At 44.1% G+C, this 72,089-nt stretch overlaps 2 protein-coding genes across 2 annotated transcripts; both read left to right on the plus strand.

Moving 5' to 3' along the window:
* Positions 1-16,051: 16,051 nt before the first annotated feature.
* On the plus strand, positions 16,052-23,621 carry LOC117509001 (olfactory receptor 1-like). The gene is made up of 2 exons (XM_034168824.1): positions 16,052-16,971; positions 23,204-23,621. The coding sequence occupies exons 1-2, from the start codon at positions 16,052-16,054 to the stop codon at positions 23,619-23,621; spliced, it is 1,338 nt and encodes a 445-aa protein (XP_034024715.1).
* A 16,626-nt stretch (positions 23,622-40,247) lies between these two features.
* On the plus strand, positions 40,248-41,180 carry LOC117509002 (olfactory receptor 1-like). Its single transcript, XM_034168826.1, has one exon. It carries the CDS (start codon positions 40,248-40,250, stop codon positions 41,178-41,180), a length of 933 nt encoding a protein of 310 aa, XP_034024717.1.
* Positions 41,181-72,089: the final 30,909 nt, after the last annotated feature.

Raw genomic sequence — 72,089 nt, forward strand, 5'->3', positions numbered from 1 at the left:
GAAATGGTGATATTGTGTATGTGGAAAAAGTTTTAGATCTTTGAGTTTGTCTCATACAAAATGGGAGCAAAACCAAAAGTGTTGCGTTTATATTTTTGTTGAGTATAAAAACATTTTCACAGTCATTATGGGGTATTGTGTGGGGAATTTTGATGAAAAAAACAGAATTTCTTCCATTTTGGAATAAGGCTGTAACATAAATATTGGGACAAAGTGCAGAGCTGTAAATACTTTCTGGGTTTGCTGGATTTACCCCTCATCCTCTTTGAGTGGCCTGATTTAACATGCAGTCTGTACAGTATATTCTAGGGCATAACTAAAAGGGGGAACAGCTTAGTGTTTACATTCGTGAAGACTCTCAAAGTTCTGTGTAATCTTGTCGAAGGTCCAAAAATTATATTCTAGTGTACAGATGTTTGACACATTAATTTGTGCAGAATATTTAAAATAAAATAAAAGCTGCTAAGTATCTAATGTTTATGAATAAATAAGTAAAATCTTTGTACACTTTTTATCTTTAAGAAGCCAGGTGTTATCTCCATATTGGCATACCCCCTCACTCACGTGTGCGTGTGTGTGAGGTCTAAGAGCATGGGCTGGTGGTGCTTGCCTCTTTCACCACACAACAACCCAGCTCTCAAGTAACAACCTATTTGCAACTGACACGCAAAAGTGGGCATCCCCTTGTGCTTCTTCCACCTGCTGGGTTCTCGAGTACTTCTCATTTTAGACTCACTACATAACTACTATTCATTTAACACAGTTATTCTAGCAGTACCCAAGGATCTTCCAAAGATCTTCCAAACTGTTGCCTTAGTTCACTGGTGAGCAACCAAATCTCAGAACCATAAAGTAAAACAGGAAACACCAGGAACCTAAAGACTCAGACCTTCATTCTCCTTCAAAGATAAATGCATTGCCAATCACCTCTGTCCTAGCTCTACCTAGGTGTCTCAAGACAACAAAGGTCAAGGACCCAGAGACAAGTGAATGTCTCTCAACGTTCAGCACTTTCACCACATACGGCAGAGTCCATGAAGTCAGTGGAGCTTACGTCTTATTTTCATGATGACCGGTTACCCATTCATTTCTCTGGAAGCCTTCTTCATGTTTAACATAGTACAAAACCCTCCTTCCATTTTTGTTTGCCCTGGAAATTGCCTTGAGTGTGTTGAAAACTTTTGCAGTGGATTTCAGATAGACCATATGTGTTGTGTGCCAGGAAGCTGATAGAAAGCTGATAAAGCTTTGGAAAACAAACAAGCAAGCTCCTTCATTTTAGTTGTTTGTCTGTGGATGTTAAACATGTAGTTGGAGAAATAAAAAAAAAAGTTTAGCAACTGTAACACATTGTGAATATTAGCTACTTTTGCAGGGGTATGAGGTGAATTTGGAGCCTCTTGCTGTCTCTACAGTGTTCTCTGCACATATTTCAAACAACTGGCTGATGAAAAAAAGACAAAAACAGCCTCTCATAGCTGCTGTGGTCTCCATAAAGTAATGCATTCCTTTGCATTGACCATCAGAGGACATATCGCATACTGTATATTATGGACACTGGCCATACGCTATGTGGAAACAAGGTGCTAGTCTTGATATAGAAGAATCAAAAACCCAAGGGATTCATTTAAGGCCCATGGCCACAGACTCCAAAGCTGATATAAGCTGAGGAATCCTAGCTGGCCCTCAGTACCTCCAACCACCTGATCACCCCACAGCTTCACACATATGGTGTTGGGTGTAATTATGTTGGGTATGCCAGTGGAGTACAGGTATCTAAAACAATGATAAGGGGCATTCATTTTCAAGGATGGAGTTTGGGTGTGAGTGCAATTGTCAAGCTGTAATGTACATGGGGTGTGCACTAAGAGTGTAGCACCTAACCTTATTTAATACATCAATTCACAATATTAAATTGTGGCTACTTGAGAACCAGTTCTGCTGCTTTGTTACTAGTCCACCTCTGCAACAATGCTGCCTAAAATGGTCTTAGCTACTTTCAGGTATGATTAGACTAAGCTATGATTTCGACACCAAATTCAGTTCATTTCAAAGTGTTAGATATATTTGTGTGTTCAATTATGGTTTTTTAAATTTACTTTCTGTACTTGTTTTGGCATTAAGGTAGTTATTTGACTTAGGATTAAACTTTCAGTTTCATTCTTATTGTCACTTTCCTTTGTTCTCTCTTGGTATGTGCATGATGAACCAGATTTAACCAGCTTGTACCACTCAGGACAAAAAGAGTTAGGTTACAATTATAAATCATATGTCTCCCGTTATTGTGCAGGCCTCGGGCAGGGGGACAGACCTCCCTTGAATGCCCACGGGGCGCCAAAAAGAGAAGGATTTTATGAAATAAGGTCTGCCTCTGTCACGCATATATAATCCTGTATAAAAACTGCTTGTATCCGTGGTTCTGTAAGAGTGGAGCTTGTCTGTAAGAGAAGTTCTTGCATGGCCCAGGCCTGGTTATTTTTGCTGTGACTTTGATTAAATTTAAATATGCGGAAGAGTTTGAGTTTGTACTTTGTAAGGGGCAGTATTACAGAAAGAACTGGGGGAAGAAATAACAAAAGGTCACAGCAGAGATCACTGCAGTGTTCATTAAATCCATCTTGATGAACATGAACAGACCCAATCATTTTCTCAATCTCAGTTTCACAGGGATTGTCCTGGAACTGATGTCCAACATGTTCTCATATCTCTCGATTTTTCAGTTCCAATCATGTTAGCAGCATCAATTACCCTGGCTCCCTCAGGTCCATTTGTGATGAGTGAGATGGTTAGTCTTTTCAAATGTCCTGATTTCTCAGCTCCCTGAAGTGACCACTATTGAAAACCATTTCAATTAAGACTACTGCCTTTTCTTGTCAGATACAGTCATAACACCTAAGTTATATAATGTTTACACATAAATGCAATATGGTGAAAATATAATGCCATCTGCACTTGAGCTATTTGACAGTTTCCCATTTTAAATATTAAAATAATGAAATAAAATGTTTAAATTGCCAATATTGTTCATAGTTTCATGTGGTGACCTCAATTTGAGCCCCCAATGGATCCTATTAAACACGATCCTTCATTAGCAAATAACAAAGAATGTCATCAGCACCCAAAGGTTAACTAATTGTTCAGGGATTAATTATAATGTGACACGTTAATTTCACACCAATTAATCATGCCTCAAAGGGACTTATTAATGCATGTGTTTTGACAGCAGTGATACAACTATCTTGTAGTGTATCCAATATAATACAATACTGTTGACATAGCTTTTTAGAAAACTAGAAAGGCAATCAGTTGAGTGCATACTACATGTCTGTATAGCTCATAATACAGAGGGAAAAAGAAAAAGAAAGTACTCCGGCAATAAATTTGCTCCTATATTCAGGTGCACGCTATATGTGCTCAGAATAGCACCAAAATAATGACCTCACATTACCAAAGCCTGGATTAAGAGACAAACTTAAGACAGTTGGGGGCAAGTCTGACTCAGTTTTTATGTGCAATAAATTACTGGTATTTGTTGTGAAAGTGTAGTGACACGGACCCACAACAGGGGGCGCAAATGAACGGTCAATAGATGAGCCAAAAGGTAACAATTTAATGTTGTGAAACGTGCACAACGAACATACAGACAATCTCAGAATATAATTACAGTCAAATTACAAAGGTGACGTGTGGGCAGGCTCGAGGATAGAAGACGTCTGTCCTGAGAAGAGCCGGAACCACACGATTTCCGCCCCCACAGAACCTGGTGAATACTGGAGCCGCCAAGTCCCGAATTCCCAGGTGATCACCGTCCCCGACTGTCGGATCTGGTACTGCTGGCGAAGAACAAAGACAGTCAAGTGTGGGTGTGTACACCCAGTAACAACAGCGGTGGGAATGCCACCTCCACCTCTCACTCAACACGTTGCAGCGGTCTCAGATGAAAAGGAGCGCCGTCTTGCACAGCCTCCGCAAAAACGACCGGTTCTCCTGCAAACACTCACAATAACAGATTTATAAATCTCACAAAAAGGCTGAGAGTATTACCTCCAATGAAGTATGATATCTCGGCGATGAGGTGGAGATGACGTCTGGTCTTTATGGAGTGCGATGATGAAGAATGTGTGACAGCTGTCAGGAATTAATGAGTGACAGCTGTCACTCCCGGCTTTGTCTGTGGCGGCAGCGCCCTCTCGTGCCTGAAGCCCGCACTTCAGGCAGGGCGCCCTTTGGTGGTGGGCCAGCAGTACGTCCTCTTCTGGCGGCCCACACAACAGGACCCCCCCCCTCAATGGGCGCCTCCTGGCGCCCGACCAGGCTTGTCCGGGTGTCTGCGGTAGAAATCGGCCAGGAGGGCCGGGTCCAGGATGAAGCTCCTCTTCACCCAGGAGCGTTCTTCGGGTCCATACCCTTTCCCAGTCCACCAAGTACTGGAACCCCCGGCCCATTCGACGGACGTCCAGGAGCCGGCGCACTGTCCAAGCTGGCTCCCCGTCAATGATCCGGGCAGGAGGAGGCGCCGGACCGGGAGCACAGAGGGGTGAGGTGTGGTGAGGCTTGAGTCTGGACACATGAAAAACCGGGTGGATCCGCAGTGAAGCTGGGAGTCGGAGCTTCACTGCGGCAGGACTGAGGATTTTGAGGATCTTGAAAGGTCCAATGTACCGGTCCTTCAACTTGGGGGAGTCCACTTGGAGGGGGATGTCCTTCGTGGACAGCCACACCTCCTGCCCGGGCTGGTAAGCAGGGGCCGGGGATCGCCGGCGGTCTGCATGGGTCTTCGCCCTCGTCCGGGCCTTCACCGAGGGCCTGGACCGAGGGCACACCGACCTCTCCCTCCACCACGGGGAACAACGGGGGCTGATACCCCAAACACACCTCAAATGGGGAGAGGCCGGTGGCGGAAGACACCTGGCTGTTATGCGCATACTGGATCCAGGCTAGATGGTTACTCCAGGCCGTCGGGTGCGCGGATGTGACGCAGTGGAGGGTCTGTTCCAGTTCCTGGTTGGCCCGCTCTGCCTGTCCGTTCGTCTGTGGATGGTACCCGGACGAGAGGCTCACGGTGGCCCCCAGTTCCCTGCAGAAGCTCCTCCAGACGTGTGAGGAGAACTGGGGACCACGATCTGAGACGATGTCGGTGGGTATCCCATACAGACGGACAACATGGTGGACCAGGAGGTCTGCTGTCTCCTGGGCTGTTGGGAGCTTCGGGAGGGCCACGAAGTAGGCCGCCTTGGAGAATCGGTCCACTATCGTGAAGATGGTGGTGTTGCCCTGGGACGGCGGGAGGCCCGTGACGAAATCCAGGCCGATGTGGGACCAGGGGCGATGAGGCACAGGAAGCGGTTGGAGTAGTCCTTGGGCCTTCCTGTGGTCAGCCTTGCCCCTGGCACAGGTGGTGCAGGCCTGGATATACTCCCGGATGTTGGCCTCCATAGACGCCCACCAGAAGCGCTGCCGGACAACTGCCACGGTCCTTCGCACCCCTGGATGACAGGAGAGCTTGGAACCGTGACAGAAGTCCAAGACTGCAGCTCTGGCCTCTGGTGGGACGTATAAACGGTTCTTCAGACCTGTACCTGGGTCCGGGCTCCGTGCCAGGGCCTCCCGGACGATCTTCTCCACGTCCCAGGTGAGGGTGGCCACGATAGTGGACTCCGGCAGGATGGGCTCCGGTGGATCCGACAGTGCAGTTTTGACCTCCTCTTCGTATACCCGGGACAAGGCATCCAACCTCTGGTTCTTGGTCCCGGGGCGATAGGTGATCCGGAAGTCAAAACGCCCGAAGAACAGTGACCAGCGGGCTTGCCTGGGGTTCAGCCGCTTGGCGGTCCTGATATACTCCAGGTTCCGATGGTCAGTGAAAACCGTGAATGGCACAGACGCTCCCTCCAACAGGTGTCTCCATTCCTCAAGAGCCTCTTTCACCGCAAGGAGTTCTCGATTGCCGACGTCATAGTTCCGTTCAGCCGGGGTCAACCTGCGTGAAAAGTAGGCACACGGGTGAAGAACCTTATCGGTCTCTCCGCTCTGGGACAGCACGGCTCCTATCCCTGAGTCAGAGGTGTCCACTTCAACCACGAACTGGCGGCTAGGGTCGGGCTGCACCAAAACTGGCGCAGTAGAGAACCGTCGTTTCAACTCCTTGAATGCGGCTTCGCACCGATCCGACCAGGTGAAGGGGACTTTTGGAGAGGTCAGGGCTGTCAGGGGGCTAACTACCTGACTGTAGCCCTTAATGAACCTCCTATAGAAATTAGTGAAGCCGAGGAACTGTTGCAGCTTCCTACGGCTTGTTGGTTGGGGCCAATCTCTCACCGCCGCAACCTTGGCCGGATCAGGGGCGACGGAGTTAGAGGAGATGATAAACCCCAGGAAGGACAAAGACGTGCGGTGAAACTCGCACTTCTCGCCCTTCACAAACAGTCGGTTCTCTAATAACCGCTGCAGGACCTGACGTACATGCTGGACATGGGTCTCAGGATCCGGAGAAAAGATGAGAATATCGTCCAGATATACGAAGATGAATCGGTGCAGGAAGTCTCGCAAGACGTCGTTAACCAAGGCTTGGAACGTCGCGGGGGCGTTGGTGAGGCCGAACGGCATGACCAGGTACTCAAAGTGACCTAACGGGGTGTTAAATGCCATCTTCCATTCGTCTCCCTTCCGGATCCGAACCAGGTGATACGCATTTCTAAGATCCAGCTTAGTAAAGATTTTGGCTCCATGCAGGGGGGTGAACACGGAATCCAACAATGGCAACGGGTATCGATTGCGAACCGTAATCTCATTCAGCCCCCTGTAATCAATGCATGGACAGAGTCCGCCATCTTTCTTGCCCACAAAAAAGAAACCTGCCCCCATCGGGGAGGTGGAGTTCCGGATCAGCCCGGCAGCTAATGAGTCCCGGATGTAGGTCTCCATTGATTCGCGCTCAGGTCGTGAGAGGTTGTACAGCCTGCTGGACGGGAACTCAGCGCCTGGAACCAAATCAATGGCACAATCGTACGGACGGTGCGGGGGAAGGGTGAGTGCCAGATCCTTGCTGAAGACGTCAGCAAGATCGTGGTACTCAACCGGCACTGCTGTCAGATTGGGAGGGACTTTGACCTCCTCCTTAGCCTGTAAACCGGGAGGAACCGAGGATCCTAAACACACCCGATGGCAGGTTTCGCTCCACTGAACCACCACCCCAGACGGCCAATCAATCCGGGGATTGTGCTTCAACATCCATGGGAAGCCAAAAATCACGCGGGAGGTAGAAGGAGTTACAAAAAACTCAATCTCCTCCCGATGGTTTCCAGACACCACCAGAGTTACTGGTTGTGTCTTGTGTGTGAGTAAAGGGAGGAGGGTGCCATCTAGTGCCCGAACCTGTAATGGCGAAGGAAGCGCCACCAGAGGGAGCCCTACCTCCCTTGCCCATCTGCTGACTAGCAGATTCCCTTCTGACCCCGTGTCCACCAGTGCTGGGGCTTGAAGGGTTAAATCCCCGCTCAGGATTGTGACTGGGAGTCGTGTGGCAATCTGTGTGTGTCTCAATTGAATGTTTTGACCCCCCCTTAGCCCAGTCTCTAAGGGCGAGTGTTGTCGTTTTGGCCGTTTGGGGCAGTTTTTCTGTATGTGCTCCTTTGAGCTGCAGAGAAAACACTCCCCGCGGATCAGCCTCCTCATTTTGGCCCTGTGCGTTTCCCTAACAACGTCAGCAGGGGGAGCTGTTACCCCACGGAGCGCTGTGGTTGTGGAGCGTGGGGAGGGCGGCGCCTTTTCGAACCCGGAAGGGAGAGGGGCGGCGCGTATCCGGTCACGTCCTTCGCCTCGCTCCCGACGGCGTTCCTCCAACCGATTGTCTAACCGTATAACGAGATCGATAAGCCCATCTAAATCCCGTGGTTCCTCCTTAGCTACCAGCTGCTCCTTCAGAACCAACGACAGTCCGTTTATGAAGGCGGCGCGGAGCGCAACGTTATTCCAGCCGGACCTCGCAGCCGCGATGCGGAAGTTGACTGCATAAGCGGCTGCGCTCTCGCGTCCCTGTCTCATTGACAGCAGCACGGTTGAAGCGGTCTCTCCTCTGTTAGGGTGATCAAACACTGTTCTGAACTCCCCCACAAACCCAGTGTATGCTAATAACAACCGTGAGTTCTGTTCCCAGAGCGCCGTAGCCCAGGCGCATGCTTTACCCCGAAGCAGAGCAATCACATAAGCTATTTTACTAGCATCTGACGCGTACATGACGGGACGTTGTGCGAAGACGAGCGAACATTGCATGAGAAAGTCCGCGCACGTCTCCACACAACCTCCGTACGGCTCAGGAGGGCTTATGTATGCTTCAGGGGATGGTGGGAGGGGTTGTTGAACCACCACTGGAACGTTCATATTCTGCACAGGGTCGGCAGGAGGACGAGCTGCAGCAGCGCCCTGAGCGCTCGCTGCCATCTGTGCGGAGAGAGCCTCCACCCTGCGGTTCAGGAGGATGTTTTGCTCGGTCATTTGGTCCAACCGAGCCGTAAAGGCGGTGAGAATGTGCTGTAGCTCACCAATCACGCCTCCTGCAGACGCCTGCGATCCCTGCTCTCCCATTGGTCGTTCAACAGCCGGGTGATGCCCCTCGGAGTCCATGACGCTGGCCGAGATATCCTGTTGTGAAAGCGTAGTGACACGGACCCACAACAGGGGGCGCAAATGAACGGTCAATAGATGAGCCAAAAGGTAACAATTTAATGTTGTGAAACGTGCACAACGAACATACAGACAATCTCAGAATATAATTACAGTCAAATTACAAAGGTGACGTGTGGGCAGGCTCGAGGATAGAAGACGTCTGTCCTGAGAAGAGCCGGAACCACATGATTTCCGCCCCCACAGAACCTGGTGAATACTGGAGCCGCCAAGTCCCAAATTCCCAGGTGATCACCGTCCCCGACTGTCGGATCTGGTACTGCTGGCGAAGAACAAAGCCAGTCAAGTGTGGGTGTGTGTACACCCAGTAACAACAGCGGTGGGAATGCCACCTCCACCTCTCACTCAATATGTTGCAGCGGTCTCAGATGAAAAGGAGCGCCGTCTTGCACAGCCTCCGCAAAAACGACCGGTTCTCCTGCAAACACTCACAATAACAGATTTATAAATCTCACAAAAAGGCTGAGAGTATTACCTCCAATGAAGTATGATATCTCGGCGATGAGGTGGAGATGACGTCTGGTCTTTATGGAGTGCGATGATGAAGAATGTGTGACAGCTGTCAGGAATTAATGAGTGACAGCTGTCACTCCCGGCTGTGTCCGTGGCGGCAGCGCCCTCTCGTGCCTGAAGCCCGCACTTCAGGCAGGGCGCCCTTTGGTGGTGGGCCAGCAGTACATCCTCTTCTGGCGGCCCACACAACAGTATTCCTGGGAAATAATTTCAATATTTGATTAGTTCATGAGTTGTATAGGTGAGATGGTATATTGCCAATAATGATTTGTATAGCGAATAAACTGGGTAACTCAGCCATATACAGTAGTGTTCAGAATAATAGTAGTGCTATGTGACTAAAAAGATTAATCCAGGTTTTGAATCCTCCTATTTGATGATGCATTGGGGCGAATGTTCACAGCGAAAGCAGAGTGACACACCGGGCGATGGTGGTGCGTCCATCGCCAGGTGAGGGACGCAAATTTGTGGCGACGCGTGTCGTTTGTTGTGAACGCGACATGAGTCAGAACGAGTCGAGTCAACAGACCCAGTGTTCACTACAACTCTATTTATGGAGGATGGCAATGACTGCAGCAGCTGTGAGAGTTTCTCCAAAACATCAGAGACTGTGGCTGTGGGAAACCATTGAACAATGGTAGTTGCATTGAAAAAACAAATGTTCTTGCTATAGAGTGACCCATTATTATTTGGGTTTAGGCTGCCGGCCAATGCCCGGCCCCATGCCCCCCCCCAAACTACTTTTTTTCTAAAGCTTAAGCATGTCCACTATCCAAATATGACTGGTAACAGTGTATAAACTAGGATGCACTATGCAATTTCAACACATTTTAGATGATACCATCAACCGCGTCAAAGTTTCCGATGTGGTTTGTGAAAATGTGGTTTGCGTCATATCTCTGACTGCTTCTAACTGGGATAAAATCATACTCTTGGTATCTTTACTAGGTTTTTCAGTTACAGGAATCCATTGGTGAACCTTCTGATGAGCTATCTCTAACCAGTGTTGAGAAATGTCAGCTGACACTCATCAAACATACATTTTTGCATGGTTCTAGTTACAACCCTAATTTCAATGAAGTTGGGACATTGTGTAAAATGTAAAGAAAAAAAAAAAGAATACAATGATTTGCAAATCCTCTTCAACATATATTCAATTGAATACACCACAAATACAAGATATTTAATGTTCAAACTGAAAAAACTTTGTTTTTGTGCAAATATTTGCACATTTTGAAATGGATGAATGCAACATGTTTCAAAAAAGCTGGGACAGTGGTATCTTTACCACTGTGTTACATCACCTTTCCTTCTAACAACACTGAATAAGCGTTTTGTGGTGTATTCAATTCAATACAGGTTGAATAGGATTTGCAAATCATTGTATTCTGTTTTTATTTACATTTTAGACGATGTCCCAACTTCATTGGAATTGGGGTTGTTGACCCATTCTCATTCACACCTTTCCTTCTGCCAAAATTTGTCAAAAGTATTTTTTTGACACATCATCATCTTTAGTATCATGTACTGAAATAATATCTCAGCTGCACGAGGTGTGCAAAAGCTCCAGATACACAACATTTTGATAAGCAGAAAGTTTTTCTGTCTTTCTTCCTTTCCACCGCAGACACCCATAAGCATGATAAGGTTAGTTAAGATACAATTGTTTTATTATTTTGTTCAAAATTTGTCAAAAGTATTCTTTTGACACATCATCATCTTTAGTATCATGTACTGAAATAATATTTCAGCTGTTCGAGGTGTGTACCAGCTCCAGATACACAACATTTTGATAAGCAGAAGTTTTTCTGTATTTCTTTTTCCACCACAGACACTCATGAAGTTAGTTAAGATAAAGATAAGTGTTTTTATTATTTTGTTCATTCCCAATACCTTAAATAATTACTAATTTGGAGAACTGAGTAGTCCAAATTTGACATCAATCATATTTCTTTCCAGGACATGTTTTACCCTGAGAGCCCAAAGGATGTCTGATGGTGACATACATCAATCCACTGGGGCCCACCCTCCAAGAAACCAAGACGGGATAGTACTCTACTGTAAACAAGACTGCCACCAGTATGTGTCGTCCATGTGCCTGGATGAAATCAGACAAATATGGAGCCATTAGACTCTTCTCTTCCACTGGAGATGGTGAGAGCACACTGACCAAACTACAGAACATAAAATGTAGAAGACTTGCTGAGCCTCTAAACTCCCCTTACAGAATGACAGACATCTGTGATCAAATTCATGATGCCTTGTCTCCAAACCATGGGTATCATTGGGATTATTATAAGACATTTACCATGAACTTGACTCGGCTTGCGTGTCCACAAGAGCAACAGTAGTCTACATCTGTACCTACACAGAAATCTGGAGATAATACACTCTTCACACCTGAATGTATATTCTGCAATTCAGAAAAAATGCAGAAGATTAAAGTAAAAGGATTTTGGACAACTGAAGGTCTCAGTGGATTTAAGTTTGGAGGCTGGCATGATATTAAACGAGAAGCTGAACTAAGAGGAGATGAAGGACTGCTCACTCAAATCCAAGGAAAGGCTCTTTTCGCTTGTGAAACCAAGTGTCATTTGTGCAGAAAGTCATTTCACATCCAGGATACCACAAGTTGGTGAAGTGCTAATGAGGAGCAGAGGCATACACAGAAGGCATTAGAAGAAGCACACAGCTTTGCATTCAGTAAAGTTTGTGAAGTCATAGAGAAAGAAGTGCTGATTAACAAGAAAATGATGAAACTGAGTGACCTCAGATGACTGTACATAGGGCATCTTGAAGGTACAGACTTCCCTAATCCAGAGTACAGGGGCAGCAAGCTAAAGGACAAGCTCCAGAATCATCCCAAGTACACAACAACATTGTCGTATTGTCAAGTGAATGAAAGTGGACCACTGTACCATGGCTACATAGTGCAATGGCGTGAGCATTGATGATGCTATACAAAAGGCGTATGCATTAGGATCATCGGACATCATAAAAGAATCAGGGAATTGCCTTCATGATGTCGTCCAACGCAGTTTCGAAGAAGCCAATGAGCTGAGATGGCCTCCGAGTGCCCCTAATTTGGAAGACAACTTGAAGATACCACCTAACTGTTAACATTCCTCAGCCATGTCGTCACTAAACAGTCTGTCCCTACAGCACCGAAAGTTAAGCGGCTGCTACTGCCAATAGGACAAGACATATGCCGTGCTGCAAGTGGTACAATACTCACCCCAGCTTCCACCTCTTTAATCTGTTGCCTTCTAGCAGGTGCTACAGGTCCATACTGGCCAGAACAAACACACTTAGGGACAGTTTCTTTCCCAAAGCTATCACCATGTTAAATTCAAATTTACACTGAATTGACATATTGCACCATTTTCATCTGTTTATCTGTCTGTCTGTCTTTGTGTCTTATTTACTATTTTTTTAGTCTTTTATTTACATATTGTGCTGAGTGCACTTTTCAAGGAGTAGCTTTTTAATTTCGTTGTACTGTGTATACTATGTATGCCGTGTATAATGACAATACAATAAAGGCTTTCTATTCTATTCTATTCATTTATGAAATGTTTTTCATACAATATGCAAATTACTGGACTTCATGTACATTTATGAATATTAAGGGTTTGTTACCAAGTGACAGTAGTGCAACTGTAAACCTGTATTAGATACATGACATTTCATGTTTGCACTATGTGTTTTGTGATTTGTAACTATGTGATTGTTATTAAAAAATAATTTAAGCTAAAAACATCTGCATTTATATAGAAATAAAGATATAGAGTGCGATTCATGTGATTCAAGTTAATACAAGCGAAGCAATGTGCAGCGGCGCAAAGCTTGCACATGGTACAGGGAGTCCCAAACAGGAAGTGCCAAATTTTGAATCCATAGTGAAACAGGATATGTCAAATGTTGAACACGTCCTAGATCGACGCTTCCTGGATTGACAGATGAGATTTAAATTTTCAATTTAATTTTCATTTATATAGCGCCAAATCACAACAGAGTTGCCTCAAAGTGCTTCACACAGGTAAGGTCTAACCTTACCAACCCCCAGAGCAACAGTGGTAAGGAAAAACTCCCTCTGAGGAAGAAACCTCAAGCAGACCAGACTCAAAGGGGTGACCCTCTGCTTGGGCCATGCTACAAACATAAATTACAGAACAATTCGCAGAACAATTCACAGATGAATATACAAGAAATGCTATTGGCGCACAGGACAGGAGGATCGCCAACACGAATACAACTCCCATCTCTGGATGGAGCTGCACCTTAAACAGAGAGAAAAAACAGAATTAGGCATCAGAAAGACAAAAAATACTGTATAATTTTCCAGCATTAAACAACAAGAAAAACAGAGAAATACTAAGGTGATCGCCAGCCACTAGCCCTAAACTTCACTAAAAGACCCAATTTAGGTAAAGTTGAGGCCACAGCCTGCTCCAATTACTAATAAATGAATTAAAAGAGTAAAAAGCGTAAAAAACTAATACTGTACCAGTATGCTAGCCATATGAAAGGGAAAATAAGTGCATCTTAAGTCTGGACTTGACAATCTCCACAGAATCTGACTGTTTTATTGATGCAGGGAGATCATTCCACAGAACAGGGGCACGATAAGAGAAAGCTCTGTGACCCGCAGACTTCTTATTCACCTTAGGGACACAAAATAGTCCTGCACCCTGAGAAAGCAAAGCCCGGGCCGGTACATGAGGTTTAATTAGGTCAGCTAGGTAGGGAGGTGCCAGTCCATGAATCATTTTATAGGTTAGTAGCAGAACCTTAAAATCTGATCTCACTGGGACAGGAAGCCAATGAAGGGATGCCAAAATGGGTGTAATGTGGTCGAACGTTCTGCTTCGTGTCAAAAGTCTGGCTGCAGCATTTTGAACCAATTGGAGACCCCTAATGCTAGACTGCGGTAAACCAGAAAATAGAACATTGCAGTAGTCCAATCTAGAAGAGATAAATGCATGGATCAGGGTCTCAGCATCAGCCATAGACAGGATGGGATGAATCTTCGCTACATTTTGCATGTGGAAGAAAGCAGTCTTAGTAATATTTCTAATGTGGAGGCCAAAGGACAACGAAGGATCAAAAATTACCCCAAGGTTCCTCACTTTGTCAGTGTGATGTATGACACACGAGCTGAGACTGAGCGTTAACTGGTCAAATTGATGCCGATGTCTCACTGGACCAAGAACCATCATTTCAGTCTTATCAGAGTTTAAAAGTAGGAAGTTTCTAGACATCCAACTTCTCACTGCTGCAAGGCAATCTTCTAAGGATTTTATGTGAATGAGATTACCAGCAGTTATCGGCATGTATAACTGAGTATCATCTGCATAGCAGTGAAAGGTAATCCCAAAACGCCACAATATGTGCCCAAGGGGTGCTATATAAAGGGAGAAAAGCAGGGGGCCTAAGACAGACCCCTGTGGAACCCCAAATTTCATGTCACTAAGGTTAGAGGTAGTGTTACTGTACAAAACACAGTGAGAACGACTGGTCAACTATGACGTCAGCCATGCAAGGGCACTCCCAGTAATCCCAAAATGATTTTCCAGCCTATCAAGTAGAATATGATGACCCACTGTATCAAATGCAGCACTGAGATCTAACAGTAACAGAACCGTAGTGGTGTCCGAATCCATTGTAAGCAGAAGATCATTCACCACTTTAGTGAGAGCCGTCTCTGTGATCTTGGGGTCTTGTGGGAACTCACAGCACATGCAAAAAAAAAAAAAAAAAGTAAAAACTAAAAGAGCTGCATTTTGAAATTGGTGACACATATTGATTGCTAGGTCTCTCCTGTGCAGTAGTTGGCGATGTGTAAAACAATAAGTTCTAATCCCCCTTATTAGAAGAGGAAAAATCTTTGACCCAGATTTGAACCTGAATACATTGTTTGAACCACAGACTCCTAATGACATCAAAATTATATTGGTGAGTAAACGCCCGTATTTTATGACAGAAATGAGGTCCAGGTTGCTAAAAGCGGCATTTCTCCTTTTCTTCTTATATATATATTTTTTTCTTCAGTGATTTTAAACAGGTAATTTACTCCTCCTCTTTTCTGTATAAAACTTGTGTAACCTCTTAATTTTGCTCTCTGAAGGACTTATTTTTATATATCTTCTTAATTTTGTTCTAATCAACCTTAGTAGAAGAAGAAAAATGTTTGACCAATTTGAAACTGAACACGTCATCAAAAAAGGCAAACAAAGAAAAATACTTAAAAAGGCGGTCTGGTGGAGCGGAGCCCCCCCATCCCACCCCAGAAGCTGAAAGGTTTTAGTCATGTTAATTTCCACTGACAAGGGGCAGAATTGCTTTCAAATTTCTGATGCTTTTTTGCACCTCCCTTTCTTCAGGTGTTCAATACTTTTTCTCTTGGTCATTTTACATTATTACACATAACCTAATTTATGGACATCTATGGTTTAATGTCTTTGTATGTGTGGATTACCTGGAATGTTACAAACATCTGGTGAAAATTTCATGTCAATAGCACCATTAATATATTTATTGAGAAAAATTGTGACATGTTCAATAATGATTTTACCTGCTGTATATTCACAGCACTTAAATTATTAATTTGTGTGTGGAAATTCTCAAAGTCTGTACTAGCTACTGTACTACTATTTTTTCAGAGTAAAGTCGTTCACAGTCCCAGAGGCAAAAGGTGACGTAAGCACACTTTGTAATTGTGTTATATAGAGCTGGGATGGGCAAATGCCAACATTTCATGAAGTCTGAAGTAGAGAAACGCTGTCCAACTCACGGCATCAGATAATGACTTAGTTTCTTGTAATACAGTTGAATGTCTTTCTTTAATTTGGGGAAAATGGAGAATGACACTGTTGGCTTTGAGTTAACTCTGGATGGGTTTATTATTCCTCCTGGTGGAAAATACCCAATATTTTTTATGGGTATTTTTATTTACCTTTTTGTTGTCTTTTGCAATGTCATCTTGCTAACTTTGATCATTTTGAAGAAGAACCTTCACAAACCCATGTATTTCATTTTGCTCAGCCTTCCTCTCAATGATCTGATAGGCATCAGTGCAATGCTGCCAAAAGTGCTTTCAGACATTGTGACAGAGACAAACAGGATTTACTATCCTCTCTGTGTATTACAAGCCTTCTTGATCCACATGTATGGTGGTGCAGTCCTGTTCATTCTTGCAGCAATGTCCATTGACCGTTATATTGCCATTTGCATGCCTTTACGTTACAGCTCTCTGATGACCCCCACAAATGTCGCTTGTGTTATTGTTCTCATTTGGGGGCTCGACTTTGTCTTGATTGTGTCTTTGCTCGCTCTGCAGGCAAGGCTCCCCAGGTGCAAATCTGTTATTATGAATGTGTTCTGTGATAACCCATCGCTCCTGAAGCTCACATGTGGAAACACAACAATAAACAACATTGTAGGATTGCTTAACACAGCCATTATGCAGTTGCTCAGCATTTCTATTCAAACGTTTTCCTACGTGAGGATTCTGATCACCTGCTTGGTGACAAGAAAGTCAGAAACAAAGACAAAGGCTATCAACACGTGCGTTGCACAGTTGGTTGTATTCATAATTTTTGAGATTGTGGGAACTTTCACGATTTTATCACACAGGTTTAAAAATATCTCACTTGACTTGCAAAAAATAATGGGCATGCTAATATTTCTCGTACCACCACTTTTGAACCCTGTTGTGTATGGGCTGTGTACAAAGGAAATAAGAAATGCTCTCTTGAAAGTCTGTAAAGCCACAATGTGTCAGAATTAGTGTCATCTAGTGTTAAGGTTCCAGAGTGCATTAAGCCATGTCTCATCATATTTTTGTTTCCCTTCATGTTTTTTCCTTCTTTAACGATGGGTTTTTCTTGTAATAAGCCACATGTATGATCCTCATTCTACAAAATAATGGTTCTCAAAACACTGAGTCCTCTTCTTTTTCTTCAGGAGGTGCTGTAAAATGTGAAACGTGGAGTATGTCCCTTCTGGACTACTGTATGGCTTCTCGGGGGGGGGGACAACTTTCATTTAAAAACTAGCTGGGGTACCTGGCGCTGCCCGGGTTAACCTGTTTTAGACATAAGCCAAATACCAATCATTTTAATCAAAACAATTGCCCAACATTTGTTTTTGTAATACTGATGTCTTATAAATATAATAGTTAATGGGGTAAAGTCTGTCCAGCAGAACGATAAGAGGTGGACTCCCCAAACTAAGTGGAAATACTTGGTTAAAAGACAAACACATTTGAAGTCCTTCATGCAGACTTTGTTTTGCAATCAAATGTATAAAAAAATTACACACAAAAGGTAGGTAACAGTAAATGTAAATATCAATAAATCAAAATTGAGGTAGTGGTGTATTTCACTGTTTTTACATTGCAATTTTACAAATACAAAATAAATGTATTCAGACAGGAAGGGAAACTGGGTTGTACAGGACAGTCAGGTGCTTAACACTTGAAAACATAAACTATCTTAAGGAAGGGATTAAATAAACAGAGATGGCCAATACATACGAGGTCTGTCAATAAAGTATAGGTCCTTTTTAGTTTTTTTCAAAAACTATATGGATTTCATTCATATGTTTTTACGTCAGACATGCTTGAACCCTCGTGCGCATGCGTGAGTTTTTCCACGCTTGTCGGTGACGTCATTCGCCTGTGAGCACGCCTTGTGGGAGGTGTGGTCCAGCCCCCGCGTTGGAATTCCTTTGTCTGAGAAGTTGCTGAGAGACTGGCGCTTTGTTTGATCAAAATTTTTTCAAAACCTGTGAGGCACATCAAAGTGGACACGGTTCGAAAAATTAAGCTGGTTTTCGGTGAAAATTTTAACGGCTGATGAGAGATTTTGAGGTGATACTATCGCTTTAAGGACTTCCCACAGAGCGGGACGTCGCGCAGCGCTCCCAGGCGCCGTTGTCAGCCTGTTTCAAGCTGAAAACCTCCACATTTCAGGCTCTATTGATCCAGGACGTCGTGAGAGAACAGAGAAGTTTCAGAAGAAGCCGGTTTCAGCATTTTATCCGGATATTCCACTGTTAAAGGAGATTTTTTTTAATGAGAGCCGCCGCGACGCTCCGCCACAGGAAAAACCCTCTGTTGGAAGCCTTAAGGACAAGTTGGAACATGCCCAGCTGTTAAACAATTTCTCAGATACTCACTCCACTGAAAGCCATCAAAAGCCGCCAGGATTTTACAAATGTTATCAACACGGAGGTGTTTTTCCTGTGGTGGAGCGTCGCAGCGGCTGCGAGGCACGAGTCCTTAAAGTGACAGTATCACCTCAAAATCTCTCATCAGCCATTAAAATTTTCACCGAAAACCAGCTGAATTTTTCGAACCGTGTCCACTTCGATGTGCCTCACAGGTTTTGAAAAAATTTTCATCAAAGAAAGCGCCAGTCTCTCAGCAACTTCTCAGACAAAGGAATTCCAATGAGGGGGCTGGACCACACCTCCCACAAGGCATGCTCACAGGCGAATGACGTCACTGACAGGCGTGGAAAAACTCACGCATGTGCACGAGGGTTCAAGCATGTCTGACGTAAAAACATATGAATGAAATCCATATAGTTTTTGAAAAAAATAAAAAGGACCTATACTTTATTGACAGACCTCGTATACAGGGCTGGAATTTTGAATCTACCTGGTCATACCCACAGCCTCAGCCTAAGCATGTTGTTGTTTTGCTGAGTGTGCTGTGGCTGTGCTGTGCTGAGTGTGCTGAGTGTGCTATAGAAAGGGATTAAATAAACAGAGATGGCCAACACATATACACGGCTGGAAATTTGAACCTGCCTGGTCACACCCACATATCGTGTTTGTTCCCCATGTCATGAGGATTCAGAATATATTTAGTTTTTAGGGCTACATATTATAGTTTGGGAGTTTATCCCGGACAGATAGACAGACAGACAGACAGAAGTGGCAGCATGAAAAGCACATGGTACAACACTGTATGGTCTTACATAAATGGCTATTTTGGGGGTAATTTTCAGTTCAACTTTAAAAAAAAAATGGTACCAGTTTGTTCCCCATGTCATGAGGATTCAGAATATGTATAGTTTTTAGGGCTACATATTTTTAAGTTTGGGAGTTTATCCCGGACAGACAGGCAGACAGACGTAGCCCTTTATGTATATAGATGAAGGGCTCATTATGAGCTTATTAACAGATATTGATTCATTGTTGCTTTATTTATATAAATGGACAGATGGCCATGAATGCTATATTCCATTTATGCTCATAAACACTGTCAAATCTGACATAGTGTAGCTTTAAGCATTTTTTTTATTACTGTATTCTATCATCATCAGATACTCTGCTTTCTTAAGAACTCATTAATAATGCTGAATAATATTGAAGTTAAAATGCCAAAAGTGCTTCAAAGAAAGGATAATCTTTGATGATTTGGTAGAACTGAACTTTAAATCTGTCTGTTCCAGGCTACATTACATCCTTTTATAGTTTTTTGAAAAATTAATTTACTAATTCAACAAACAAACCAATAGTATTAGAAGCACAACTCCTCAAAAGACTGTCATTTGATTGCTCTCAGATGAGCCCCCCCGAAGAAGAAAAAGTTGTAGTTCCTTGACTGACTGCTTGATGCTGGCTCCAAAAGCACCCAGTTTTAACAGCGACTTTTGAAAATTCATTGAAGCACGTTTGAAAAATGATCTCTCCCCTCACCCAGCTGAGTGCCACTAAATGCCATAGTCAGTACAAAAGTAAAAACTCTGGCTTCATCGAGAGAAAGCAAAACAGCGCTCACTTGGACCCATCATCATGTCAATGGGAGTTATGGTACCGGGTTGGACTGGAGGTCCGATGTGGAGGTTGAACTGCGGCTTTATGCTGGTTTTACAGTTCGCTGATTCTGTTGCATTCAAGGTCCAGTGTTAGTTAAATGATACATACAAATCAAAGGGATTCTGCTGTGAGACTGTTGGTGAAGTGCACAGGCTGTGATTAAACTGTGCTTGCTAATGCTGCTTTCATGCTGACGTTTGTGGGAAATGGATGAAACTCAATATGCCGCTGCTGAAATTAAGAGCTCCACCATGCAAGGTGTTACTGTCCAATCAGAGTTTGAAGAGGAACAATGTGATGTCATTAAGAAAAAAATAAGAAGACCATTTCTGAAAGGAATCTCAATGGTGATTGAAAGACTTCAAAAAGAAAGGCATTGTCATTTCAAACAAGCAAGCAAATTAAAATCCAAAATTAACACTCTGTTGACTTAAGAGGAAAATGTTGATGATGTGCAACGAGATTTAAAAAGGTTCAGACGTTTGTGTCAAAGTGCTGCTGAAGCTCACAACACATTGCTTACCGAATCTCCTCTTCCTGAGGAAGAGCAAAGAAAGCAAAAAGCCTGGTTTCGATTAAAAAGGGCTGGTAATGATGCTTTTATGGGAGAAGATTCTATCTGGTTAAAGAAACAAGGGATTTCATGTGATTACGAGGGTGATAGTGCAAATGTTGAACCTGTGATTGATGATGTTGGTCCTGGTGATAGCATATCTAATATATCAAGTAAAAGGTCAAGCAGGAAAAGTCATTCCAGTACATCTGTGTCTAGTATTTCTTCAGCATGTCTGAAAGTAAAAGCTGAGAAAGCAGCGCTGTTGGAGCGAGCTGCTGCTCTGAAACAGAAGCATGAATTGGAGGCTCAAGAAGAGGAACTCAGATTGGAAAGAGAGACTGAGGAAAATAAAGGGGCAAATGGAGCTTGATACACAAATTGCTGTTGCTGCTGGAGGGCAGTGATGTCGGCGACAAGGCTTGTTCAGATGGAATGAACTACATAACCAAAGGTTTAAAGGAACAAAGACACAAATTAAACCCGTAAGGTTAATGAATTTGTGCCAAAGGAAAAGCCTTCAACTCTTGAACAAGTTTCAAAAGTGCCATCTCTCTTAAACACACAGGACGTAAGACCAAAGATGAATACTGGGGCACTCTCAAAGGAGAAATATCAGTCACAGACACAAATATGGAGTCACAGACGTACTGGATGGTGATCTGAACCAACAAACAACTCAAAGGCCTCAGCGCCACGGTGCCAGGCCTGTAACAGTGAGGCTTCTTCACACCGCCAGTAGCCGGAGCGCTCTTCCGGGTGGCTTTGGTAGCCAGCTGCTTCCTCTGAGCTTTTCCTCCGGTGGATTTACAGGCAGTCTGCTTGGTTCTGGCCATATTAAAGCTTCCTTCAGGTCTGCTCTGCCAGGTCTCTGTGTCGCTTAGAAAGCTTGTAACACTCCACTTCTTGATGCACAATAACTGCTGGTAGCCTGTAAAATGACCGACCTGCCTCATTTTTATCACCTCTGAACAACCGATGACAGCACAAAAGTTGACCATTGTTGAAGCTTCTGCAACTGTTCACCAAATGCACGTAGCGTATCTTAGTGGCCACTGCGTTGTAATCCAAAATGGTCACGGGGCGCAAAATCACGTAACCGATACGTCCTATGAAAACTCTCTATTAAAGAATTTTAAAGATACTTATCAATGATTAATGTCTTTGATTCTGTTTTTATACATATATATGTGATTTCACTTAATATTACTTTCCTAGTTAATCACTGAACTGTTCATAACTGTAAAATTAACTTTTGCTTACATGAAAACTGTGAGAATGTAAGCTTTGTTTTTGCTGAGCACAGATGTACATTTTAATTAACAGATCAGCTTTGAACAGAGAACAACGCAGCCTGTACACTAGCCCAAGGTTGGCGCTGTTATGTTTAATTTCTGAGAACAATTACTATCTGTCTGAGCAGACCACAAGGTGCCTTCAGGTGCAAAGTGATACAATATGAATTGACTGAAGAAACACAGCTGTGCTTTGTATATTGTTTTTCTAATATGTATGTGTGCATCTTGTTTCAATAAATTCAGGAAGTAAGTGGGTGGGCCCTTCAAAGCTGTCTGACAGACAGTGACGAGGGTCACATCCACCAGCTCGCCCTAATTCAGGAAAGAAATTCAATGTTTCCGTGTGGTTATTCTCTGTGTTAATTGAGTTGTTCTCTCTCAACAGGCTCAACTCTGACACTATAAAAAGTGTCAGCTTTGCTACTACTGCTGGAGCCTCAAACCACATTTTTCCCAAGTCTACAGGGCTTAAAGCATCTGTGCAATCAGCAGCATCCAAAGAATCATCCTCAGAGGCTTGTCTTTATTATGAAGGACCATGTACCTTATTAAAATGTTTGAAGCTGAATGATGTTTCCCAAAGAGAGAAAGAAGTTCCTGAGACTGAAGTGAATCTGTTTCGGATGCCTGAAGGCTGGTCATATGAGCAAAGACTGCAAAAGGCGTTTAAGTTGTGATAAATGCAACCTGAAACATCCGACTCTTTTGCATATTCATATCAAAGACAAAGTAAATGATCAAACAAATCAACAGTGCTCTTGTCAACCTTCAGTCATGTGGTTGTACTGGGGCTGGAGACTGTGACTCTACACTTTCAACAGTACTGGTGCAACTAAAATCCAAGAAAAGCAGTAAGGTGTCCTTCTTGGACCCTGATAGCACAGGTACTTTTTGTACCAACCGTGTGATGAAATGTCTGAATCTTCAAGGTTCTAGGACCAACATTCTGTTATGCACCATGGGACAGGAAAAGGTTGTTGAAAGCCAAATCCTTAAAGAGCTTGAAGTGTTGGATGGCAATGAATTTTTTTAATCTTCCAGAGACTTTTACACAAAAAAGAATCCTCATTTCAAGAAATAACATTCCCTCTGAGCAAGAGAGTGAAAAATGGGATCATCTCAGAGGCATTAAGATCCCAGATTTGGATGCTGAAGTGGAGTTGTTGATCGGGACGAATGCTTCAAAGCACATGCAGCCATGGGAAATAATCAACAGCAGAAATGATGGACCATATGCCATGAGGACCCTATTGGGGTGGGCCATTAACGGTCCTTTGAGGGGCAATTCTGGTTGTCAGATAAGCTGTTCAACTGTTTATGCCAATAGGATATCCATCATTAAACTGGAGGAGCTGCTGGTTTCTCATTCTGAGAAGTTGCTGGAAGAGAGGCAGATGTCACAGAAGGATAAGAGATTCATGGACATTCTGGAAAAGTCTATTTGCATGCAGAAGGATCATTATTGCATGGACCTACCATTTAAAGTGGATGACATCTTTATGCCAAACAACCTGTGTATAGATGAACAATGCATTCATAGCCTGAAGAGAAAGTTTGCCAGGGATAAGACTTATGAAGAGGAATATACCAAGTCTATCACTGAGATGGTTGATAGTGGTTATGCAGAGGTGGTACCACAAAGGGAAATGGCATGCACAGTTGGCAAAGTGTGGTATCTTCCTCAGCATGGTGTATACCACCCAAAAAAGAAAATCCTGAGAGCAGGAGACTTCTCTGAATTCTAACCTGATTTAACAAATTCTCTTTTTGGTGTATTGATAAGATTCAGACAGGAAAATGTTGCATTGATGACAGATGTAAAAGCTATGTTTCCTCAAGTGAAGGTGTCAGAGAAGCATGTGGATTTTCCTAGGTTCCTGTGGTGGCCAATGGGTGACACATCAAAGGATCCAGTGGAGCGCAGAATGAGAGTGCATATTTTTGGAGCAGTTTCATTATCTAGCTGTGCTAATTATGCACTGAAAAGAACAGCAACTGATAACAAGATGGGTTTTAAAGCAGACGTCGTTGACACCATCCATAACAACTTTTACATGGACATGCAGTTAGTTATAACTTTAACAGACTTGTGCTCAAGGGGAGGATTTCAGCTGTCAAAGTGGACAAGCAATAGTTGTACTGCATTGTTGTCTATTCTAGAAGAAAACAGATCCAGAAAAGCCATCTGCAATAGGATACTTTATCTGTGGAAACGGCTCTTGGATTGCATTGTTATGCTGAAAGTTCATTTTCAAGCAAAAAGTGGGAAAACAACCAGAAGTGGATGAAAGAGAAGTGAAGAAGGTTAAACGTGAATTTGCTTGTCTACCTTTAACTGGACCTGTGGTGGTGGAGGCTACTGGTGAGAATTGTTTTTGTAATCAATAGTGGCCATACTGAGCCACGACAGTCGGCATGGCACCACCCAGGAAAACAGATAAACTCGAGGAAGATATAGAGGAGATAAAGACCTCATTAAACCATATATCAAAAGACATGTCTAATCTAGACAAACTGATGGTGGAAATTAAAGAACTCCAAAATCTGGTTAAAGAGAAGGACAAGATCATTAAGAAACTTGAGCAACGTGTAGATGAACTTGAACAATTTACTAGAAAAGATGACGTTATAATATCTGGACTAGAAACAAGGCATCGGACATATGCAAGGGTGGTGGATTCTGGTGGAACCAGTGGGGAGAATGCACCACCTGAAGAAAGACAATCATTGGAACAACAAGTTACAAACTTTTTATATCAAAAAGGTGTTGTCATCCATCAAGATACAATATCAGACTGTTATACTATTCCAACTAAAGATAGAAAAAATAAACTATCTAACATTGTTATACGATTTACAAGCAGAAAATATAAATATGAGTTATTAAGACAGGCAAAGAATTTGAAAGGAACGAGTGTCTATATAAATGAGCATCTAACAAAAAAAAATGCAGATATTGCTAGGGAAGCAAGACTACTAAGAAAACAGAAACATATTGTTGCTACATGGGTCTGGAATTGTAGGGTGTGGATTAGAGTGAAAGAAGGAACAAACGGTATACAAATCAAAAACATGGAGGACCTTACGAAATACAGACCTGAATAGACAATCAAATATAACATCTGTTGGTAATTGGACCAACAAAAAATCAGATCAAACATGGAAACAGAGGATAAAATATATGACATAGACACTAATATTGATGAAAGTATATTTGACTTAAAAACGATTGGTTGTGAGTATTATACAGTAGAACAGCTGAATAGTGAAAAAATTGCAGAAGATACCCTGTCACTCATACATATAAACAGTCGAAGCTTGTATTGTAAAATGTCACAAATAAAAGATTATTTAAATCAGTTTAAAAATAGATTTAGTATTGTTGCAATCACTGAATCTTGGCTTAAAGATGATCTCATGGATGAAGTTCAAATGGAGGGATATGAGCTGTATTTTGTAAACAGAAGATATAAAAAGGCGGTGGTATTGCTCTGTATACAAAAACAGATCTGATGTGTACAATTGTTGAAGAAATGACAATTATGAATGATGTCATAGAAATTGTAACAGTGGAACTTGTACATGAAACATCTAAGAATATTTTAGTTAGTTGTGTATACAGAGCACCAGATTCTTGTGTTGTGAAATTTACAGATAAAATAATTGAATTATTCCATCAAATTAAAAACAAAACGCTTTTTATGTGTGGGGACTTTAATATTAACATAGAAAGCTCCAGCTGCCAAAGATCAAGTGATTTTGTGAATACAATGTATAGTTTGGGGTTATTCCCCTTGATAACAAAACCAACCAGAATTACATCGCAAAGTGCAACGGTAATTGATAATATATTTACAAACAGAACAGATGAAATTATCAAGAATGGGATCTTAAAGACAGATATTAGCGACCATTTACCAATTTTTTCAATATTTAAATATAAAAATAGGTACAACAAAAAAACTGATATAAACTTTAAAAGAGATAAGTCAGTAAAAGCCTTAGAGGCATTAAAATATGACCTTAAAAAATCAAAACTGGGAAGAAGTTTATGTCAGTGATGTTAATGTAGCATATAACTCATTTATGAAAATATTGATGAAATCATACAATAAAAATTGTAAATTAATTGAAATTAGTAAGAAAAGAGTAAATAAACCATGGCTGACAAAGGGAATAAAAAATGCTTGTGCAAAGAAAAACTATTTATACAGGTGCTTTTTAAAATTGCAAACAAAGGAATCAGAACATAAATACAAAAAATATAAAAATAAACTATTAACAATAATTAGGAAACAAAAAAAAGATTATTACAGTGAAAAACTAAATAAGAGTAAAGATAATATGAGGGTAACATGGGGAATTATAAAAAGTGTGATTGATAGTGATGGAACGAAAGAAACTATTCCAAATTACTTTGTTAAGGAAAATAAAGAGATATATGATATAAAAGAAGTTGCAAATGGGTTTAATGATTATTTTTCAAATGTAGGGTCAAGTCTGGTGGGAAATAAACCAATAATAGAAGATAAATTATGTACATTGGTAAATACGGTCAATAGTATTTTCCTGGACAATGTGGAAAAAGATGAAATAAGAAATATTGTAAAAAACTGTGTAAGCAAAAGATCAACTGACCATGAAGATTTAGACATGATGACTGTAAAAAGTATAATAGAAATTGTTATTGAACCATTTACTTATATTTGTAATCTGTCTCTGTCAACTGGGGTTTTTCCAGATGAAATGAAAATTGCTAAGGTAGTCCCATTATATAAAAATGGAGACAAACATAATTTTTCTAATTACAGGCCAGTATCATTGCTTCCACAGTTTTCTAAAATTATGGAAAAAGTTTTTGTAACAAGATTGGATAAATTTATTGAGAAACATCATATTTTAAATAATGCTCAGTATGGATTCAGAACAAAACATTCGACAGCTATGGCAATTATGGAACTAATAGAGAAAATATCAACAACAATAGATAATAAGGATTATTTTGTAAGTATTTTTATTGACCTGAAAAAGGCTTTTGATGTTATAGACCACTCAAGATTGCTCCACAAGTTACAACAATATGGAATAAGAGGTGTTGCACATCAGTGGGTAAAAAGCTACTTAGAAAATAGAAAACAGTTTGTTCAGATAAATAATACCAAATCAGAATTGTGTAACATTATTTATGGAGTACCACAAGGATCGGTACTTGGACCCAAACTGTTTATTTTGTATATCAATGATTTTGTGAATGTATCCAATGTGCTTGGCAGCATTTTATTTGCTGATGATACAACGCTGTTTTACTCTGGATCAGATATACAGGAAGTAGCACAAGTGATAAATACAGAGTTGGAAAAAGTTAAACATTGGTTTGATATAAACAGATTGTCACTAAATATTAATAAGACAAATTTCATATTGTTTAATGATAGAGCGAAAGAAAATAATGTGTCATTACAAATAGATGGAATGGATATACAAAGGGTAAAAGAAATGAAATTTTTAGGAGTCATGATTGATGAAGATCTTACATGGAAGTCACACATAAATTACATAAAAGGAAAAATAGCGAAAGCCATTGCTGTTTTGCATAAAGTAAAATATTCATTAAATAGTTATGGTTTATTAACATTGTACAATTCATTGATTGTCCCATATTTAACTTACTGTGTAGAAATCTGGGGATCAACATATACAACCTATATACAACCTTTATTTATTTTGCAGAAAAGAGCTTTAAAAGTGATTAGTAACAGTGGTTTTAGAGATTCATCTAATCCATTGTTTATTAAGTATAGGGTACTTAAATTTCATGATTTAGTTGATTTGAAAATATTACAAACGATGTACCAAGTTAATAAAATACTTTACCAACAAACATTCAAAATATGTTTGAAAAAAGAGTAAGTAGTTATAAATTGAAAGGAATAGAAGTCTTTAAAAAACCAAGATTTAGAACCAAAGTAAAGGAAAGGAGTATTGCAGTAAATGGTGTCAAATTATGGAACAATCTTAATAAAGAAATTAAAGAATTAAGGTCGCTTAAATTATTTAAAAAACATATTAAATTAGATGTATTAAGTAAGTATGAAACTATGAAGTAAGTCAGTGGGCTGCAAGAAAGTCAAAAAAAAAAAAAAGTAAACTGTTAATAATGTTTGGAGTGTCTTAAGTTTAAATGTAACCTGTCAGTGATGTAATCTATTAATTAATGGTCATAATTATGAAATGGGTCAGTGGTATGTGACAAGTTAAAGAAATGCAATCTGTTAAATAATGTTGACTATGATGCTGTATATTGAAAGATTGTATTGTTAAAAGGGGCAGAAATCATAAGACTTGTTCTTCTTTCTGCTCCTTTTCATTCTGGTATTGTGGTGCTTTTGTTTTTTGCTTTTCTGTTTTTCTTTTAAATGAATGAAATAAATATTAAAGAAAAAAGAAAAAAAAAAAAACTGTAAATGACCTCTCTAGAGTAGAATCTGCCATTATTCATTTCAGCCAATGTGCTGTATGCAAGGAAGAAATATCCCTTTTGGAGAGTGGCGCATCAAGTGTGAGAAAAGGCAATGATACTTATAGACTAGATCCTGTGTGGAAGGATGGTTTGTTGCAAGTGGGTGGAAGACTCAGCAGGGCGGCCTTACCTAAAGAACAGAAACATCCTGTAATACTTTCCTAAGGTCAACATGTAGCCAATCTCATCTTGCAACATATACACCAACAAGTTGGCCATACTGGCAGAAACCACATGCTTTCAACATTGCAAAGAAAATATTGGATTACAAGCTCTTTCTTCTCTAAGAAGCTTTATAGGATCATGAAGTGATGCTGGATAACCTTCTGCCAAAGGGGACTGGATCTATATACACTGCACTCTCTGACACTTGGCCAGTGTGGACAGCCTGCCCATATCCCAAAATGGTTGAAAGTGAAGAAGAGAAACATAAGAGGAACACAATGAAGAGAAGCACAAAGAAGATTGGACTTTGTGGCTCCTATGATGTTTCATTGTTTGTAATTGTTTTCTTCCTTCACAAGTGTAGGAGTGTAGGAGCCATTTGTGGGTTTTTTGTCACTTCATTTTTGTTTTGTATTTTGCACAGTAGGTGGTGGTAAAGAGGCACCCCTTACCAAAAAATAGTACTTATAAGTATATAAAAAGCAAACTAGAAGTATACTTGAAACATACTTGCATATACTAAGTACAAAAAGAACTGGAGACAGGCTGGTAGGGAGAGAAGGATGGAGATAATGTTTAGGTCCATCCCTTGAAAAACTGCCAATTTATATTGTAAAAAAAAAAAAAAATCTATTGAGGGGCCGAATGTTCCAAATTAAGCACAAATGTGGAATGATCAATTATAACCTTCTGAATTTCCAGTTTTGCGATTTCTTGCTCATAAATTGGCAGTCTTTCAAGAGATGGAGCTAAACTGAGGAGAAAATGCTCCATGGCACTAAATTCCCGAGGGGGAGGAGGGGGAGGTGGTGGCGGCCGGTTTTGGAGAGCTGCCAAAATGGCAGCCTCCACCGCAGAAGGCTCCTCCTGTGGTCTGGTTCTCCTCCTCTTTCTTTGTCCTGTGAAAAATTTAAAAATTTAAATTAGATTTCCCACAATTTCTACAGTGTGTACAGCCCTAAACAAAGAAAAACTACATTGATTGGTGGATTGTATTATAACCAGCACACACCTGTGGGAGTGTACACCGGGGGAGTGGGCGCAGCAGCAGCACCAGAAGGACCAGGGTCATTTGAGCCTGACGGGACCTCAGGCAGTGAAGAGGTCCTGGGCTCTTCATCATCCTCTTTAATGACAGGACATAATGTTAGGACATCTTTAAAAAACATGTTAAAATACATGTTTTGGTTGCACTGTACCTTCTGACTCCTGGTCCAAGGTGGATGAGGGAGGGAGTGTTGTGTGGGCCGCTGAAGAGGAGGTACTGCTGGCCCACCACCACCAGATGCCGCCCTGCTTGGAGTGCGGGCTCCAAGCACAAGAGGGCGTTGGAGCCGCTGGAGGTGACAGCTGTCATCAATCAACACCAGCTGTCACCCATCACCACCACTATAAAGACCGGACTGCAACTCCACCTCCTCGCCGAGAAATCGTCTACCATACAGGTAATTTTCTCTGCTGACTAAAATTCGAGTATTAGTCTGATCTCTTTTTGCAGCCGTTTTCCTGGGACGGATACCCTGTCTGCGGAGTTGGCGTTTGGTGTGGACTGCGACGGCTTCGCCTCACACCCCACTCAGATAAGTGGTTATCTCAGGAGCTGCACGAGTGTGTGATTGGAGGTGGAGGTTCTCCCTCCTTAACTGAACACAGACTGTGGGATTACTGAGTGTGCGGACTCACACTCATCCAGAACTGTTTCTGTTTTCTGCCAGCAGTACCGGGTCTGACTGCTGAAGACAGTGGCTACCTGGGGCGCAGGGCTTGGCGGCTCCGGTGTTCTTCAGGTCCGTTGGTGGTGAGGCTTGTGTGGGTTCCGGCTTCTCTCTCACCGGACGTCTCCTATCTTCGAGCCTGCCACACGTCACCTTTTGTTGGATTGATATAACACATATTTGTATCTGTCTGTTTCACGTTGTGCATCTTCACAACGTTAAATTGTTACTTTTTGGCTATTCCATTGTCCCTTCATTAACGCCCCCTGTTGTGGGTCCGTGTCACGACACTTCCCCAACAGGGAGGCCCTGGTTCTGGGCCTCTTGTGGCTCCTGGACCTTGCCCATGTTGCTGGTAGTGGGCCGGGGAGCCACGAATGGGTCAGGAATGAGAGGACACCAGAAAACCTTCATCTCCTCCTCTGGTGTGCTGCTGCCCCACTCTTCCTGGCCTCCGTCTCCATCCTTCTCTCCCTGAGGTATGTGTACTGCAAGCCCTTCCACCGCTTGCGGCACACTTCCACTGAAAATAGATTAAGATAGATTTGTTTTTGTAAACACTATCAATTAACATAATATCATTTTGATTAGTGTAGAGGATTAGCCATTAAATAATTTGACTTTATGGAACAGCGGCTCTCATTTTGGAGGTCAATATATAAATATAGTGATTGATTTGGAGGGCAGCATATAATGTGACGTCACCATTATGCCCCCGATAAACCAGTCACCACTTGTTTATACATCCGTGTAGTTAATAAATTTATTTTCACGGACGAGTCGTTCGCGCGTGCACGTGTGAAAAAAAGACAGCTCCTCGCTTTCTCCCTCTGTCATAATTGTGTTAAATAAATGACACAAAAGAACATAAGTCCAGCAGACTGCCAGAGACTGAACATATCCACATCAAGAATAAACTCCAGACAACTCCAAATTACCGGCGGTTCGTTCGTTCACGCGCGCAGCACGAAACATTGTTCCCCCGCCGGTCCCCGTTGCTCGAAATGATGCAGAATCAGTCAATAATGTGGCTATTGTTAACTTTGTATCATTTATTGTGAAAAGTATTGCTATTATTACATGGATCTGCCAAGAACAAAGTCGCTAAAGCCATTAGCAAACTACAAAAAAAAAAAAAAAAAAAAAAAATCAAAGCTTACCTTCCAGTCCAGTCTCCTCGCTGACTCTTCTCCACGCAATGTCCTTTTTGTACTTGTCTTTGTAATCACAGTTTGAAGGGTCGTACAACTCAGGCCTGGCGTTCAGAGCAACGATGAGCTTCTCCTCCATCATGAACGAAGTTTGCCCGCGCAGCGCTCCCCTGCGTCACCACATATTCAGTCCCTGATTGGTCATCGCGGCGCGACGAGATGAAAAAGTTCAGATTTTTGAACTTGGGGAGGAGGGCAGCGCGACGTGAGGCGAAGCAATATCGCGCCACAAATGCGCAAAACGCTCAAAATCGCTTCACCTGCGTCACTTCACTCGCCTCCATCGCGTCACGCTGCGTGGTTTGGCGCCAAAACGCGTCCTTACATAGGGATTACATGGCAACCTGTGGCTGCAGTTGCTCGCGTCGCGCCCGGTGTGAACGTGGCATTAGAGAAAAAATGATTCATAACAATCCCAAAGACATATCTTTATGTTTGGCTGCTTTCAGTGATGCCGGTATTTGGTTAGACTCTTTCTCTCCGATTGTTCTGTCTGAGTTATTTTCATTAGTTACTTCCTCCAAACCATCAACATGTCTATTAGACCCCATTCCTACCAGGCTGCTCAAGGAAACCCTACCATTAATTAATGCTTCGATCTTAAATATGATCAATCTATCTTTATTAGTTGGCTATGTACCACAGCCTTTTAAGGTGGCAGTAATTAAACCATTACTTAAAAAGCCATCACTTGACCCAGCTATCTTAGCTAATTATAGGCCAATCTCCAACATTCCTTTTCTCTCAAAAATTCTTGAAAGGGTAGTTGTAAAACAGCTAACTGATCATCTGCAGAGGAATGGTCTATTTGAAGAGTTTGTCAGGTTTCAGAATTCATCATAGTACAGAAACAAAAGGTTACAAATGATCTTCTTATGGCCTCAGACAGTGGACTCATCTCTGTGCTCGTCCTGTTAGACCTCAGTGCATTTTTTGATACTGTTGACCATAAAATTTTATTACAGAGATTAGAGCATGCCATAGGTATTAAAGGCACTGCACTGCAGTGGTTTGAATCATATTTATTTAATAGATTACAATTTGTTCATGTAAATGGGGAGTCTTCTTCACGGACTAAGGTTAATTATGGAGTTCCACAAGGTTCTGTGCTAGGACCGATTTTGTTCACTTTATACATGCTTCCCTTGGGCAGTATTATTAGAAAGCATTGCTTAAATTTTCATTGTTACGCAGATGATACCCAGCTTTATCTGTCCATGAAGCCAGAGGACATACACCAATTAGTTAAACTGCAGGAATGTTTTTCAGACAAAGACATGGATGACCTCTAATTTCCTGCTTTTAAATTCAGATAAAACTGAAGTTATTGTACTTGGCCCCACAAATCTTAGAAACATGGTGTCTAACCAGATCCTTACTCTGGATGGCATTACCCTGACCTCCAGTAATACTGTGAGAAATCTTGGAGTCATTTTTGATCAGGATATGTCCTTCAATGCGCATATTAAGCAAATATGTAGGACTGCTTTTTTGCATTTGCGCAATATCTCTAAAATTAGAAAGGTCTTGTCTCAGACTGATGCTGAAAAGCTAATTCATGCATTTATTTCTTCTAGGCTGGACTATTGTAATTCATTATTATCAGGTTGTCCTAAAAGTTCCCTGAAAAGCCTTCAGTTAATTCAAAATGCTGCAGCTAGAGTACTGACAGGGACTAGAAGGAGAGAGCATATTTCACCCATATTGGCTTCTCTTCATTGGCTCCCTGTTAATTCCAGAATATAATTTAAAATTCTTCTTCTTACTTATAAGGTTTTGAATAATCAGGTCCCATCTTATCTTAGGGACCTCATAGTACCATATCACCCCAATAGAGAGCTTCGCTCTCAGACTGCAGGCTTACTTGTAGTTCCTAGGGTTTGTAAGAGTAGAATGGGAGGCAGAGCCTTCAGCTTTCAGGCTCCTCTCCTGTGGAACCAGCTCCCAATTCGGATTAGGGAGACAGACTCCCTCTCTACTTTTAAGATTAAGCTTAAAACTTTCCTTTTTGCTAAAGCTTATAGTTAGGGCTGGATCAGGTGACCCTGAACCATCCCTTAGTTATGCTGCTATAGACTTAGACTGCTGGAGGGTTCCCATGATGCACTGAGTGTTTCTTTCTCTTTTTGCTCTGTATGCACCACTCTGCATTTAATCATTAGTGATTGATCTCTGCTCTCTTCCTCAGGATGTCTTTTTCCTGATTTTCTCCCCTCAGCCGCAACCAGTCCCAGCAGAAGACTGCCCCTCCCTGAGCCTGGTTCTGCTGGAGGTTTCTTCCTGTTAAAAGGGAGTTTTTCCTTCCCACTGTCGCCAAGTGCTTACTCATAGGGGGTCGTTTTGACCGTTGGGGTTTTTCTGTAATTATTGTATGGCTTTTGCCTTACAATATAAAGCACCTTGGGCCAACTGTTTGTTGTGATTTGGCGCTATATAAATAAAATTGATTTGATCTGATTTGATTTGAAGTTTCCCAGCAACCACAGCAGAACTGTTTGAGTAGATGTTTGTTTTTGTCTGTAGCTGGGATACCTCCTCTTCTGACAACAGTGCTGAGTGTTAGCTGCAACCTCTGCAGATACATAGACAGCTGCTTTGAGGAAGACTGTGGGTAGTGTATTGGGCCCAAGTTCTTTTATCAAATTGGCAGCTGGCAACAGCAAACTCTCCATGATGCACGTGTGACATGAAGAGCTGAAAGGGTGAGGTCAGCAAGTAACAAGTCGATTTCCATGAATTGTAGTCCACCTCATGGCTGGGTTTTGGGACTTTATCAATAATTTTGTTCATGCACAATGGCTCCTGGCTGGCTCACCAGATGTTACGCGCCATGCCAAGCGCGTAATCGACTGCGACAGAGTATGAGAGTTAACAGAAATAGGTTCAGCCATGGAGCCAAGGTGTGGGAACAAAAGTCAGACAAAAGGAGTGATTTTAAGAAGATGTCTATTATAAGTCTTGTAATACAGTTTACATGTGTAGAAATAAATAAGGTATGGGGCCATATGGATATTTCATAACCATGCATACATAAATAAATGTGTTGTATGATACACAATTTCATCATATTTCATGTTATGAATAAAAAGGTAGAATTCATAAACCAGGGCAATGGCCTATAGCCAAAACAAAATACCATTCATTCAAGATTTTTTTTCTTTCAAGTTCTTTCAAAGTTGGTTTTCCCAAAGTTCTGTCTTTGTATTTCAGTTCAGTTCCAAATATTCCCCACTGGAGTTTCACAGTCCATAAATCCAGTTTTTGGTTCGACAAAAAAAATAGAGTGAATATTCCTACCGTGGTTTGGCAGTGACTGGGTGGCTCGCCATCCAGTGGAGGAAGAAAGAATTCTAGCAAGGAAAAAAAAAACCTGACCTGAAAGCAGGCCACATGACTTGAATTAGTAGAGTGTCACAAAAAACAAATTACTGGTAATGAATCATGCATTGCAAATAAATTAAATATTCAAAGTTCAGAAATAATTTTGCGCAGCATAGTTCAATTGGTGGAATTGGGTGAAAGTCAATTCAAACAAAGTCACCTGAGCATTCAATCCAAAAGTTTCAAAAGCTGGCATACTGACCAGGCCTTCCACAAATGAGGTAGTAAGGTTATCACAAAACATTTTGCCAAGAGGTTTGGCTTTATAAATAAATAAAAAAATAAGGACTAAATATAAACATGTTTGGCTGTGCTGACAGGAGCTACCTCAATGCTACTTCAGCATTAGCTTAGCACAAGATAGACACACACAAACTCCTGCCGCACCAAAACACTGAAGATGCATCAAAATTAGGGAGCAGATTCACTCACCGGAGAGTAAGGGTGTTTTCCAACAGCACGGGATGAGTGTCCGGAGGTTGTAAACCATATATCTGTAGTATTGTTTGCATAATTAGTGAATTAGCATTGCACCCATATCACTGTAATATAACGAAAACAAAAAAGTCAACAGACTCACCAGGGGGAGGATGTTCCGCAGATTATATGTAGTGATGTTAAGCTCGAGTCAGGCTGCTCGACACAGCATCATGCTTTTTGAACCAGAAGTGTCAGTGAGCAGCATTTCGAACATGCCCCTATCACGTGACAACTGCGAGCGAGGCCTCCTTGCGTCACACCATGTGTCGAGCTTCGCGGAAAATTCGAATAATCTGGGCGTTTCAATACGACCCGCCAAGTATTTAAATGAGATCTGAATCGCAGCTCAAACCGTGGATTTTTGAGGGGAGGAGATTGCTAGCGACACTGTTATTGCCAATTACCACGTGAATCGGAGCCAAGGAAAGCATTAGTTTATATTTAGGTCTAGTTTAGAGTTCATTTAGTATAGTTAGCTACATACACATCTAACATAGACAGACACACACCATACACAGCAGGCATCCATTCATATACAACATTTATTCACACAGTACATCAACATAGGTTAGACTATATATTATAGGTAGATCAGAGACTGAGCTGAGTGACTGAAGAGCTGTGATTTTGTTGAAGTGAAAGGTGTGAGAGAGAGAGAGTGAGTAGTGGTGAGAAAGGGACATGGAGGAGCCAGTTCCAAAAAGAGCACGATCAACTGCTTGGGAGCACTTTGATCTAATAAGCTCCCAAAAGGTCAAGTGCTTGATTTGTGCTCAAGAGTTGAGGTACAGTAACAATACGTCTTCAATGCTGTGATACCTGAGGTCCAAACATCCCGAGACATCAATGGCTGCTGCTTCTGTTGGTGTTCCTGCTGCTCCTGGAGCAGGAATCAGGCCATGTAAGCTATATTTTATTCTTTATCCAAGATTAAAACATACTCTAAACAAAAATAGCTAAGTATGTCATACCGTATTTCCATTAAAGGCAGACAAGCTGATCTGGATGAGGCACTGGTAGACTATGTTGTGGAAGATGCACAACCGTTCAAAATGCAACCCCTGGCAAAAATTATGGAATCACCGGCCTCTGAGGATGTTCATTCAGTTGTTTAATTTTGTAGAAAAAAAGCAGATCACAGACATGACACAAAACTAAAGTCATTTCAAATGGCAACTTTCTGGCTTTAAGAAACACTATAAGAAATCAGGAAAAGAAAATTGTGGCAGTCAGTAACGGTTACTTTTTTAGACCAAGCAGAGGGAAAAAAATATGGAATCACTCAATTCTGAGGAAAAAATTATGGAATCATGAAAAACAAAAGAACGCTCCAACACATCACTAGTATTTTGTTGCACCACCTCTGGCTTTTATAACAGCTTGCAGTCTCTGAGGCATGGACTTAATGAGTGACAAACAGTACTCTTCATCAATCTGGCTCCAACTTTCTCTGATTGCTGTTGCCAGATCAGCTTTGCAGGTTGGAGCCTTGTCATGGACCATTTTCTTCAACTTCCACCAAAGATTTTCAATTGGATTAAGATCCGGACTATTTGCAGGCCATGACATTGACCCTATGTGTCTTTTTGCAAGGATTGCTTTCACAGTTTTTGCTCTATGGCAAGATGCATTATCATCTTCATCATCCCCAAACATCCTTTCAATTGATGGGATAAGAAAAGTGTCCAAAATATCAACATAAACTTGTGCATTTATTGATGATGTAATGACAGCCATCTCCCCAGTGTCTTTACCTGACATGCAGCCCCATATCATCAATAACTGTGGAAATTTACATGTTCTCTTCAGGCAGTCATCTTTATAAATCTCATTGGAACAGCACCAAACAAAAGTTCCAGCATCATCACCTTGCCCAATGCAGATTCAAGATTCATCACTGAATATGACTTTCATCCAGTCATCCACAGTCCACGATTGCTTTTCCTTAGCCCATTGTAACTTTGTTTTTTTCTGTTTAGGTGTTAATGATGGCTTTCGTTTAGCTTTTCTGTATGTAAATCCCATTTCCTTTAGGCGGTTTCTTACAGTTCAGTCACAGACGTTGACTCCAGTTTCCTCCCATTCGTTCCTCATTTGTTTTGTTGTGCATTTTTGATTTTTGAGACATATTGCTTTACGTTTTCTGTCTTGATGCTTTGATGTCTTCCTTGGCCTACCAGTATGTTTGCCTTTAACAACATTCCCATGTTTGTATTTGGTCCAGAGTTTAGACACAGCTGACTGAACAAACAACATCTTTTGCAACATTGCGTGATGATTTACCCTCTTTTAAGAGTTTGATAATCCTCTCCTTTGTTTCAATTGACATCTCTCGTGCTGGAGCCATGATTCATGTCAGTCCACTTGGTGCAACAGCTCTCCAAGGTGTGATCACTCCTTTTAAGATGCAAACTAACGCGCAGATCTGATTTGATGCAGGTGTTAGTTTTGGGGATGAAAATTTACAGGGTGATTCCATAATTTATTCCTCAGAATTGAGTGAGTCCATATTTTTTTCCCTCTGCTTGGTCTAAAAAAGTAACCGTTACTGACTGCCACAATTTTTTTTCCTGATTTCTTATAGTGTTTCTTAAAGCCAGAAAGTTGCCATTTGAAATGACTTTAGTTTTGTGTCATGTCTGTGATCTACTTTTTTTCTACAAAATTAAACAACTGAATGAACATCCTCCGAGGCTGGTGATTCCATAATTATTGCCAGGGGTTGTAGTGGAGAGCAAAGCCTTCAGGGCTTTACTACAAATGTTTGACCCAACATATGCCTACCTCCAGAAGAGAAAACCGGCTCAGATACTGGGCGACACGAGTCGCAGTCTATCCCAATTTACAGAGAATGGCAAAAAAATATTTGTCGATGCCAGCAACATCAATGTCTTGTGAGCAGGTCTTCTCCAAAGCTGGAGAGGTGGTGAGGCAGAAGAGGAGCCGATTAAAGTCCAGCACCATTGAAATTATTCTTTTTTGAATAAAAATTGTTGAAAGTTGCACAATCACCGTCTTCTATCCCCTCTATTCTAATTTACAAATTACAGCAACATAAGCACCAGTTGCAGAAACACATGCCTTTCTCACTTTTCCCATCACATTTGATTCAAATATAGTTTGAGGAATGATAACACAAATCTACATATAGTCTATAATAAAGGCTTTCATAACCATTATGTGTGCATCTGTAGGGACTATTACATTAAAAAGACACAATAATACATAGGACATTTTTTATTATTATTATTATTTTTCAAGAACAAACCACATCAGTCATGAATTAATGCAAACATTTGTCAGGGCACTCGCTCAAGGTAGTTGTCAAAGCAATCCAGCAGATGTCACCCTTCAAACTGTATCAAACGCGTTGAAGCAGTGTGTTGATTTTCAGCCAGTTGTGTTGCAGTGGCTCATTGGTTCATGAGGCTTCGAAATTGCCATCACTAATGATATGGCAAGGAAGACCATAGTGCGGTTTCCAGGATTCATGCAGCGATGTCAGAGTTTTTGGCAAAAATGCCAACACAAGCCACAGCAGAGAGCAGCGTGGGTCCGTAGCGCAGCATGCACATCCAAGCCGTGGGAGCCACAGTCAAGTAGGAGGAAGTGAAAGTGGGCAGGGATATATAAAGGAAATGAACCGCAAAAATAAAACCACAACAGGAAGTGGGGGTGCTAGGTCATGTGGGTTACATTTTGCCAAAACTGGAGCAACTTTAACTTTTGACCCCTGTACAAACTGAAAATGACCTTTGTCACCATTGTTGCTGTTTTTACCCCATAACTCCAGAACATTCAGTTATAGAAAGTCTAAACTATACCTTTTTGGAATCTTTGTGATCAGACACATAATGTGGTATAGCTTTCAATATGATTGGAACATTTTTTTTTGACTTGGCCCCCTATTGAAAATTCAAATGGTTAACATTTTTCTATGATATGTACCAAAAGGTATACACAGTCAAATTTTGGTGCTTGTAACTGGAATTGAACAATTCTTACAGTTATCTGCTGTACTATATTGCTGATGTGGACATTCTATTTAAGGGCATGATCATATACCAGTGACTGCATGGCAATTGTTCCATAACAAAACTAACATACTTATGACATTACCATGCACTGGCAATGATGTGGAAAATCGGGACAAAATTTTTGAACAGCTCAAAAATTTCACTCTGATTTCAAAACTGATGTCAATGAACTACTACGTATACCACGTTTTTTTCAAGTTGGACAAAGATGGATCAAGAAGTGACTATGATCGTGGCCGAATTTGCTATTTGGGATGAAACAGGAAGGAATGGCGCTCTGTGGAATACCCTCACTAATCCTTCTGAAAGGCGTTTTCTGTTTTTTTAATTTCAGTCTGCGTGAAGAAGCTGCCTGACAATTCTCCCTGCTGCATATAGTCACATCCTGGCCAATGTGGTGGGGTGCATTATTATTATTTGCTTTGTTTTGAAAAGATTTACAGTCAGCCGTTAGCCGGAACCTATCCCAGCAGTCATAGGGTGTGAGACAAGGTACACCCTGGGCAGAACTGCAGTCTATCGCAGTGCCCATGAGAATTCATGGGGTCACCAAAAAGTTCCTCCACATCATAGCCACTGGAGCCAGAGATTTGCAAATGATCAAGGTCTGTACTAGCAGTGCGTAGTTTAACCCTGGGTATTACTTTACGTAATCTTGTACTCATTTTTTCAAAGTCATTCACAGTCCCAGAGGCAAAAGGTGACGTAAGCACACTTTGTAATTGTGTTATATAGAGCTGGGATGGGCAAATGCCAACATTTGATGAAGTCTGAAGTAGAGAAACGTTGTCCAACTCACGCGATCAGATAATGACTTAGTTTCTCGTAATACAGTTGAATGTCTTTCTTTAATTTGGGGAAAATGGAGAATGACACTGTTGGCTTTGAGTTAACTCTGGATGGGTTTATTATTCCTCCTGGTGGAAAATACCCAATATTTTTTATGGGTATTTTTATTTACCTTTTTGTTGTCTTTTGCAATGTCATCTTGCTAACTTTGATCATTTTGAAGAAGAACCTTCACAAACCCATGTATTTCATTTTGCTCAGCCTTCCTCTCAATGATCTGATAGGCATCAATGCAATGCTGCCAAAAGTGCTTTCAGACATTGTGACAGAGACAAACAGGATTTACTATCCTCTCTGTGTATTACAAGCCTTCTTGATCCACATGTATGGTGGTGCAGTCCTGTTCATTCTTGCAGCAATGTCCATTGACCGTTATATTGCCATTTGCATGCCTTTACGTTACAGCTCTCTGATGACCCCCACAAATGTCGCTTGTGTTATTGTTCTCATTTGGGGGCTCGACTTTGTCTTGATTGTGTCTTTCTTCGCTCTGCAGGCAAGGCTCCCCAGGTGCAAATCTGTTATTATGAATGTGTTCTGTGATAACCCATCGCTCCTGAAGCTCACATGTGGAAACACAACAATAAACAACATTGTAGGATTGCTTAACACAGCCATTATGCAGTTGCTCACCATTTCTATTCAAACATTTTCCTACGTGAGGATTCTGATCACCTGCTTGCTTACAAAGAAGTTAGAAACAAAGCGAAAGGCTATCAACACGTGCGTTGCACAGTTGGTTGTATTCATCATTTTTGAGATTGTGACAACTTTTACAATTTTATCCCACAGGTTTAAAAATATCTCACTTGACTTGCAAAAAATAATGGGCATGCTAATATTTCTCGTACCACCACTTTTGAACCCTGTTGTGTATGGGCTGTGTACAAAGGAAATAAGAAATGCTCTTTTGAAAGTCTGTAAAGCCACAATGTGTCAGATTTAGTGTCATCTATTGTTAAGGTTGCAGAGTGCATTAAATCACGTCTCGTCATATTTTTGTTTCCTTTCATGTTTTTTCCAAGTCCCATATAGATATGAAGGGCTCCTTATGAGCTCATCAATGAACAGATGGCCGTCAATGCTTATGCTTATAAACACCCTAACATCCGACATAATGTAGCTTTAAGCAAATGTCCAATCCACCTAACATGCTTGTCTTTGAACCCTGTGCATGTCTGTGATTTTATGTTTTATGTGGGAGGAAGCCGGAGCACCCGGAGGGAACCCACACAAATATGAGGAGAACATGCAAACTCCACACAGAAAGGCCACAGGTGGGAATCGATCCCATGAACTTGTTGCTGTGAAGCAACAGTGCGAACTACTGAGCCACTGTGCTGCCCAGGTTCCCATTCAGTTCATGTAAAAATGTCCAACTTCACAGCAGAACACTTTTACAGCCTGGTACAAAAAAACTGTTTTGGTCTCTGTAGATATTTTCTCCCTCCATGACAACTGTACAAAGGACAGTTTTTTTCTGAGTTTAAGACATTTTAAGCCATAAAGTTATGCACATTTGGGGTGTGCCTCTTTGAGTGATGAATGCTGAGCTGAATGCCTCCGACTCTCATAATGTCAGTCCCTCAGAGACCCATTGATGTGGCTGTTAGCAGTTGTGGAGGGCTGTATCTGTTGTTCTGAGCATTTTATTAATAATACACCAAAGAATATGGGTTGTTATGGGCTGAAATGTTCTCATGGACTGTCGAAGATGTCCTTGCTGCAATATTCATGCAGCAGTGTTATTTAATGTTGTGATATCTTGATTGGCCCAGTTAATTCATGATTACTGAGGAAATAAGTGTGTGGTGGAAAAATTATTGGCCAAAAACTGTGAGTGCTGTAAATCAGAAATAAAGAATCAAATTATGCTGAAAATGCCTTTGTGGATTTTATTTCTCCTTGCAAGGGGTAATACAGGTCAGAGCAGTGAATCAGCCATTGTTCTGGCTCTGTAGTCCCAAAGCTGGAAGATGATACATGTGGGACAGTGGTATGTTTACCACTGTGTTACATCACCTTTCCTTCTAACAACATTTGGGAACTGAGGACACTAATTGTTGAAGCTTTGTAGGTGGAATTCTTTCCCATTCTTGCTTGATGTATGACTTCAGTTGTTCAACAGTCTGGCGTCTCCATTGTCGTATTTTGCGCTTCATAATGTGCCACACATTTTCAATTGGTGACAGGTCTGGACTGCAGGCAGACCAGTCTAGTACTCGCACTCTTTTACTACAAAGCCACGCTGTTGTAACATGTGCAGAATGTGGCTTGGCATTGTCTTGCTGAAATAAGCAGGGACGTCCCTGAAAAAGACGTTGCTTGGATGGCAGCATGTGTTGCTCCAAAACCTGCATGTACCTTTCAGCATTGATGGTGCCATCACAGATGTGTAAGTTGCCCATGCCATGGGCACTAACACCCCCCCACACCATCAGAGATGCTGGCTTTTGAACTTTGCGCTTTTGTCCGGAGGATACAATGTCCATGATTTCCAAAAACAATTTGAAATGTGGACTTATCAGACCACAGAACACTTTTCCACTTTGCGTCTGTCCATTTCAAATGAGCTCGGCCAAGAGAAGGCGGCAACATTTCTGGATGTTGTTGATGTATAACTTCTGCTTTGCATGGTAGAGTTTTAACTTGCACTTGTAGATGTCGCAATGAACTGGGTTAATTGACAATGGTTTTCTGAAGTGTTCCTGAGCCCACGCGGTAAGATCCTTTACACAATGATGTCGGTTTTTAATGCAGTGACGCTTGAGAGATCGAAGGTCATGGGCATTCAATGTTGGTTTTCGGCCTTGCCGCTAACATGTAGAAAGTTCTCCAGATTCTCTGAATCTTCTGATTATATTATGGACTGTAGATGATGGAATCCCTAAATTCGTTGTAATTGAACATTGAGAAACATTGTTCTTAAACTGCTGGACTATTTTTTTCATGCAGTTGTTCACAAAGTGGTGATCCTTGCCCCATCTTTGCTTGTGAATGGGTGAGCATTTTGGGGATGCTCCTTTTATACCCAATCATGACACTCACCTGTTTCCAAACAGGTGTTCTTTGAGCATTCATCAACTTTCCCAGTCTTTTGTTACCCCGTCCCAGCTTTTTTGAAATGTGTTGCAGGCATCCATTTCAAAATGAGCAAATATTTGCAGAAAAACAATAAAGTTTATCAGTGTGAACATTAAGGATGCCTCCTGGGCGAATCCCAAGGAAGGTGTTCAAGGCACGTCCATCTGAGAGGAGGCCCCGGGGAAGACCCAGGACTAGGTGGAGAGATTATATCTCCACACTGGCCTGGGAATGCCTCAGGATCCCCCAGTCAGAGGTGGTGTGGGGTCCTCTGCTGGAGCTGTTGCCCCCGCGAACCAAACCTGGAAAAGCAGTTGAAGATGAGTGAGTTTGAAGATTAAATATCTTGTCTTTGTGGTGTATTCAATTGAATATAGGTTGAAGAGGATTTGAAAATCATTGTATTCTGTGTTTAATTGACATTTTACACAATCTCCCAACTTCACTGGAATTGGGGTTGTAAATATTTAGTTTGATGTTTGTACATATTAGGCTAAATGTGTAAATACTTAGCATTAACTAATCTGCAAAAGTTTTAGGTTTGACAGAAATTTGATCATGTGTTCTGCCTTTTTTTCCTCTAATTTTTGGTCTTCATCTGTGGATCAAACAAATATCTGCACAGTCTGTCTGCAAATATCTATCTTGGGAGGTGACGAAGACGGAGGAGGGAGAGGAAGCATAAGCGAGGCCGCAGGTCTGGTGTTATGCTAAGGCTATGCAAACAACCACATAAGCCACCCCTCCCGAGCCTGTTTCTCTCCAATGCCAAATCCCTGGTGCATAAAACGGACGACCTGGTTTTACAACTCGCTGGAAATCGCTATGTTCGTGACTGCTGTGTGCTTATTATCACCGAAACCTGGCTACACCCGGACATACCGGACGCTAGCGTGCAGCTAGCTGGCTGCACGCTGCTACGCGGAGACAGGACAAAGGACTCTGCTAAGAGGAGAGGTCGGGGGCTCTGTATTTATGTGCATGATATCTGGTGCAACAACGGGACAATCATAGACAATCACTGCTCCCCAGATGTCGAGTACATGTCTGTAAAGTGCCGGCCTTTTCTCCTCCCGAGAGAGCTAACTGTTGTTATCATCACTGCTGTGTATATTCCACCCAATGCTAGTGTAAACACAGCGCTCTCTCTCCTGCTGAGCACCATGAATGAACAGCAGGGGGGTCACCCAGATGGAGTACACATCTTAGCAGGGGATTTTAACAAGGCCAACTTAAAGACTGTACTGCCTAAATTCTACCAGCATGTGAAATGTGCTACAAGAGGGGAGAACACACTGGATCATGTTTACTCCAACATCAAACTTGCATACAGAGCCATACCCCTCCCCCACCCCAGACAGTCAGACCATCTTTCCCTCCTGCTCACGCCAGCCTACACCCCCCTTAAACGCAGGCTTGAGCCCACAACAAAGACTGTTACAATCTGGCCTGACAACGCACTCCCCAAACTCCAAGACTGCTTCCAACAGACAGACTGGGACCTATTTGAACATCATGAGCTGGAGACACACACGGGAACGGTTCTGGACTACATTCAGTTCTGCATCGGGAATGTGACTGTGACAAAAACCATCCGGGCTTTCCCAAATCAGAAACCCTGGATGACCAGCCAGGTCCACTCACTCCTCAGGGCCCACAACGCTGCTTTCAGGTCAGGTGACAGAGCTCTGTATAGTGCTGCCAGAGCTGACCTGAAGAGAGGAGTAAAAAGAGCAAAGGCGGACCACAGGATGCAGATAGAGTCCCATCTGTCTAGCAACAACACACGGAGGGTGTGGTAGGGAATACATGACATCACAAACTTCCGGGGTTGTGATGCTCCAACAGCAGACCTGAGTGCACCACTGGCAGAGGAGCTGAACAGCTTCTTTCCTCGACCCTCACCAGTTTGCTTACAGGGCAAATAGATCCACAGAGGACACCATCGCTGTAGCTCTCCACTCTGCTCTAAACCACCTGGAGCAGCCGCAGAGCTATGTCCGAATGCTCTTTTTGGATTATAGTTCTGCCTTCAACACAATAATCCCGGTCAGACTCACGACAAAACTGGACACTCTCGGCTTCCACCCTCTCACATGCGCCTGGATTAAAGACTTTCTTTCCAACCGTCCCCAGACTGTGAGACTCGGCCCCCACCTCTCCTCCACCCGCACGTTGAGCATCGGCTCTCCACAGGGCTGCATGCTGAGCCCCCTCCTCTACTGCCTCTACACCTATGACTGCAGACCGGCCCACAAGAACAACCTTATCGTCAAGTTTGCAGATGATACCACAGTGGTCGGTCTCATCTCCGGAGGTGATGAGGCTGCCTACAGAGAGGAGATCCGGCAGCTGGCAGCCTGGTGCTCAGAGAACAACCTCGCTCTGAACACTAGGAATACCAGTGAGATCATCATTGACTTCAGGAAACACTGCACTGACCCTGCCCCCCTTCTCATCAATGGCGAGCGTGTGGAAAGGGTCCACACCTTCAGGTATTTCAGCATTCTCATCTCAGACAGCATCTCCTGGTCCAACAACATCTCCTCTATCCTCAAGAAGGCTCAGCAGCGGCTACACTTCCTGAGAGTCCTCAGGAAGTACACTCTCAACAAAGACCTGTTGCTGGCCTTCTACCGCTCATCCATTGAGAGCCTGCTGACATTCTGCATCACAGTATGGTTTGGCAGCTCCACCGTTGCTGACAGGGAGAGAATGCAGAGGGTTGTTAAGGCAGCACAGTAGATCATTGGCCGCCCTCTCACCTCCCTGTTGGACATTTACACTCCCGCTGCCTAAGTAGAGCCAAAGCGATCGCCAAAGATTGCTTTCACCCTGGCTCTGCCCTGTTTGACCTGATGCCCTCAGGGAGGCGCTACAGGCTCACAAGGACAAAAACAAACAGACTGAAAAACAGTTTCTTTCCCCAAAGCCATAACCACATTGAACACTAGCATGCACTGATCCTACTCGTACAATCTTAATCATGTGCAGTAACCCAATCACACACACAACATATGTTCTAAACCATCCTTGCAAATAGGCAGGCTCTCCTTTTTGCAATCTTTTTTTCCACAAATGGGCAGATTTAAACCCGTTCTTACACCCTGTCTATTTACTTTCAAATGCCTTTTATTTCATAAACTGGCTGCCTGCCTCGTTTGCTGCGTGATCTGCAGGGAAATGTGGCGCAGAGTTCTGGTTCTGTGCTGCGTCCTAAGTGGACGGAGCCTAAGCGGAGTAGAGCGCATAATTTCCTGCCGCACATGGAGAGAATTCGGCTGTGCCCACCTCCAGATAAATCTGAATCCTCTCCGTTTGCAGCAAGACATGTCACAGAATTCAGAAAAACGTGCAGGAATTATAAGCTTGTATTTATAATGTTATGAATGAGATGTGCGTTATCTGGAAGAAAATCAAGGTGTAACTGACTTTAACCCCCCCCCCCACACACACACACACTTGTCCCTCCCATTAGAGAAACCCAGAGGTGAAATGACCTCCGCATGCGGCGCACCTATCCTCTTTCTTTCACCATCTCACTGCCTCAGCCAGCAGGGGTGCCTGCAGCTACCTACAGGGGGCGCCAATTTGCCAATTCTACACACAGTGACAAGAAAACCATTTTGCGGTGGACATAATTTTTTTTAGTGCTCATCCCCATGGTGCCGCCCCTCCATAAATGTCATCCAGGGCAACGGCCTGCATGGTCCGTATCAAAAACCGCCACTGCTCCAGACATTTCTATGGCCAGAATGTCTTAAGCTGAAGGACTTTCTCCCCAGAGCGATCACTGCACTGAACAATAACAAATCACTCTAATCCGCACCTTTCAAGTTTCTTGTGCAATATCTGTAAACCATGTGCAATTTTCCTGTGCAATACGATTCCACAGTTGTATATAATTCTCTTTTTACATTTTACTTGGTCCACATTTTATTTAATTTTATTTTACCTTATGTTTATATTAGTTGTACATATACTCTGAATAATTTACCATTAAATTTCACTAAACTTCTTTTATTTGGCTAAAAATTACTCACACCACAGAAAGCACCTTTTTGGAGTTGCACTCAAATCTCAATGACAATAAAGGCGATTCTGATTCTGATACTGATATCACTTGATTCGGTGTCAGGCACCGAGGGCCCTCATCTTTTCACAAAGCACATGTGGACTGGTTGGGCGAACTCCCCTGAACCCTTGAGCACCCGACGGAGTGTGTAGAGCTGGTCCAGTGTGCCGCGACCAGGACGAAAACCACACTGCTCCTCCTGAATCTGAGGTTCGACTATCGGTTGAATTCTCCTCTCCAGAACTCTGGAATAGACCTTACCAGGGAGGCTGAGGAGTGTGATCCCTCTATAGTTGGAACACACCCTCCGGTCCCCCTTCTTAAACAGAGGGACCACCACCCCAGTATGCCAATCCAGAGGCACTGTCCCCAACCACCACACGATGTTGCAGAGGCATGTCAACCAAGACAGTCACACAACATCCAGAGACTTAAGGTACTCAGGACGAATTTCATCCACCCCAGGAGCCTTGCCACCGAGGAGCTTTCTGACCACCTCAGTGACTTCGGCCTGGGTGATGGATGAGTCCTCCTCTGAGTCCCCAGTCTTTGCTTCCTCTTCGGAAGACTTGACGATGGGATTGAGGAGATCCTCTAAGTATTCCTTCCACCGCCCGACAACATCCCCAGTCAGGGTCAACAGCTCCCCACCCGCACCATAGACAGTGCTGGTGGAGAGCTGCTTCCGCCTCCTGAGGTGTCGGACGGTTTGCCAGAATTTCGAGGCTGACTGACAGTCCTCCTCCATGGCCTCTCCAAACTCTTCCCAGAACAGAGTTTTTGCCTTTGCAACCGCACGGGCTGCAGCATACTTAGCCTGCCGGAACCTGTCAGCTGCCTCCGGGGTCCCACTTACAACAAAGACAAGTAGGACTCCTTCTTCAGCTTGACGGCATCCCTTACTTCCAGCGTCCACCACCGGGTTCAGGGATTGCCGCTGCAACAGGCACCAGAGACCTTGCGACCACAGCTATGAGCGGCCGCATCGACAATGGAAGTGGAGAATGTAGCGCCATGGCCTCGATTCACCCCAATTAAATAAATTACATTAATGCTGTCTCAACAACAACCTGAGTTTTCAACTGGAGACAGACTGTGCTTTCCACTCTCAGTTGAGAAATTCCTAAGTCATCTGGAGATCTTCAGATAAGTTTGGAGACGTCCCCCGATGGTCCAATACTGCTTCGCAGAGGAAAAACAAAGCTGTAATTCAAGGTTCTTTAAAGGGAAGGCCTCACCTTTTATTGGTTAAACTCCGGTCATTATGAATTACGTGACATTATAATTGCTTCATGTCAGAATCTGAGCTTCTCCTGGCCAGGAGAACCCAAATTTTTATGATCAAACTAAGGCAGGAACCTCTCAAGACTGCAAAACCTCCCCCCACGACAAGATGTGGCCATAAATCTTTGAGTCTCCACAACCAGCTACTTTCTTTGTTCTAAGTGAAGAAAGACAGTCTTTTAAAATAAAAGAATTACAACAGTATTCTTTTATTTTATATATAAAAAGAAAAAGACTTATGTTTGTTTGTATTGATTATTCAAACAAAATGCTTTGCATGTAATCATTCCAGTTTAGTGACATGGGCTAATTTTAACTGATGTGTGTGTGTGTGTGTGTGTGTGTGTGTGTGTCCTTTCTGCATTATCTAAAATGTTGAGATTGAAGTATTCTGTTTTAACCCAGAGGATGTGTTTAAGTGACAATGAATAATGTGTCCATTTGAGTGTCATAGAATAATACTATTTCAAATGAATTAATGTGTTTAAATAATTGAATCATTTGAGTCTGTTCTGAGGACATGAAGTTTTCTGTGAGATTACACACGGGAAATGGGCGGAGTTTGGAGACGTCAGTCCCCCTTTAAGAAGTTAGGACAGAGCCTCGCTTGACCATTCTCCCTTCTGCTTCTCCCTTCTCCGTCTCCCTTTTCCCTTCTGCCTTCTCCACACTCCTTTTTCTCTGCTTTCTTCTTTGTAAATGCTTCAATTTTATTCTTGGGCCAAGGCCCCATTGCTAATCTAAGCTAAGCTACAAGGTGGCATTCATTCATTCTTTACTTTTGACAAATCTAAAGTTCTAACCAGACGCTTTAAGGTGCGTCAAGTCTTTTGAATTTTTAAGAGAACTTTCGAGCTGAGCTTTTCAAATTAAGAGCGAATTTACAGAAAAGCGACTTTTCCTTTTCATTATAATTTTTCAACGCTCTTAAAGTTTTATTTTTTCTAAATTCACAAAGACTTTAATTTGGCTCCAACAATGTTTTTTAAAGCTACCAAACACCATTTTCAACAAACACCTTCTACCTCTGGGTTCCTGCAAGCTGACAACGGAGCTGATTTCAGGAAAGCAGCTAATTGTGTCTTTAGGAAGTAAAAGATGTCTTACCTTTAACCTTTATGTATCTTGCCAGCTTTTTCTGTCTTGTCATAGGATGTTCATTCAGTTGTTTAATTTTGTAGGAAAAAAGCAGATCACAGACATGACACAAAACTAAAGTCATTTCAAATGGCAACTTTCTGGCTTTAAGAAACACTATAAGAAATCAGGAAAAAAAAGGCAGTCAGTAACGGTTACATTTCTAGACCAAGCAGAGGGAAAAAAAATATGGAATCACTCAATTCTGAGGAAAAAAATTATGGAATCATGAAAAACAAAAGAACGCTCCAACACATCACTAGTATTTTGTTGCACCACCTCTGGCTTTTAGAACAGCTTGCAGTCTCTGAGGCATGGACTTAATGAGTGACAAACAGTACTCTTCATCAATCTGGCTCTCACTTCCTCTGATTGCTGTTGCCAGATCAGCTTTGCAGGTTGAAGCCTTGTCATGGACCATTTTCCTCAACTTCCACCAAAGATTTTCAATTGGATTAAGATCCGGACTATTTGCAGGCCATGACATTGACCCTATGTGTCTTTTTGCAAGGAATGTTTTCACAGTTTTTGCTCTATGGCAAGATGCATTATCATCTTGAAAAATGATTTCATCATCCCCAAACATCCTTTCAATTGATGGGATAAGAAAAGTGTCAAAAAAAAAATATCAAACATAAACTTGCCTCTACCTGACATGCAGCCCCATATCATCAATAACTGTGGAAATTTACATGTTCTCTTCAGGCAGTCATCTTTATAAATCTCATTGGAACGGCACCAAACAAAAGTTCCAGCATCATCACATTGCCCAATGCAGATTCGAGATTCATCACTGAATATGACTTTCATCCAGTCATCCACAGTCCATGATTGCTTTTCCTTAGCCCATTGTAACCTTGTTTTTTTTTCTGTTTAGGTGTTAATTATGGCTTTAATTGAGCTTTTCTGTATGTAAATCCCATTTCCTTTAGGCGGTTTCTTACAGTTCGGTCACAGACGTTGACTCCAGTTTCCTCCCATTCGTTCCTCATTTGTTTTGTTGTGCATTTTCGATTTTTGAGACATATTGCTTTAGGTTTTCTGTCTTAATGCTTTGATGTCTTCCTTGGTGTACCAGTATGTTTGCCTTTAACAACCTTCCCATGTTGTTTGTATTTGGTCCAGAGTGTTGTGTGGGCCGCCAGAAGAGGAGGTACTGCTGGCCCACCACCAGAGGGCGAGCCGGCTTGGACTGTACGCCGGCTCTTGGATGTCCGTAGGATGGGCCGGGGCTTCCAGTATTTGGTGGACTGGGAGGGGTACGGTCCCGAAGAACGCTCCTGGGTGAAGAGGAGCTTCATCCTGGACCAGGCCCTCCTGGCCGATTTCTACCGCCGCCACCCGGACAAGCCTGGTCGGGCGCCAGGAGGCGCCCGTTGAGGGGGGGGTCCTGTTGTGTGGGCCGCCAGAAGAGGAGGTACTGCTGGCCCACCACCAGAGGGTGCCCTGTCTGGAGTGCGGGCTCCAGGCACCAGAGGGCGCAGCCGCCTCACAGGAGCAGCCAGGGTGACAGCTGTCACGCATCACCTGCAACAGCTGTTACCAATCATCCGATCAGCAGGGGTACATCAGCAGGACGACGTCTCCACCTCTTCGCCGAGATATCGTTCTACCTGGAAGGTAACGTACTCAGCTAACTGTGAGACAGTAACCTTTTGTGACTTTTGTGCGTTGTTTAGCAGACTCCTTTTCCAACGAGAGGTGGAGGTAGTTTTCCTGCCGTGCGGATTGCTGGGTGCAAACGTGCCCACATTTAATTGTTTTTTGTTCCTCGCCAGCAGTACCAGGTCCGACACGCGGAGGCAGTGGCCACCTGGGAGTTCGGGACTTGGCGGCTCCAGTATCCCCGGGGTCTGGTGGCGGAGGAAATCGTGTGGTTCCGGTTCTGCTTTGGACAGACGTCTCCTATCTTCGAGCCTGCCCACACGACACCTTTTGTGATTTAGCTTTTTGTCCATTGTTGTAATCTGTTGTATTTGTTGTGCCCATTCACAACAGTAAAGTGTTGTTATTTGACCTGCTCCATTGTCCGTTCATTTGCGCCCCCTGTTGTGGGTCCGTGTACCTACACTTTCCCAACAGGATATCTCGGCCAACGTCATGGACCCCGAGGGGCATCAACCGGCTGTTGAACGGCCAATGGAAGAGCAGGGTGCACAGGCGTCTGCAGGAGGAATGGTCGGTGAGTTGCAGTGAATCCTCACCGCTTTTACGGCTCGGCTGGATCTGATGACCGAGCAGAACGTCCTCCTTAACCGCAGGGTGGAGGCTCTCGCCGCGCAGGTGGAGGCGCACCCTCAGGGCGCTGCTGCGGCTCCCCCTCCTGTCGATCCTGTGCGCAACAGTGACGTTCCACAGGTCATTCAGCGACCCCTCCCACCTTCCCCTGAAGCATACATAAGCCCTCCAGAGCTGTACGGGGGTTGTGTGGAGACATGCGCGGACTTTCTTATGCAGTGTTCGCTCGTCTTCGCACAACGTCCCGTCATGTACGCGTCTGATGCTAGTAAGATAGCTTATGTGATTAATCTGCTTCGCGGCAAGGCACGCGCTTGGGCTACAGCGCTCTGGGAGCAAAATTCACGGCTCCTTCTGACATATGATGGGTTTGTGAGGGAGTTCAGAACAGTGTTCGATCACCCAAATAGAGGAGAGACCGCTTCAGCCGTGCTGCTGTCAATGAGACAGGGGCGCCGGAGCGCAGCTGCTTATGCAGTCGACTTCCGCATCGCGGCTGCGAGGTCCGGCTGGAATAACACTGCCCTCCGCGCCGCCTTTGTAAACGGACTGTCGTTGGTTCTGAAGGAACACCTGGTGGCCAAGGACGAACCGCGGGATTTAGACGGGCTTATTGATCTCGTTATACGATTAGACAATCGGTTAGAAGAACGCCGTCGGGAACGAGACGAAGGGCGTGGCCGGGCACGCGCCGTCCCTCTCCCTTCCGGTTCCGACCGAGTTCCGCCCTCCCCACGCTCCACGGCCTCTACGCTCCGTGTGGTGACAGCTCCCCCTGTTGACGAAGCTATGGACACGAGCAGGGCCACATTTAGGGCACCAGATAGACAGAGGAGGCTGGCCCGCGGAGCGTGCTTTGTTTGTGGCTCAATAGAGCATCAAGTAAGGGACTGCCCCGAGCGGTTAAAACACCAACGCCCGCCCCTAGACACTGGGTTAGGGGTGGGTCAAAACATTCACGTGGGACATACCCATATTGCCACACGACTCCCAGTGACAATCCTTTATGAGGATTTAACCCTGAAGGCCCCAGCACTGGTGGACACGGGCTCTGAAGGGAATCTGTTAGACAGCAGATGGGCCAGGGAGGTAGGGCTCCCTCTAGTGGCGCTTACCTCGTCTGTGCAGGTGCGGGCACTAGATGGCTCCCTACTCCCTCTAATCACACATAAGACACCACCAGTAACTCTGGTGGTGTCAGGAAATCACCGGGAGGAGATCGAGTTTTTTGTGACTCCTGCCACCTCCCGCGTGATTCTAGGGTTCCCCTGGATGTTAAAACACAATCCCCGGATCGATTGGCCATCCGGGGTAGTGGTTCAGTGGAGCGAGACCTGCCATTGGGTATGTTTAGGTTCCTCGGTTCCTCCCGGTTCCCAGGCTAAGGAGGAGGTCAGAGTCCCGCCCAATCTGGGGATGGTGCCGGTGGAGTACCATGACCTTGTGGATGTGTTCAGTAAGGATCTGGCGCTCACCCTTCCCCCCCACCGTCCATACGATTGTGCCATTGATTTGGTTCCAGGCGTTGAGTTCCCGTCCAGCAGGCTGTACAACCTCTCACGACCTGAGCGCGAATCAATGGAGACCTACATCCGGGACTCTTTAGCCGCCGGGTTGATCCGGAATTCCACCTCCCCGATGGGTGCAGGTTTCTTTTTTGTGGGTAAAAAAGACGGCGGACTTCGTCCATGCATTGATTATAGGGGACTGAACGAAATCACGGTTCGTAATCGATACCCGTTGCCCTTGTTGGATTCAGTGTTCACGCCCCTGCATGGAGCCCAAATATTCACGAAGCTAGATCTTAGAAATGCGTATCACCTGTTTCGGATCCGGAAGGGAGACGAGTGGAAGACGGCATTTAACACCCCCTTAGGTCACTTTGAGTACCTGGTCATGCCGTTCGGCCTCACAAACGCCCCCGCGACGTTCCAAGCATTGGTTAATGATGTCTTGCGGGATTTCCTGCACCGATTCGTCTTCGTATATCTAGACGATATACTCATCTTTTCTCCGGATCCTGAGACTCATGTCCGGCATGTACGTCAGGTCCTGCAGCGGTTGTTGGAGAACCAGCTGTTTGTGAAGGGCGAGAAGTGCGAGTTTCACCGCACTTCTTTGTCCTTCCTGGGGTTTATCATCTCCCCCAACTCCGTCGCTCCTGATCCGGCCAAGGTTGCGGCGGTGAGAGACTGGCCCCAACCCACTAGCCGTAGGAAGCTGCAACAGTTCCTCGGCTTTGCAAATTTCTACAGGAGGTTCATTAAGGGCTACAGTCAGGTAGTTAGCCCCCTGACAGCCCTGACCTCACCAAAAGTCCCCTTCACCTGGTCGGATCGTTGCAATGCCGCGTTCAAGGAGTTGAAACGACGCTTCTCGTCTGCACCCGTTCTGGTGCAGCCCGATCCTAGTCGCCAGTTAGTGGTTGAAGTGGATGCCTCGGACTCAGGGATAGGAGCTGTGCTTTCCCAGAGCGGGAAGACCGATAAGGTCCTTCACCCGTGTGCCTATTTTTCCCGCAGGTTGACCCCGGCCGAACGGAACTATGATGTCGGCAATCGAGAACTCCTTGCGGTGAAAGAGGCTCTTGAAGAGTGGAGACATCTGTTGGAGGGAACGTCCGTGCCATTCACGGTTTTCACTGACCACCGGAACCTGGAGTATATCAGGACCACCAAGCGGCTGAACCCCAGGCAAGCCCGCTGGTCACTGTTCTTCGGCCGTTTTGACTTCCGGATCACCTACCGTCCCGGGACCAAAAACCAGAGATCGGATGCCTTGTCCCGGGTACATGAAGATGAAGTCAAAGCGGAGTTGTCGGATCCACCGGAACCCATCATCCCGGAGTCCACTATCGTGGCCACCCTCACCTGGGACGTAGAGAGAACCGTCCGGGAGGCCCTGGCACGAAGCCCGGACCCCGGAACTGGGCCGAAGAACAAACTATACGTCCCACCAGAAGCTAGGGCTGCAGTCCTGGACTTCTGTCACGGCTCCAAGCTCTCCTGTCATCCAGGGGTGCGAAGAACCGTGGCAGTTGTCCGGCAGCGCTTCTGGTGGGCGTCCCTAGAGGCCGACGTCCGGGATTATATCCAGGCCTGCACCATCTGCGCCAGGGGCAAGGCTGACCATCGCAGGGCATCAGGACTACTCCAGCCGCTGCCTGTGCCTCATCGCCCCTGGTCCCACATCGGCCTGGATTTTGTCACGGGCCTCCCGCCGTCCCAGGGTAACACCACCATCCTCACGATAGTGGACCGATTCTCCAAGGCGGCCCACTTCGTGGCCCTCCCGAAGCTCCCAACAGCCCAGGAGACAGCGGACCTCCTGGTCCACCACGTCGTCCGGCTGCATGGGATTCCAACAGACATCGTCTCCGATCGCGGTCCCCAGTTCTCCTCGCAAGTCTGGAGGAGCTTCTGCCGGGACCTGGGGGCCACGGTGAGTCTCTCGTCCGGGTACCACCCTCAGACCAACGGGCAAGCAGAACGGGTAAACCAGGAGGTGGAACAGGCCTTGCGCTGCGTGACTGCCGTGCACCCGGCGGCCTAGAGTACCCATCTGGCCTGGATCGAGTATGCCCATAACAGCCAGGTGTCTTCAGCCACCGGCCTCTCCCCTTTTGAGGTGTGTCTGGGGTATCAGCCCCCGTTGTTTCCGGTGGTTGAGGGAGAGGTCGGTGTGCCCTCGGTCCAGGCCCACCTACGGAAGTGCCGTCGGGTGTGGCGTGCCGCCTGTTCTGCTTTGCTAAAGGCCTGGACGTGGGCAAAAGCCCATGCAGACCGTCAGCGGACCCCGGCCCCTGCGTATCGGCCAGGGCAGGAGGTGTGATTATCCACAAAGGACATTCCCCTCAAAGTGGACTCCCCCAAGCTACAGGACCGTTACATCGGCCCTTTCAAGATCCTTAAGGTCATCAGTCCAGCCGCAGTGAGGCTTCAGCTTCCGACCTCACTGCGGATCCATCCTGTGTTTCATGTGTCCCGAATCAAATCGCATCACACCTCACCCCTCTGTACTCCGGGTCCGGCGCCGCCTCCTGCCCGGATCATCGATGGCGAGCCGGCTTGGACTGTACGCCGGCTCTTGGATGTCCGTAGGATGGGCCGGGGCTTCCAGTATTTGGTGGACTGGGAGGGGTACGGTCCCGAAGAACGCTCCTGGGTGAAGAGGAGCTTCATCCTGGACCAGGCCCTCCTGGCCGATTTCTACCGCCGCCACCCGGACAAGCCTGGTCGGGCGCCAGGAGGCGCCCGTTGAGGGGGGGGGTCCTGTTGTGTGGGCCGCCAGAAGAGGAGGTACTGCTGGCCCACCACCAGAGGGTGCCCTGTCTGGAGTGCGGGCTCCAGGCACCAGAGGGCGCAGCCGCCTCACAGGAGCAGCCAGGGTGACAGCTGTCATGCATCACCTGCAACAGCTGTTACCAATCATCCGATCAGCAGGGGTACATCAGCAGGACGACGTCTCCACCTCTTCGCCGAGATATCGTTCTACCTGGAAGGTAACGTACTCAGCTAACTGTGAGACAGTAACCTTTTGTGACTTTTGTGCGTTGTTTAGCAGACTCCTTTTCCAACGAGAGGTGGAGGTAGTTTTCCTGCCGTGCGGATTGCTGGGTGCAAACGCGCCCACATGTAATTGTTTTTTGTTCCTCGCCAGCAGTATCAGGTCCGATACGCGGAGGCAGTGGCCACCTGGGAGTTCGGGACTTGGCGGCTCCAGTATCCCCGGGGTCTGGTGGCGGAGGAAATCGTGTGGTTCCAGTTCTGCTTTGGACAGACGTCTCCTATCTTTGAGCCTGCCCACACGACACCTTTTGTGATTTAGCTTTTTGTCCATTGTTGTAATCTGTTGTATTTGTTGTGCCCATTCACAACAGTAAAGTGTTGTTATTTGACCTCCTCCATTGTCCGTTCATTTGCGCCCCCTGTTGTGGGTCCGTGTACCTACACTTTCCCAACACAGAGTTTAGACACAGCTGAGTGTGAACAACCAACATCTTTTGCAACATTGCGTGATGATTTACCCTCTTTTAAGAGTTTGATAATCCTCTCCTTTGTTTCAATTGACATTTCTCGTGTTGGAGCCATGATTCATGTCAGTCCACTTGGTGCAACAGCTCTCCAAGGTGTGATCACTCCTTTTTAGATGCAGACTAATGACCAGATCTGATTTGATGCAGGTGTTAGTTTTGGGGATGAAAATTTACAGGGTGATTCCATAATTTTTTCCTCAGAATTGAGTGAGTCCATATTTTTTTCCCTCTGCTTGGTCTAAAAAAGTAACCGTTACTGACTGCCACAATTTTTTTTTTTCCTGATTTCTTATAGTGTTTCTTAAAGCCAGAAAGTTGCCATTTGAAATGAGTTTAGTTTTGTGTCATGTCTGTGATCTGCTTTTTTTCTACAAAATTAAACAACTGAATGATTCCATAATTTTTGCCAGGGGTTGTAATGTTATGTTGAATCAAATAACTTCTATGATTGAATGTATTCAGACAGGAAGGCAAACTGGGTTGTACAGGACAGTCAGGTGCTTAACAGTTGAGAACAGTTGAGAAACCACATGGTACAACACTGTATGGTCTTACGTAAAAGGCTATCTACATACATAAAGGGCTAATTCTGTCTGTCCGGGATAAACTCCCAAACTATAATTTGTAGCCCTAAAAACTATATATATATATACTATGACTACTGGTGGTTAGCTCTCACTGCGGTATTGTATCACTTCCTGTTCCGGAGCACAGCGGTGTTTTTCTGTATCTGTTAGCTGTTTAATCTGCGCAGTTAGATTGATCTAGTTATCTAGATTACGATTTGTTTCCCAGCGTAATCTTTACGTGCCTTAACTAAAGCACTCCTTCTGCTGAATCACCTCTAAATTATTTACACATTATTCACTTTGCGTGTTTTTAGGAATCCGCTAGCTTAGCGTAGCTACTAGCTCTTAGCCAATTTAGCATGGCGGCTTCTCCTGTCTCTCCCGCACTTTTCTGCTCTGGGTGTGAAATGTTTAGTTATTCCTCGGCCTCCTTTAGCAGTAACGGTACTTGTAATAAGTGTAGCTTATTCGTAGCTTTGGAGGCCAGGCTGGGCGAATTGGAGACTCGGCTCCGCACCGTGGAAAATTCTACAGCTAGCCAGGCCCCTGTAGTCGGTGCGGACCAAGGTAGCTTAGCCGCCGTTAGTTACCCCCTGGCAGATCCCGAGCAGCCGGGAAAGCAGGCTGACTGGGTGACTGTGAGGAGGAAGCGTAGCCCTAAACAGAAGCCCCTGTGTACACCGCCAACCCGTTCACATCTCTAACCGTTTTTCCCCACTCGACGACACACCCGCCGAGGATCAAACTCTGGTTATTGGCGACTCTGTTTTGCGAAATGTGAAGTTAGCGACACCAGCAACCATAGTCAATTGTCTTCCGGGGGCCAGAGCAGGCAACATTGAAGGAAATTTGAAACTGCTGGCTAAGGCTAAGCGTAAATTTGGTAAGATTGTAATTCACGTCGGCAGTAATGACACCCGGTTACGCAAATCGGAGGTCACTAAAATTAACATTAAATCGGTGTGTAACTTTGCAAAAACAATGTCGGACTCTGTAGTTTTCTCTGGGCCCCTCCCCAATCAGACCGGGAGTGACATGTTTAGCCGCATGTTCTCCTTGAATTGCTGGCTGTCTGAGTGGTGTCCAAAAAATGAGGTGGGCTTCATAGATAATTGGCAAAGCTTCTGGGGAAAACCTGGTCTTGTTAGGAGAGACGGCATCCATCCCACTTTGGATGGAGCAGCTCTCATTTCTAGAAATCTGGCCAATTTTCTTAAATCCTCCAAACCGTGACTATCCAGGGTTGGGACCAGGAAGCAGAGTTGTAGTCTTACACACCTCTCTGCAGCTTCTCTCCCCCTGCCATCCCCTCATTACCCCATCCCCGTAGAGACGGTGCCTGCTCCCAGACTACCAATAACCAGCAAAAATCTATTTAAGCATAAAAATTCAAAAAGAAAAAATAATATAGCACCTTCAACTGCACCACAGACTAAAACAGTTAAATGTGGTCTATTAAACATTAGGTCTCTCTCTTCTAAGTCCCTGTTGGTAAATGATATAATAATTGATCAACATATTGATTTATTCTGCCTTACAGAAACCTGGTTACAGCAGGATGAATATGTTAGTTTAAATGAGTCAACACCCCCGAGTCACACTAACTGTCAGAATGCTCGTAGCACGGGCCGGGGCGGAGGATTAGCAGCAATCTTCCATTCCAGCTTATTAATTAATCAAAAACCCAGACAGAGCTTTAATTCATTTGAAAGCTTGACTCTTAGTCTTGTCCATCCAAATTGGAAGTCGCAAAAACCAGTTTTATTTGTTATTATCTATCGTCCACCTGGTCGTTACTGTGAGTTTCTCTGTGAATTTTCAGACCTTTTGTCTGACTTAGTGCTTAGCTCAGATAAGATAATTATAGTGGGCGATTTTAACATCCACACAGATGCTGAGAATGACAGCCTCAACACTGCATTTAATCTATTATTAGACTCTATTGGCTTTGCTCAAAAAGTAAATGAGTCCACCCACCACTTTAATCATATCTTAGATCTTGTTCTGACTTATGGTATGGAAATAGAAGACTTAACAGTATTCCCTGAAAACTCCCTTCTGTCTGATCATTTCTTAATAACATTTACATTTACTCTGATGGACTACCCAGCAGTGGGGAATAAGTTTCATTACACTAGAAGTCTTTCAGAAAGCGCTGTAACTAGGTTTAAGGGTATGATTCCTTCTTTATGTTCTCTAATGCCATATACCAACACAGTGCAGAGTAGCTACCTAAACTCTGTAAGTGAGATAGAGTATCTCGTCAATAGTTTTACATCCTCATTGAAGACAACTTTGGATGCTGTAGCTCCTCTAAAAAAGAGAGCTTTAAATCAGAAGTGCCTGACTCCGTGGTATAACTCACAAACTCGTAGCTTAAAGCAGATAACCCGTAAGTTGGAGAGGAAATGGCGTCTCACTAATTTAGAAGATCTTCACTTAGCCTGGAAAAAGAGTCTGTTGCTCTATAAAAAAGCCCTCCGTAAAGCTAGGACATCTTTCTACTCATCACTAATTGAAGAAAATAAGAACAACCCCAGGTTTCTTTTCAGCACTGTAGCCAGGCTGACAAAGAGTCAGAGCTCTATTGAGCTGAGTATTCCATTAACTTTAACTAGTAATGACTTCATGACTTTCTTTGCTAACAAAATTTTAACTATTAGAGAAAAAATTACTCATAACCATCCCAAAGATGTATCGTTATCTTTGGCTGCTTTCAGTGATGCCGGTATTTGGTTAGACTCTTTCTCTCCGATTGTTCTGTCTGAGTTATTTTCATTAGTTACTTCATCCAAACCATCAACATGTTTATTAGACCCCATTCCTACCAGGCTGCTCAAGGAAGCCCTACCATTATTTAATGCTTCGATCTTAAATATGATCAATCTATCTTTGTTAGTTGGCTATGTACCACAGGCTTTTAAGGTGGCAGTAATTAAACCATTACTTAAAAAGCCATCACTTGACCCAGCTATCTTAGCTAATTATAGGCCAATCTCCAACCTTCCTTTTCTCTCAAAAATTCTTGAAAGGGTAGTTGTAAAACAGCTAACTGATCATCTGCAGAGGAATGGTCTATTTGAAGAGTTTCAGTCAGGTTTTAGAATTCATCATAGTACAGAAACAGCATTAGTGAAGGTTACAAATGATCTTCTTATGGCCTCGGACAGTGGACTCATCTCTGTGCTTTTTCTGTTAGACCTCAGTGCTGCTTTTGATACTGTTGACCATAAAATTTTATTACAGAGATTAGAACATGCCATAGGTATTAAAGGCACTGCGCTGCGGTGGTTTGAATCATATTTGTCTAATAGATTACAATTTGTTCATGTAAATGGGGAATCTTCCTCACAGACTAAAGTTAATTATGGAGTTCCACAAGGTTCTGTGCTAGGACCAATTTTATTCACTTTATACATGCTTCCCTTAGGCAGTATTATTAGACGGTATTGCTTAAATTTTCATTGTTACGCAGATGATACCCAGCTTTATCTATCCATGAAGCCAGAGGACACACACCAATTAGCTAAACTGCAGGATTGTCTTACAGACATAAAGACATGGATGACCTCTAATTTCCTGCTTTTAATCTCAGATAAAACTGAAGTTATTGTACTTGGCCCCACAAATCTTAGAAACATGGTGTCTAACCAGATCCTTACTGTGGATGGCATTACCCTGACCTCTAGTAATACTGTGAGAAATCTTGGAGTCATTTTTGATCAGGATATGTCATTCAAAGCGTATATTAAACAAATATGTAGGACTGCTTTTTTGCATTTACGCAATATCTCTAAAATCAGAAAGGTCTTGTCTCAGAGTGATGCTGAAAAACTAATTCATGCATTTATTTCCTCTAGGCTGGACTATTGTAATTCATTATTATCAGGTTGTCCTAAAAGTTCCCTAAAAAGCCTTCAGTTAATTCAAAATGCTGCAGCTAGAGTACTGACGGGGACTAGAAGGAGAGAGCATATCTCACCCATATTGGCCTCTCTTCATTGGCTTCCTGTTAATTCTAGAATAGAATTTAAAATTCTTCTTCTTACTTATAAGGTTTTGAATAATCAGGTCCCATCTTATCTTAGGGACCTCGTAGTACCATATCACCCCAATAGAGTGCTTCGCTCTCAGACTGCAGGCATACTTGTAGTTCCTAAGGTTTGTAAGAGTAGAATGGGAGGCAGAGCCTTCAGCTTTCAGGCTCCTCTCCTGTGGAACCAGCTCCCAATTCAGATCAGGGAGACAGACACCCTCTCTACTTTTAAGATTAGGCTTAAAACTTTCCTTTTTGCTAAAGCTTATAGTTAGGGCTAGATCAGGTGACCCTGAACCATCCCTTAGTTATGCTGCTATAGACGTAGACTGCTGGGGGGTTCCCATGATGCACTGTTTCTTTCTCTTTTTGCTCTGTATGCACCACTCCGCATTTAATCATTAGTGATCGATCTCTGCTCCCCTCCACAGCATGTCTTTTTCCTGGTTCTCTCCCTCAGCCCCAACCAGTCCCAGCAGAAGACTGCCCCTCCCTGAGCCTGGTTCTGCTGGAGGGTTCTTCCTGTTAAAAGGGAGTTTTTCCTTCCCACTGTAGCCAAGTGCTTGCTCACAGGGGGTCGTTTTGACCATTGGGGTTTTACATAATTATTGTATGGCCTTGCCTTACAATATAAAGCGCCTTGGGGCAACTGTTTGTTGTGATTTGGCGCTATATAAAAAAATTGATTGATTTATATATATATATATATATATATATATATATATATATATATATATATATATATATATATATTCTGAATCCCCATGACATGGGGAACAAACTGGTACCATTTTTTAAAAAGTTGAACGTAACAAAAAAGTTAATGCTTTAATCTATTCTCTTTATCTATTTATCTTTTATGGTTACTTTCATCAAGGAAGCTTGAGTACAAAAAGTATAAAGCGGTCAGAATTCTAATTCCACTGCCCCCCCCATCCTGATGATGTCATCAAGAAAGCCTGAGTAAAGTGGTCAGAATTGTAATCCCCCCTCCCATCCTGATGATGTCATCAAGAAAGACTGAGTACAAAAAGTATAAAGTGGTCAGTTCTAATTCCACCTCACCCAAACTATAATATGTAGCCCTAAAAAGTATATATATTCTGAATCCTCATGACACGGGGCACAAACTGGTACCATTTTTAAAAAAAGTTGAACTGAAAATTACCCCTAATATAGCCATTTGTGTAAGACCATACAGTGTTGTACCATGTACTTTTCATGCTGCCACTGCTGCTGAGCTGAGCCTAGCACCCACAGCTATATAGCGTTGAGCTGAGCCTAGCCCACACAGCTATAGGTATAAAGCTTTGCTGCTGGCCTGCTGACCAGCACAGCTAGGTCTCTGGTCCAGCACACAGCACACTCAAGCACAGCACACTCAACAAAACAACAAACAACATGCTTAGGCTGAGGCTGTGGGTATGACCAGGCAGATTCAAATTTCCAGCCCTGTATATGTGTTGGCCATATATGTTTAACTCCTTAACGCCTATTGTCGCATATATGCTACAATATTTGACTCAAATATGCGACATACCAAATTGACCAGTATGCCTGTTGTCGCAAATTTGCAACATACCATTATTATTATTATAACATTATAACAAATTATTACCAAAATACCAAAATTACTATTTATTTTTTGTGCAAAAGTGTAATTAATAATCTCAACATTATTTACCATCTACTTAAAGGCAAAAACACAAACAAAATATTTTTTATATACAGCTATATAAATTCAGGTGTTAAGGGGTTAATCCCTTTCTTCAGCTACTTTATGTTCTCAACTGTTAAGCACCTGACTGTCCTGTACAACCCAGTTTGCCTTCCTGTCTGAATACATTCATTTTATGTTTGTAAAATTGCAATGTAAAAACAGTGAAATACACCACAACCTCAGTTTTGATTCACTGATATTTACATTTAGTGTTACCTACCTTTTGTGTATAATTTTGTTATAAATTTGATTGCAAAACAGTCTGCATGAAGGACTTCAAATGTGTTTGTCTTTTAACCAAGTATTTCCACTTAGTTTGAGGAGTCCACCTCTTATAGTTCTGCTGGACAAACGTTAGCCCATTAACTATTATATTTATAAGACATCAGCATTACAAAAACAAATGTTGGGCAATTGTTTTGATTAAAATGATTGGCATTTGGCTTATGTCTAAAACAGGTTAACCCGTGCAGTGCTGGGTACCCCAGCTAGTTTCTTACATAAAAGGCTATTTTGGGTAATTTTCAGTTAAACTTTAAAAAAAGATGGTACCAGTATGTTCCCCATGTCATGAGGATTTAGAATATATATAGTTTTTAGGGCTACATATTATAGTTTGTGGTGGGTGGAAGTAGAATTGACCACTTTATACTTTTTGTACTCAGGCTTTCTTGATGACATCATCAAGATGGGAGTGGGGATTAGAATTCTGACCACTTTCTAATTGTTGTACTGAGGCTTTCTTGTTAACATCATCAGGATTGGGGGGGTGGAATTAGAATTCTGACTGCTTTATACTTTTTGTACTCAAGCTTTCTTGATGATATCAAGTAACCATAAAGGATAAATAGATAAAGAGAATAGATTAAAGCATTAAATTATTGGTTGCCCAGAACTTAAAAAAAAATGGTACCAGTTTGTTCCCCATGTCATGAGGATTCAGAATATATATAGTTTTTAGGGCTACATATTATAGTTTGGGAGTTTATCCCGGACAGACAGACAGAATTAGCCCTTTATGTATACAAGATTTGAATCATCTACCTGTTGCCACATGTACATAATGGCTGGATTGTCATTCCTACACTCATATTGTTATATTTAATAAAAAAATAATAAGCACATGCAGGAGCTGCTGCTGCTGCTGTATTCCAGTACCACTGGAAATTACACAATGTTTTTGTTGTTTCAATTTCAGCAGCTGCTTGTGGCAAAATAATTAACTCGGAAACCAAATGTTCTTCGAATGTTCATTGAACATTTGCATGAGAACGTTCGCAAATGTGGCATGAACATCATATGAACAAAGAATGAGGACAGGTAATGTTTGCATGCGAACATTCAATGAACATTATACAAATGTTCACAAATGTTCACAAACATATGAACAGTTGCAGCAGAACATTAAATGAACATTTGTAGAATGTTCGAATGTGAACATTACCTGTCCTCATTCTTTGTTCATATGATGTTCGTGCAATGTTCTTGCTCAATTACCTACAATTTTTGTGATTGTTCCTATTGAGAACAAAAAAAATGAGTAAAACAAACTTCATAAATGTTTTAAAATTCAATAGGTTTTATTCCAATAGTGACTTGCAATGTGGAATTCACATATAAAATCAATAATGGAGAATTTTGAAATCACTTAATTGATAACAGAGGAATTCATCTTTACAGAATTAAACATCATTGCTCAAAAAGCACATAAAATGAAAAATTTTCAACTTTACAATAGATTTCTTAAGCGGTAAATCACAGACGCTACTCCAAAAAAATGTTCAGACATGAGAATAAATCTTCTAGAAATAATAATGAAACCTAAAATCTATTGATCTATACTCAACAAAAATATAAATGCAACACTTTTGGTTTTGCTCCCATTTTGTATGAGATGAACTCAAAGATCTAAAACTTTTTCCACATACACAATATCACCATTTCCCTCAAATATTGTTCACAAACCAGTCTAAATCTGTGATAGTGAGCACTTCTCCTTTGCTGAGATAATCCATCCCACCTCACAGGTGTGCCATATCAAGATGCTGATTAGACACCATGATTAGTGCACAGGTGTGCCTTAGACTGTCCACAATAAAAGGCCACTCTGAATAGTGCAGTTTTGTTTTATTGGGGGGGGGATACCAGTCAGTATCTGGTGTGACCACCATTTGCCTCATGCAGTGCAACACATCTCCTTCGCATAGAGTTCATCAGGTTGTCAATTGTGGCCTGTGGAATGTTGGTCCACTCCTCTTCAATGGCTGTGCGAAGTTGCAACGACGAACTGGAGTCAGGTCGAGACCCAGATGAGGACGACGAGCATGCAGATGAGCTTCCCTGAGACGGTTTCTGACAGTTTGTGCAGAAATTCTTTGGTTATGCAAACCGATTGTTTCAGCAGCTGTCCGAGTGGCTGGTCTCCGACGATCTTGGAAGTGAACATGCTGGATGTGGAGGTCCTGGGCTGGTGTGGTTACACGTGGTCTGCGGTTGTGAGGCTGGTTGGATGTACTGCCAAATTCTCTGAAACGCCTTTGGAGACGGCTTATGGTAGAGAAATGAACATTCAATACACGAGCAACAGCTCTGGTTGACATTCCTGCTGTCAGCATGCCAATTGCACGCTCCCTCAAATCTTGCAACATCTGTGGCATTGTGCTGTGTGATAAAACTGCATCTTTCAGAGTGGCCTTTTATTGTGGACAGTCTAAGGCACACCTGTGCACTAATCATGGTGTCTAATCAGCATCTTGATATGGCACACCTGTGAGGTGGGATGGATTATCTCAGCAAAGGAGAAGTGCTCACTATCACAGATTTAGACTGGTTTGTGAACAATATTTGAGGGAAATGCTGATATTGTGTATGTGGAAAAAGTTTTAGATCTTTGAGTTCATCTCATACAAAATGGGAGCAAAACCAAAAGTGTTGCGTTTATATTTTTGTTGAGTGTACATACAACTGATAATACACATTTTAGGAGCAAAAATAAATTCAACTTAAACAGAAATCACCGCTTGAAACAAAAACTACAACAATCTTTTAGACATCTACATACTATTAATAAAACATATTTAAGACAGTTTTAATACAAACATTACTATCAATAAATTCCCTGAGAAAATTCTTATGAAAAAATATTAAATAATAGTTTTAAATAACATAGATTTGAAGACTCAGTATGACAGTCAGATACAACAGTGCAATTGAACACACATCATTTTTAAGAGCGAAACTGAACAGTTTAACACAAACATATTACAATCAATAAATTTCCTGAGGAAATTCATATGATGAAAAAAAATATACAAAATTATTAATTTAAATTAATGTTTAATCCCCAGAGAAAAAGTTTCTCTGGAAGTAAAATTAAATTTTATCAAAAATATTCCACGTACAATGCAAATTAAATGCTGCTGCTAATCTGCCCATAAGCTTTGATATTTATAGAATATAAACACCCTCATATCATATAAAATACCCTCAGCCGTATGAGCAGTCTTCTTAATAATTACTTAATTGGTGTCCCAGTGCAATATATTACATATAATATATTACAGTGTAATATATATGTATACAGGTGGGGCCAAAGGTTTACATACCCTGGCAAAAGTTTAGTTTTTTTGGCCATTTTTCAGAGAATATGAACGATGACACAAAAACTTTTTTTTCGCTCATGGTTCGTGGTTGGGTGAAGCCATTTATTGGCAAACAACGGTGTTTTGTTGTGTGGGCCGCTGAAGAGGAGGTACTGCTGGCCCACCACCACCAGAGGGCACCGTGCCTGGAGCCCTATGACAGCTGTCACCACTCATCTGATCAGCATCAGTATATCAGCAAGACGTCATCTCCACCTCTTTGCCGAGATATCGCTTTACCAGGAAGGTAACGTTCTCAGCTGGCTGTGAGATTTATTCGACAGTAACCTTTTGTGACTTTTTGTGTATCGTATAACAGACTCTTTTTCCAACAAGAGGTGGAGTTGGTTTTCCTGCCGTGTGAATTGCTGGGTGCATACGCGCCCACCTTTAATTGTTTTTTGTTCCTCGCCAGCAGTACCAGATCCGACACGCGGAGGCAGTGGCCACCTGGGAGTTCGGGACTTGGCGGCTCCAGTATTCCCGGGGTCTGGTGGCAGAGGAAATCGTGTGGTTCCGGTTCTACTTTGGACAGATGTCTCCTATCTTCGAGCCTGCCCACACGACACCTGTTGTGATTTGACCTTTTGTCTATTATTGTGATCTGTTGTGTTTGTTGTGCCCTTTCACAACAGTAAAGTGTTGTATTTGACTTCCTCCATTGTCCGTTCATTTGCGCCCCCTGTTGTGGGTCCGTGTACCTACACTTTCCCAACAGGATATCTCGGCCAACGTCATGGATCCCGAGGGGCGTCAACCGGCTGTTGAACGGCCAATGGAAGAACAGGGCGCACAGGCGTCCGCAGGAGGAATGGTCGGTGAGTTGCAGCGGATCCTCACCGCTTTCACGGCTCGGTTGGATTTAATGACCGAGCAGAACGTCCTCCTGAACCGCAGGGTGGAGGCTCTCGCCGCGCAGGTGGAAGCGCGCCCTCAGGGCGCTGCTGCGGCTCTCCCTCTTGTTGACCCTGTGCATAACAGTGACGTTCCACAGGTCGTTCAACGACCCCTCCCACCTTCCCCGGAAGCATACATAAGCCCTCCAGAGCCGTACGGAGGTTGTGTGGAGACGTGCGCGGACTTCCTTATGCAGTGTTCGCTCGTCTTCGCACAACGTCCTGTCATGTACGCGACTGATGCCAGCAAGATAGCTTATGTAATAAACCTGCTTCGCGGTGAGGCACGCGCTTGGGCTACAGCGCTCTGGGAGCAGAATTCACGGCTCCTTCAGACATATGATGGGTTTGTGAGGGAGTTCAGAACAGTGTTCGATCACCCAAATAGAGGAGAGACCGCTTCAGCCGTGCTGCTGTCAATGAGACAGGGGCGACGGAGCGCAGCTGCCTATGCAGTCGACTTCCGCATCGCGGCTGCGAGGTCCGGCTGGAATAGCACTGCCCTCCGCGCCGCCTTTGTAAACGGACTGTCATTGGTTCTAAAGGAGCACCTGGTGGCTAAGGACGAACCGCGGGATTTAGATGGGCTTATTGATCTCGTCATACGATTAGACAATCGGTTAGAAGAACGCCGTCGGGAACGAGACGAAGGGCGTGGCCGGGCACGCGCCGTCCCTCTCCCTTCCGGTTCCGACCGCGTTCCGCCCTCCCCATGCTCCACGGCCCCTGCGCTCCGTGTGGTTACAGCTCCCCCTGCTGACGAAGCTATGGACACGAGCAGGGCCACATTTAGAGCACCAGATAGACAGAGGAGGCTGGCCCGCGGAGCGTGTTTTGTTTGTGGCTCGATAGAGCATCAGGTAAGAGACTGCCCCGAGCGGTTAAACACCAACGCCCGCCCCTAGAAACTGGGCTAGGGGTGGGTCGAGACATTCACGTGGGACACACCCACATTGCCACACGACTCCCAGTTACAATCCTTTATGAGGATTTAACCCTGAAGGCCCCAGCACTGGTGGACACGGGCTCTGAAGGGAATCTGTTAGACAGCAGACGGGCCAGGGAGATAGGGCTCCCTCTGGTGGCGCTTACCTCGCCTGTGCAGGTGCGGGCACTAGATGGCTCCCTACTCCCTCCAATCACGCATAAGACACCACCTGTAACTCTGGTGGTGTCAGGAAATCACCGGGAAGAGATCGAGTTTTTTGTGACTCCTGCTACCTCCCGTGTGATTTTAGGGTTCCCCTGGATGTTAAAACACAATCCCCGGATCGATTGGCCGTCTGGGGTAGTGGTTCAGTGGAGCGAGACCTGCCATCGGGTATGTTTAGGTTCCTCGGTTCCTCCCGGTTCCCAGGCTAATGAGGAGGTCAGAGTCCCGCCCAATCTAGGGACGGTGCCGGTGGAGTACCACGACCTTGTAGATGTGTTCAGTAAGGATCTGGCACTCACCCTTCCCCCCCACCGTCCGTACGATTGTGCCATTGATTTGGTTCCAGGCGGTGAGTTCCCGTCCAGCAGGCTGTACAACCTCTCACGACCTGAGCGCGAATCAATGGAGACCTACATCCGGGACTCTTTAGCCGCCGGGTTGATCCGGAATTCCACCTCCCCGATGGGTGCAGGTTTCTTTTTTGTGGGTAAAAAAGACGGCGGACTTCGTCCATGCATTGATTATAGGGGACTGAACGAAATCACGGTTCGTAATCGATACCCGTTGCCCCTGTTGGATTCAGTGTTCACGCCCCTGCATGGAGCCCGAATATTCACTAAGCTAGATCTTAGAAATGCGTATCACCTGGTTCGGATCCGGAAGGGAGACGAGTGGAAGACGGCATTTAACACCCCCTTAGGTCACTTTGAGTACCTGGTCATGCCGTTCGGCCTCACAAACGCCTCCGCGACGTTCCAAGCTTTGGTTAATGATGTCTTGCGGGATTTTCTGCACCGATTCGTCTTCGTATACCTAGACGATATACTCATCTTTTCTCCGGATCCTGAGACTCATGTCCGGCATGTACGTCAGGTCCTGCAGCGGTTGTTGGAGAACCGGCTGTTTGTGAAGGGCGAGAAGTGTGAGTTCCACCGCACATCTTTGTCCTTCCTGGGGTTTATCATCTCCCCCAACTCCGTCGCTCCTGATCCGGCCAAGGTTGCGGCAGTGAGAGACTGGCCCCAACCCACTAGCCGTAGGAAGCTGCAACAGTTCCTCGGCTTTGCTAATTTCTACAGGAGGTTCATCAAGGGCTATAGTCAGGTAGTTAGCCCCCTGACAGCCCTGACCTCACCAAAAATCCCCTTCACCTGGTCGGATCGTTGCGATGCCGCGTTCAAGGAGTTGAAACGGCGCTTCTCGTCTGCACCCGTTCTGGTGCAGCCCGATCCTAGTCACCAGTTAGTGGTTGAAGTGGACGCCTCGGACTCAGGGATAGGAGCTGTGCTTTCCCAGAGCGGGAAGACCGATAAGGTCCTTCACCCGTGTGCCTATTTTTCCCGCAGGTTGACCCCGGCCGAACGGAACTATGACGTCGGCAATCGAGAACTCCTTGCGGTGAAAGAGGCTCTTGAAGAGTGGAGACATCTGTTGGAGGGAACGTCCGTGCCATTTACGGTTTTCACTGACCACCGGAACCTGGAGTATATCAGGACCGCCAAGCGGCTGAACCCCAGGCAAGCCCGCTGGTCACTGTTCTTCGGCCGTTTTGACTTCCGGATCACCTACCGTCCCGGGACCAAGAACCAGAGATCGGATGCCTTGTCCCGGGTACATGAAGATGAAGTCAAAACGGAGTTGTCGGATCCACCGGAACCCATCATCCCGGAGTCCACTATTGTGGCCACCCTCACCTGGGACATAGAGAGAACCGTCCGGGAGGCCCTGGCACGAAGCCCGGACCCCGGAACTGGGCCGAAGAACAGACTCTACGTCCCACCAGAAGCTAGGGCTGCAGTCCTGGACTTCTGTCACGGCTCTAAGCTCTCCTGTCATCCAGGGGGTGCGAAGAACCGTGGCAGTTGTCCGGCAGCGCTTCTGGTGGGCGTCCCTAGAGGCCGACGTCCGGGATTATATCCAGGCCTGCACCACCTGTGCCAGGGGCAAGGCTGACCATCGCAGGGCTTCGGGACTGCTCCAGCCGCTGCCCGTGCCCCATCGCCCCTGGTCCCACATTGGCCTGGATTTTGTCACGGGCCTCCCGCTGTCCCAGGGCAACACCACCATCCTCACGATAGTGGACCGATTCTCCAAGGCGGCCCACTTCGTGGCCCTCCCGAAGCTCCCGACGGCCCAGGAGACAGCGGACCTCCTGGTCCGCCACGTCGTCCGGCTGCATGGGATCCCAACAGGCATCGTCTCCGATCGCGGTCCCCAGTTCTCCTCGCACGTCTGGAGGAGCTTCTGCCGGGAACTGGGGGCCACGGTGAGTCTTTCATCCGGGTATCATCCCCAGACCAACGGGCAAGCAGAACGGGCCAATCAGGAGATGGAGCAGGCCCTGCGTTGCATGACAGCTGCGCACCCGGCGGCCTGGAGTACCCATCTGGCCTGGATCGAGTATGCCCATAACAGCCAGGTGTCGTCAGCCACCGGCCTGGGGTACCAACCTCCTCTGTTTCTGGTGGTTGAGGGAGAGGTCGGTGTGCTCTCGGTCCAGGCCCACCTACGGAAGTGCCGTCGGGTGTGGCGTGCCGCCCGTTCTGCCTTGCTGAAGGCCCGGATGAGGACGAAGGCCCATGCAGACCGTCGGCGGACCCCGGCCCCTACGTACCGGCCACGGCAGGCAGTGTGGTTGTCTACTAAGGACATACCCCTTCAAGTGGACTCCCCTAAGCTGCAGGACCGGTATATCGGTCCGTTTAAAATCATCAAGGTACTCAGTCCAGCCGCAGTGAGGCTTCAGCTTCCGGCCTCACTGCGGATCCATCCCGTTTTCCACGTGTCCCGGATCAAGCCCCATCACACCTCACCCCTCTGTACTCCGGGTCCGGCACCACCTCCTGCCCGGATCATCGATGGCGAGCCGGCTTGGACTGTGCGCCGGCTCTTAGACGTCCGTAGGATGGGCCGGGGCTTCCAGTATTTGGTGGACTGGGAGGGGTACGGACCCGAAGAACGCTCCTGGGTGAAGAGGAGCTTCATCC

Source organism: Thalassophryne amazonica, chromosome 4 (genome assembly GCF_902500255.1).
Source record: "Thalassophryne amazonica chromosome 4, fThaAma1.1, whole genome shotgun sequence".
Classification (NCBI taxonomy): domain Eukaryota; kingdom Metazoa; phylum Chordata; class Actinopteri; order Batrachoidiformes; family Batrachoididae; genus Thalassophryne; species Thalassophryne amazonica.

Bases quoted from the DNA above. Each gene is read 5' to 3' on its own strand.
- LOC117509001 (XM_034168824.1), top strand. From the start codon at position 16,052: ATGGAGAATGACACTGTTGGCTTTGAGTTAACTCTGGATGGGTTTATT. The intron at 16,972-23,203 runs GTGTCAGAATTA...TTATGCCAATAG, and splicing joins AAAGTCTGTAAAGCCACAAT to GATATCCATCATTAAACTGG.
- LOC117509002 (XM_034168826.1), top strand. From the start codon at position 40,248: ATGGAGAATGACACTGTTGGCTTTGAGTTAACTCTGGATGGGTTTATT.